Source organism: Myxocyprinus asiaticus, chromosome 1 (assembly GCF_019703515.2).
Source record: "Myxocyprinus asiaticus isolate MX2 ecotype Aquarium Trade chromosome 1, UBuf_Myxa_2, whole genome shotgun sequence".
NCBI lineage: Eukaryota > Metazoa > Chordata > Actinopteri > Cypriniformes > Catostomidae > Myxocyprinus > Myxocyprinus asiaticus.
The window spans coordinates 66,613,648-66,674,595 of NC_059344.1; the positions used below are offsets into that span (position 1 = coordinate 66,613,648).

General features: G+C 39.8%; 1 protein-coding gene across 3 annotated transcripts; it reads left to right on the forward strand.

The window, feature by feature from the left end:
- Positions 1–30,719: 30,719 nt before the first annotated feature.
- Positions 30,720–54,472, forward strand: LOC127447746 (uncharacterized). Of its 3 annotated transcripts, none has more exons than XM_051709785.1 (11): positions 30,720–30,773; positions 35,625–35,679; positions 47,600–47,650; positions 48,421–48,545; positions 48,662–48,749; positions 49,034–49,137; positions 49,692–49,772; positions 49,854–49,915; positions 50,021–50,104; positions 50,321–50,375; positions 51,527–54,472. In XM_051709785.1, the coding sequence occupies exons 3-11, from the start codon at positions 47,608–47,610 to the stop codon at positions 52,595–52,597; spliced, it is 1,713 nt and encodes a 570-aa protein (XP_051565745.1). In that variant the 5' UTR covers positions 30,720–30,773; positions 35,625–35,679; positions 47,600–47,607; the 3' UTR covers positions 52,598–54,472. The 3 variants fall into 3 exon arrangements, with proteins under 3 accessions (XP_051565745.1, XP_051565762.1, XP_051565754.1); XM_051709794.1 differs by having other exon boundaries at positions 30,749–30,773; positions 35,622–35,679; XM_051709802.1 differs by lacking the exon at positions 49,692–49,772 and having other exon boundaries at positions 30,721–30,773; positions 49,857–49,915.
- Positions 54,473–60,948: the final 6,476 nt, after the last annotated feature.

Sequence of the window (60,948 nt, forward strand, 5' to 3'; positions counted from 1 at the left end):
CTTAGCTTTACATTCCTGTTCTTTGTTTTAAATCGCCACTGTGTTGATGCTCCATGTGTTCCTTGTATGCCCAACCTTGTGCTCCCGTGTTTGTACATTCATGTTGCCAGAGGTGAGCCTTATATGTTCAGCATGTGTGTTAGAGGATTGCTTCATGCTCTTTCTCTGCCCTTGTGTGTCCGGTGTTCCCGTGGGAGGCTGGAGCATGCGTGAGACCAAGTGTATGCCTTTTGGACTTCTGGTGTGGGGGCTTGTTGCTCTTTTGACTTGAAGTTTCGGAGCTGGATGCAGAGAGAGCTTGGTTTGTAGTAATTACAAGCAACGTACAGACGCGAGTCTGTGAACACAGGATGTCTCTAAGACACCTGTGTTTGAATTTTGCTGAGATCATGAAATTTATGAGCACTTGGCAAAGATACAGTATATGCACAAGCTATTCTGCAACATATTCCTTCCACTTAACCACAGTTTTCGCACTTCAGTAGGTCATAACAATATGACCTGACACCTTGAGTCACAACTTAATCCCGTGCAGAACTCACTGTATCAAAAAAGTCTTTTTTGGCAGTCTCTAGATGGTATAAAACCCTTAACTAATCTTTGGTTGTCAGACTAACACCTCAGCTCTCTAGCTCTTCGCATCTGATCTCCAACTTTGAGGCCTCATCTTGACTCATCTCTGTACTTTAACTTTTTTTCCATTTACTTAGTTCATTAGACAAAGACAAGACTTTGTGTTGTTAGGTTTATTCCAGGACTTAGTCCTTGGATATATCTTTAAGATATATCTACTTAACATTTTATAATCAAACATTTATTTTCTGTATTATCATTTATTCAGTATTCATTATTTCATTTTTATTCATTTATTAATTTTTACAAATTATTTTTTTTTTAATCCTTCTACAAATCATCTGATTTATTGAAGTCATTTCAATCTGCTGGATCTCACTGCATTAAATAACATTTTAAAATGTACTAATTTTACAATATACAATTATAGTGGAACACACAATTTAATGATTCAAATTGTGTTAAATTTAATTCATTCAAATTGTGATCAGTTAGTTCCACAAGCCTGAAAATAATATTACCATAATCAGGCAGTAGAGGACACTCATGCAAATGTTTTTAGTGTTTCCTTACCATTTTTCTGGAAGGCCCCCCAACACTGCATTGTCTACCTTATCTTAAACACCCATTTCAGGTCTTGAAGCAACTAGTCAACTGATGAGTTGAATCAGGTCTGTTAGATTAGGGAATGTGCAGTGTTGGATCCACCTTCAAACAGCATTTATAAACATGTTTAAGCGCATTATCAATATCACACAAAGATATCACCTGACAAATGTCTGTACCCACATGTGCTCAATCATGCTGTGTTTAAGCAGTGTTTTACACTTGACAATTTTTACAGTGCAAAATCATGAAGTTTGTCATCTGATAATTGTAACATGAGCAGGATCAGTTGTACGACTGTATGTTTAGTACCAAACACTGTACTGCCCTATCTCTGAAAGTAACAGTGGTGAGCAAACACTGCATAAGACAGTGATAATCACTATGAAAATCGGGACAACATAATAGTGGCCAAACAGTTGCACTACATGAATGGAGTAGCGAAACAGTCCTGTACTCGGCTCACTGGAAAAGATGTTAGGCAGTCACGTAAGACATTGCATATTTATATAATGGTAAACAACAAAAAATCTTTAAGCATTGTTGGGCTGTAATCTTTTTGGCAAGACAAAACAATATGTTATTATATTAACATTTATCAGACACTTTTATCAAAAGCGACTTACATTGCATTCAAGGTATACATTTTATCAAGTTCATGCATTCCCTGGAAATCGAACCCATGATTCCAGTGTTGCTAGTGCCTCGCTCTACTGATTGAGCTACAGGAACATAATTATTTAAAACAGGAAAATAACAAAACAAACCATTATATTACAACAGGAACAATGAGAGGAATAACTGGGCAAATAGTTTTATTAAACTGGAACAAAGAACAATAACACTGGGGAACATTTGGAGTACAATGAGTCAAGAGTGGAGGACTGCAGTTTGGAGCCTGAGCTCCAGCTTCACGCACAGCGTTTCTACAAGAGTGGGCAACAAAACACCTCATTAAGAATAAATGTCATTGATCTCCCAGGGTGGAATAAAAAAAAAAACAATAAATTTTTTCTGAAAACTCCAAGACTACTTAAAAAAAAGTGGTAGTCAGGGATGGAGTTAGGGATGTCAGTGATGGAGTGTGTCCATTTTAAATTAAGAGAGCCTTGGTGACCAACTGCAGCACCATCCAAGGGAAATAAAGAATTAGCAGCATATTGGAAACATTAAAATGCTGATTTCACTTTGACGCAATTTAGATATTAACAGTAATGGCCAAGATGGGAAAACCTGAAAATATCAAATTGGCGTTTCCCAATGGTTTTTCTTGAGGCCCCTCAATACTGCACAATTTGGATGTCTCCCTTATCTAACATACTTGGGCTTTTTTCAATCTTTACACAGCTGGTCACACTAAGACCCTTTGAAGTCTTAATTCACCTTTTGTGTTCCATGGAATAAAGAGGCATACATGATTAGATTGACATTAGGGAAAGTAAATAATGAAAATATTTATATATGGGTTATCCTTTGCAGTGTTTCCCCAAGGATGTTTTTTCAGCAGGGGTGTGCACGTCCACGAGCCTGCAACATCGGACCCATATTTAAAGGAGCAATATGTAACATTGACAGCGAGCGTTTAAAATGGGTACTTCCCCGCCCCATCCTCCCCAGACTTGAAGCTCTCAAGCGTGTTACCAGAATGAGGACACGCAACAGGAACGAGCGCAAATGACAATGGCAAGCGACGAGCCTTTTACACTGTAAATTGATCAGCTAATGTACACGTTTGCAATGTTTTTATTGTTTGCAAATTATAAACCAGCTCGTGCTGACTTTTTATAACAATATTGCTGGCAATGTACGGTAGCTGTCTCCATCATCCAAACGCATCTCCAATATTTATCCGTGTTTTTATTTATTCATGTTTTACTATGCATCGGGTGGTTTTAAGACAGATGCCGAGGCTTTTTAGGCCTCTTTTTAGGTTTAGGAATTGGTTGTCATCTCTGATCCAGTTCGTTTGCTGGCTTCCATGGCAGCTGCACGCAGTGCTGTTTGCCCGCAAACTTGTTTCAAAACTGGCAACCCGCCGATGTCAAAATCCTATTTGGAAATGGGCAGTGGGTGGGATCACACAGGCCAAAACATAAACAGAAATTGCAGCCCAGAATGGAAACTAAAAAATGTAGAATATACTGGCTGTAGCATTGTTATCGGAGAAGCCGGTATTTTAACTTAGCATTTTTCCTAAATCTCTGATAACATATGGTCATTCTATGATTAAGTACATTAAAAATATTACATATTGCACCTTTAAGCATGCCAGGGGAGCAATAGCTTAAAAAAAAAACCTTAGAATCAACATATATTGGTGGTTCACTTCACCTTGTCATGTGTTTAATTACTGGGAGATTTTGACACTTGAAGGAATCTTAAATGTCAAGTTATTTTTATTTGTATAGCGCCTTTCACAACACTCATCATTTCAAAGCAGCTTTACAGAAAATCACGCATTAACAGAAAATGAAACTGTAATATCTATAATGTTTTAGAGTCATCATTGCGCAGTTTGATAAAATACGATTGTGAACTGTGTTTAAAAATAAGTAATTAAATAGTAATTGTATTTATAACCCCAGTGAGCAAGCTGAAGGCGACTGTGGCAAGGAACACACAACTCTATAAGATGTTGGTTAATGGAGAAAAATAACCTTGGGAGAAACCAGACTCACTGTGCAGGCCAGTTCCCCTCTGGCTAAACATCATGAATATAATGCAAGTATAATGCAAAATTATTTAAGTAAGTGTTAAGGGTCAGTGTTTAAACAAAGATTTTGTATGAACTGTAAGATTAATGACTAATGTCTTTGAAGTCCATCCTGGATTAACTGCAGAAGTTCATATAGATGCAATTGTCCTTGTTAGTTGGCTGATGAAGGGTTTTGTTGGCAATTAATTGATAGTCTGTGTATTCCATTTCAAGAGTGTAATCCATCATTAGACTGAGGTGTTGCAGGCAGAGATCAGTTATGTGAATCACTGTTGAATCGCCCGGTAATTTCGGTGAGGTCTATCCTAAACCCAAGGTTCAGGCAATGGCATATGAAGTATCCCATGTCTTATTGAATACATATTGGGGAAACACCATTCACCTGCCACCCATCAGTGTCTCAAGTAACGCTGACACTTGGTCCTTCCAAACCAGCCAAATGTGATTAAAAATAAATAAATAATCTATTAGTACCTATCTGTACTGAACTGCACAGATACAGGGCTTTCGGTATGGTACACACAAGGACACGAATGATTACATATGTTGGCATGCACTAAACCAAAATTTAAAAAAAAAAACACTGTGGAAGCAACACAAAGCGTGTGTGCTAGACGGATGTGCCGGTCGTTGTTTTCGCAGCAAGTAAATACATGTAGGGATATAAATCAAAAATTTGAATCATAATCCGATCTTATATTGAGTCTCTTAGCCCATGATACGATATTTGTCGATACCTCAAAAAAGAGTTTATTGAACATACCAACAAACCTGAGATGTCAGCTGAGATCTGACTGTCAAGCTGTATAAAACAGGAAGGTTTTGACAGAGGCATCTAGCATTTATATTTTGTATCAAATGGATTCTGTTTCCCACCATTATTTCACAGAGCCTCTGACCTCTTTTCAATGGTGAAAAAAAATAACATTTTAAATTATTTTATCATGAAAGTATGCATTGCTGTGCTTCCCAGAGTTTTCTCATGTCTCAGCACCATTGTTCTCTAATTCAGCTGAGGACACAGAGCAATTCTTGCAGCATCAGCACATTCAGTGTCCTCAGATGCCCTCTTCTGGGTCACACACAAAGACCAGACTATTCTATATTAGTACATTTCTACATTTGATATATAAAAATCTACTATACGTAGCAGTGTAGTAGTACATGAAGCACTTCAGAGTCCAATTCGGAGTCACTGGAGTCAAAGTGAACCACTAACAATATCAGCTCAGACATTTTATACTGTTTTCAGTTATAATATCAATATCAGTTTTCCTGCTCATAATGTAAATGAAGTTACGCCTCAAAATGTAAATTAAGGATGACGATTGAAGTGATCACCTTTCGTTCTGAACTTATTGCTATTGTTACAAGTGTGATACCCAAATGGTGGGGTGATATGGCTGTCTAGACCAGGGGTTTTCAACCTGTGGGGCGCCAGCACCTGTTTATTCAGAGGCATACACTCGAGTGAAACAGCTGTGAATGTGAGCTAGCAAATCTTTAGTCATCCACTAGAGGGGGCAATCTGATTAGTCCCCCAGCTATTCAGGTGATCTTTACATATCCTCGTTGGCTACAGTTACACCAGAGTTGGTGTGATCGAGTTCGAGAAACAATAACTAAAAACAAAATGGACCGCTGGCTTGTAAAAAAGAATACCAGTGATGGTAAAATGGTTAAACCGACTAACAAAAGAGGAAGAGTTCCCGACTGAGCCCGTACATCAAACTGATAGCGAATCCTCCACGTCAACAGGGCTTTCCACACAGAGGGGATTAATTGCAAAAACCAAAGGCCTGGACACATCAAAACGATGAAAGTCTGACGAACAGTACATAAAATATGGATTCAGATGCTCCACATTAAATAACGAACCACGTCCACAGTGTGTTGTATGTTCTGAGGTGCTTGCAAATGACAGTTTGAAACCTGTGAAACTGATAAGACACAAACCAAACACCCAATGTTAAAAGATAAACTGGTTGACTTTCGCCATAAAGAATCAAGCTTAAATCAAAAACTATGAACAGCCAAACCACTGTGGCAGTCAAAGTCTGTCATCAGATCAGCAGGATGCCCTTCAGGACCTTTCAAGTGACCGCACTCTGAAGGCACAGTTTGACTCAACCACTCTGTCAGAATTCTGGCTGTCAGTAGAGACAGAGTATACTGAACTTTCGAGACTTGCAATTGATGTACTTTTGCCTCAACATGGCTCTGTGAAGCCACATTTTCAGTATTCACTTACATCAAAAACAAGTCCCGCTGACAGTGGAAAATGATTTACGGTTAACTGTGTCGGGTATTGAACCACGGATTGGCATGACGTGCTCTCAGAAACAGGCTCAGCCGTCACACTGAATTCGGTAAACTGTTTATATATTTAATATTGCAATGCAACTAAGGTTATGCATTCTATACGCAGCACATTTAAGTAATATGTAATGATGTTTGTACGCGAGTGAAATTAGACAAAAGTAGGGGGGCGCATGTCCTAAAAGGTTGAAAACACCTGGTCTAGACAGTCTCTTTCTGAATGCTAATTACATTCATATACCCCTTTGCTCATGGATGGTTCTTGATGTCCCACTGCCTCTCCCATTCTATAATTGAATGAAGGTTGCTTCAGAATTATCCCTATTATAATAAGCCTTTTTGGGGGATGAGCATGTCCTAACACCAACCTTGGAGGGGAATCTGCTTGGAGGCATCCTGTAATTTCTTACAGTAGCCATTGGCTCCTAAAATTAAACACTTAGGAGCCAAATGATTGTTTTAGTTGACAAAGTACAGAATCACTCAACTAATATGACTTTTCCGAAGAGCTTCAGTTCATTGGGTGCATAGCTTACTATATAGCTTATAACAACAGTATTTACAGAGCTGTTCTGTGATGAAGGGAGACTCATTTTACTGGGGCACTCACAATCCAGGGCTCGACAATAAGGACAGCCCGATGACCCGGGGCCAGTGTGAGAAAGATTCGGGCCAGTTGCTAGAACTGTCACTTGCCCGATCGGGCCAGTGCTGCATTTATAACATTAGTGCAAGCAAACAACAAGTGAGAGAGCACAAATTACACGGAATGAAAGTATATTTATCTCGCAAAGATGCGCAAATGCATAATATACTGGACGCGCCAAGACACAGTCGTGTGCACGCACAAGATCGTGCAGACACCGAGCACAATCTCCTAGCACTGTCCTCACTCTTTTCCAAGTGTCTTAGCAGCAGCTATTACCAATGTGTAGAAAATAGCAGGAAAAAAAACCCACTTAATGAATTTCGTAGTGGGATTTAACGTGTTTTGCAACATTTTAAGTATCCCCGCACATTCCGTGTTCACAGTGCGTGAAATCCCCACATTTTTCGTTTTTACATGTTGGTGAAAATTAGTAATCCACACATTGGAACACAAGAAATCATCAGTTTCTTTCTATAGGACTGAAAATCCATGTCTCTCCGTGCATACGTCTCATCATCATCTCTCTCCGTGCAGCGTAGACTGTTTAACATGCATGTGCTCTCGTAAAGGGACAGAGCGCTAGTTTTAATCCCACTGTAAAAAAAACCAAACACATTTTCTCTCATTAATTCGCCTTTAGAGATGAAGCGCCGAGATGAGACGTAATAAACTTTGTTAAACCCCAGTTATACACGTGTCTGGAAATCACAAGCTGCTCAATATCCAAAAAGTAAGTGCACATTCAATTAGGTAATGTTTCAAAACGTAAACACTAATGCGACATGATAATGGCGTTTGATATGAAAAGAAGCCAGATCACTATGGCTATTAGGCCATTATTATTAGAGCTGTTCAGCTGCAGGGTGAAGATGAATATTCAAAACAGTCTACTTTATATCATCCTTATAAAACACCTGTTACAAGTCTAATTTCTGGACCATACAGGTGTTTTTGTTCTTTGTATATCAGTCAGTGTTGGTCTTGTTTGGGTTGTCTGATTTCATGTTATATACACATTGTTAATTCACAGATTAGGCCTAATATCTACATACTGTATATTACACATCACAACTGGTTTAGTAGCAAGTCTGTTCTCTCAGCCAATAATCAGATCTTTAACTCAGTGAATAATCTTTGATACTTCTTGTGAAAACACTACACATGGGCAAAAGTTGCATGACAGCATGACTAAACAGGTGACTGAAAACCCATCATCTCCTTCACAGAACTCTTGGCGTAAAAACATGTGTAAATGGCAGGACGGCTGAGGTTAATATGATGCATTTATGAATTTATATCTGTAAAGTGCATATATGGGATTACATAAGGCATAAATCATATCTTGCAAATTATAAATGTGATTCAATTTTGGGGGACAGTGTATTTTTTATTTTTTTCTCCCCAATCTGGAATGCCCAATTCCCAATGCGCTCTAAGTCCACGTGGTGGCGTAGTGACTCGCCTCAATCTGGGTGGCGGAGGACGAATCTCAGTTGCTTCCGTGTCGGAGTCCATCAATCCACACATCTTATTACGTGGCTTGTTGAGAGCTTTACTGTGGAGACGTAGCACGTGTGGAGGCTTCACGCTATTCTCCACGGCATCCACGCACAACTCACCACACGCCCCACCGAGAGCGAAACACATTATAGCAACCACGAGGAGGTTACCCCATGTGACTCTCCCCTCCCTAGCAACCAGGCCAATTTGGTTGCTTAGGAGACCTGGCTGGAGTCACTCAGCACGCCCTGGATTCGAACTCGTGACTCCAAGTGTGGTAGTCAGCGTCTTTACTCGCTGAGCTACCCAGGCCCCTGGGGGACATTGTATTAAAAACATAAGATATATAAAAAATATTTATCTTCTGACTTTAAAGCCATGATGGTAAAAACAGCTATTTGTCATTTTTGTGTTGGGGCAAGTAAAAATCTGAAACACTGGCCCAACCGGGCCAGTAGAAAAAACTCTGAGCCCTGCAATCCCACAAATTACTATGATAAAAACCAACCACGGGAATTATAAGCTTTCTTAATATACACTAAACTGTAATGCTAAAATAAATGCTCACCTCTCAACCATTTCCACATCAAAAACACCGGATGCTGCAACATATGTCAATGTCCGCAGACCTCAGAGAACAGACCTACCCTATCTTGCTGAGCTGGAGTGTCTCTCCAATTTGCCACTAGAAAAGATTGGGAAAGAGGTAAGACATTTGAATGTATGAGACTGTAAACAATGAACAAATCTTTTTATAAACAAAGTTTTTTTTTTTTTATATATACTTAATTTATATTGTTTTTTAAATTTTATTTGATTTTATACTTGATTTACTTATGTTTTAATGAATATAAATTTATATTACTATTCTAGTCAACACATATACAGGTGCATCTCAATTAATTAGAATGTCGTGGAAAAGTTCATTTGTTTCAGTAATTCAACTCAAATTGTGAAACTCGTGTATTAAATAAATTCAGTGCACACAGACTGAAGTAGTTTAAGTGTTTGGTTCTTTTAATTGTGATGATTTTAGCTCACATTTAACAAAAACCCACCAATTCACTATCTCAAAAAATCTGAATATGGTGACATGCCAATCAGCTTATCAACTCAAAACACCTGCAAAGGTTTCCTGAGCTTTCAAAATGGTCTCTCAGTTTGGTTCACTAGGCTACACAGTCATGGGGAAGACTGCTGATCTGACAGTTGTCCAGAAGACAATCATTGACACCCTTCAAAAGGAGGGTAAGCCACAAACATTCATTGCCAAAGAAGCTGGCTGTTCACAGAGTGCTGTATCCAAGCATGTTAACAGAAAGTTGAGTGGAAGGAAAAAGTGTGGAAGAAAAAGATGCACAACCAACCGAGAGAACCGCAGCTTTATGAGGATTGTCAAGCAAAATCGATTCAAGAATTTGGGTGAACTTCACAAGGAATGGACTGAGGCTGGGGTCAAGGCATCAAGAGCCACCACACACAGACGTGTCAAGGAATTTGGCTACAGTTGTCGTATTCCTCTTGTTAAGCCACTCCTGAACCACAGACAACGTCAGAGGCGTCTTACCTGGACTAAGGAGAAGAAGAACTGGACTGTTGCCCAGTGGTCCAAAGTCCTCTTTTCAGATGAGAGCAAGTTTTGTATTTCATTTGGAAATCAAGGTCCTAGAGTCTGGAGGAAGGGTGGAGAAGCTCATAGCCCAAGTTGCTTGAAGTCCAGTGTTAAGTTTCCACAGTCTGTGATGATTTGGGGTGCAATGTCATCTGCTGGTGTTGGTCCATTGTGTTTTTTGAAAAGCAAAGTCACTGCACCCGTTTACCAAGAAATTTTGGAGCACTTCATGCTTCCTTCTGCTGACCAGCTTTTTAAAGATGCTGATTTCATTTTCCAGCAGGATTTGGCACCTGCCCACACTGCCAAAAGCACCAAAAGTTGGTTAAATGACCATGGTGTTGGTGTGCTTGACTGGCCAGTAAACTCACCAGACCTGAACCCCATAGAGAATCTATGGGGTATTGTCAAGAGGAAAATGAGAAACAAGAGACCAAAAAATGCAGATGAGCTGAAGGCCACTGTCAAAGAAACCTGGGCTTCCATACCACCTCAGCAGTGCCACAAACTGATCACCTCCATGCCATGCCGAATTGAGGTAGTAATTAAAGCAAAAGGAGCCCCTACCAAGTATTGAGTACATATACAGTAAATGAACATACTTTCCAGAAGGCCAACAATTCACTAAAAATGTTTTTTTTATTGGTCTTATGATGTATTCTAATTTTTGGAGATTGTGAATTGGTGGGTTTTTGTTAAATGTGAGCCAAAATCATCACAATTAAAAGAACCAAAGACTTAAACTACTTCAGTCTGTGTGCACTGAATTTATTACACGAGTTTCACAATTTGAGTTGAATTACTGAAATAAATGAACTTTTCCACGACATTCTAATTTGAGATGCACCTGTATACATTATATATATATATATATATATATATATATATATATATATATATATATATATATATATATATCTATCTATCTCACACACACACACACAAGTCTGCACAACACTGCTGCAAAGAGGTTTTTAATACAGCTGCCGAGGGAGTGATTGTAAATTTGACATCTTTCTCTCTTTTGACTGATGAAATCCATCTCTCTATATTTTTTTCCTCTTTTGGAAAGTCATGGAAACACAATAGTCAATTTGTTTTTTGCTGTTGGAGACCACAGACCCTTTTAAAATGTCCAGGTTAGAAACGCACTAGTAAAGTATTCCATAGAGGTACATGGAAGACCACAGCAAATATTAATTTTGCGCAGCAATTTACTCCAAAACGAAGAAAAAAAAATATTAAATTATATGGCAATTTATTTATTTTTCTGTATTTATTTCTTACTATGGATGTCAATACAATATAGTGATTAATCTACTGATTTCAGAATAAAACAGTAATAATGTCAAATAATCTCAACATATAAAGAGATGGATTAAGGCAGTCAGAAGAGATAAAGATGTCAAATTTACAGTCACTCCCTCAGCAACAGCAGTTTTTTTTTTTTTTTTTTTTAATACCAGGGTAATAAGTACAATTATAAATGTACATTTTCTTTAACAATAAAAATATTAAACTGCCAGATTTGTTAATTGCGGAAATGCGTCACAATCTGTGAAAAAGGTCCATTACAAAACATACACAGAACTGGCCACGAGCCAAACTGTCATTTGCTTGGCGCGAATTTCAAAGTGATTGTCTCGCGACCTATTGATAAATCCGTTAAACAGCTGACTGGAAATCCATTGTGCTTTACTGATAATAATTTGTTAGTTTTTAGTTATACATTATTAATATTTAGTGTGTAGTTCGCTTTAGTAGTTGAGTAACGTTAATGTGTTAGTATTAGTTAGTAATAGTTATTAAGTATTAGGGTTGTATATAAGGAACATATAAACTGACCATCGGTCATTGACCATTACCTGTGGAAAAATTCAAGGTACGTATACAAATATGTCTAATGTTTGTATTATACAAGTCATACTATAAACTTTAAATGTTTTATGAAATTAAACTGACCTTCGCTAGGTTTCATTAGACGCTTCGGTTCTCATCTTAAGAGGTCCTGTTTGTAACCGTCTTGCGAAATGTGTCGCGAGAGTCATATGCGACATTTATATACTGTTTATCGTGATTAGTTGGGAGAACCTCAACACCTACACCCAACAGTCGCAGTAGAAGGGTTACATAACTAGACATCATCCAACTAATAATATAATAAATGCTTACCTCTCAACCATTTTCACATCAAAAACACCAGATGCTACATCACCTTTCGTCGTCCGCAGCAGTGAACTGACTAAACGCGGGTGGCGCGGCTGGATTCTTCTTCATTTTCTTTTGGTTTATTGGTGACTCGCACATGTGCATATCGCCACCTGCTGGGTGGTTGTGCAATATGTCGTACAACGTTGTTGTGCTCTCTCTCTCTCTCTCTCTCTCTCTCTCTCTCTCTCTCTCTCTCTCTCTCTCTCTCTCTCTCTCTCTGCCTGCCTGCCTTAAAGAACATGACAAATGGGCAAACCAGTGGGACAGGACAACCGACAGTACTGTGCAACATGCATATAATTGTTCAAATGTGTGCAAATAGTAAAATATAACCATTGTTTTCTTCTCCCTATTTTTATTTTATTGTTATTTTAAAATGACATGTGCATTCTGTAAATGTGTGTAAACTACTTTACATATTAATGCTCAGGTAATGTAAAGCTTAAAGGAACAGTTCAACCAAAAATGAAAATTTGCTGGTAATTTACTCACCCTCAGGCCATCCAAGATGTATCTGAGTTTCTTTCTTCATCAAAACAGAATTTAAGATTTTTAGGATTTCATTTCAGGCCTCCTTCTCTAAACAATGCAAGTGAATGTCCTCCATTTTTTGACGGTCCTAAATGCATATTTAGGGTGCATCAAAATAATCCACACGACTCCAGTCGACAAATAAAGTTTATCTGAACCGAAACGATTTATTATTTGATTGATAGAGGGATGACGTAAGCTCGTTGGTAAGGTCACACATCACGTGGAGGAGGAGTCAGGAAGCCTGTCATTGTTTACACTGTTTTTTTTTTGTTTTTTTGTTTTTATTATTTGGAAATTATTTTTTATTTTTTATTTATATTGTTTTGAAATTGTTTTGGACTGTTTTGGTTTGTGAACAGCACAAGTTTCTCTTGTAAACAATGACGCACTTCCTGACTCCTCCTCCACGTGATGCATGACCTTACAAATGAGCTTACGTCATCCCTCTCATGAGCGCAAGTAATCAAATCAAAATCAAATCAAATCACTTTTATTGTCACACAGCCATATACACAAGTGCAATGGTGTGTGAAATTCTTGGGTGCAGTTCCGATCAACATAGCAGTCGTGACTGCTAATATACACATAAGTCTAATATACACATAATTACACACAACACAATCTACAAATAATAACATACACTGTACAGTATACAATACAAACAATTGTAAGGGGGAAGTCACCCACTGGCCCAAGGACGGTATCCAATGGCGTGGCTGAAGGTCTCTTGCGTGTTCTGTCTTATCGTGCGCAACATTAAATAATACTTTGATTATTTGATTTGAGTTCCATGTTTTTTATTAATCTTATCATTTATTCTTTTCTTTATTTCATCTGACTCCAATTATGAAAAACCTTGTTGATGTATCTATGCTCTGAATTTTAGTAATTCTCTCTTCTAGACTGCATTTGTTACATATGTTATTTGGGTCCTGTGCTGGTCAGACACAGGTCCTTTTAACTACAAATTCATCAGTTTCAGATATTAGTAAGTTTTAGACTAAGTCCATATGGGTTCTCGGCTTTATCCATTTAGTCTTATTTGGCTAAGTTCTATAATAGATTCTCGGTTTACCGTTTAGCCCCAGTCAATTAAGTCCTGTTTTACAGGTTCTCGGTCCTACACTGAGTATTCCCATTTAATTCTAATTGGCTAAGATCTATTATAGATTCTCGGTTCACCGTTTAACCCCAGTCAATTAAGTCCTGTTTTACAGGTTCTCGGTCCTACATTGAGTATTCCCATTTAATTCTACTTGGCTAAGATCTATTATAGATTCTCGGTTTACCGTTTAGCCCCAGTCAATTAAGTCCTGTTTTACAGGTTCTCGGTCCTACATTGAGTATTCCCATTTAATTCTACTTGGCTAAGATCTATTATAGATTCTCGGTTCACCGTTTAACCCCAGTCAATTAAGTCCTGTTTTACAGGTTCTCGGTCCTACATTGAGTATTCCCATTTAATTCTACTTGGCTAAGATCTATTATAGATTATCGGTTTACCGTTTAACCCCAGTCAATTAAGTCCTGTTTTACAGGTTCTTGGTCCTACATTGAGTATTCCCATTTAATTCTACTTGGCTAAAATCTATTATAGATTCTCGGTTTACCGTTTAACCTCTTACATACTTAACTAATGGGTTACTTCTGAAGTAGCTTAATTAAGCCAACTCTGACCATAGATTTGTAGTTAACAAGAAATATACTAGAAAACAGTCCTTCAGAATGAATCATAATAACAATTTATTTACCAGGTAATAGTAATACATTCAAACAATCCAATTAAAATAATAAATCAAACTCAAAGCTATCAGTGAACCAAACATAATAATATATTTAAAGTTGTATTCCATTCAAACATTTACTAAACATAAGAAATACATTTTGCAATTACCTGGTAGTGAAAAAACTACATGCAAACAACGAAGCATAGGAGATCTGATTTACAGATTCCTTCAAACATTTATCAATAATAAGAAATACCTGGTAGTGAAAAAACTACATGCAAACGACGAAGCATGGGAGATCTGATTTGCAGATTCCTTCAAACATTTATCAATAATAAGAAATACCTGGTAGTGAAAAAACTACATGCAAACGACGAAGCATGGGAGATCTGATTTACAGATTCCTTCAAACATTTATCAATAATAAGAAATACCTGGTAGTGAAAAAACTACATGCAAATGACGAAGCATGGGAGATCTGATTTGCAGATTCCTTCAAACATTTATCAATAATAAGAAATACCTGGTAGAGAAAAAAACTACATGCAAACGACGAAGCATGGGAGATCTGATTTGCAGATTCCTTCAAACATTTATCAATAATAAGAAATACCTGGTAGAGAAAAAAACTACATGCAAACGACGAAGCATGGGAGATTTGATTTGCAGATTCCCCGAGCTTCTCTGCCATCCTTCCTTAAGTACCAAACGATTCCATTGTTATTTCAGATGTGTGTGTTTGATGTTATTTAGGATTTGGTTAACAATTTAGGGAGTTGTAGTCGACCTTTGATTGAGTAGGTTGTTTGATGTTTACAAAGAATACACCTAATCTGCATACAGCATTTGGTCCCTGTGAGAGATTTGGGAGGGGTCATGCCCCAGATAGAATACTGTATTTTATTAAGTTCTTAAATCTTACTTGTGATTTGACTTTGCTGAAAGGGAATGAGACCGTTTTACCAGTTGCACTGAGACCTCTTGAATGATACCAAACATATATGATCAGAAAACCTTTTACATTACAGAACAGGATAAGTCATAACTTAGTTTTTAGTGTCCTTAAAGTGACCTAAGGTGAGAGAGAGAGAGAGAGAGCAGATGTGAGGGTGATTTGCGTTTTATGGTCCCCAATCAGTGGGGTGTGTTTTCTCAGGTGGAGATGCTCCTCTGTGTGAGAGTTTTATGACGTTGGTTCTCGCAGAGTTCTCTGACTTTCCCGGAAGTGATACAGATAATTTTTGTGCCAGTCTTACAGTTCCTCCGCTTGGCCCCCCGGGGACAGTTCCAGAAACGTCCTGGTGGGGTCATTTTAAAATGTCTGCTGGATCTGCAGGATCATTCTTTGTGCCAAATCCATTGTGTCTGCCACAGCTTGTGCGCTGTGCTCATAGAATGTGTCATCCCACCATGGGGAAACTTCAGTGTCCAGGGGTATCCTCCCTAGGATGTTGATCTGACCCGTAGAAAAAGTCCTCGGTTACCTCCAAGCAAAAGGAGTGATTGGCAGGACAGGTCAGTCCTCCATAAGTGAAGGAATTCACCTCACTGATGACACACCACTGAGTATGTGACACCTGGACTGCGTCAGAATGGCCATGCAATTGCTGAACATTTATGAGCTTAGTGTCATTATGAGAAAAAGGTTGTAAGGTGTTACATGTACAAACAACATAGTTATGAGTTTAATGACAACATGTGCGACTGGTAAACAAGGTCTCAGTACCCTTCAAGGTCATGTGTCCAGTAAGGTGATCCCATTTTACTATCTGAATTTTTCACTACCATGCTAATTGGGTGTATAGTAGTGGAATTTGGAAAAGCTTGATCTGGACGGATTAAAGAAAAGGTGGCAGAGAATCCAAAGCAATCAGAACATTCATCACCAGTATATATAATTAAGCATATAGTTATAATAATAATTCTATGATTGAATCACAGTTACATATATAATAATCACAGTGCTAATTCAAAATTATCCAATGTGTATGATTTGCTGGCTAAGTCACAATTGATGATACATGTCTATTTTCAAAGTGTGTAGTGGATCGATAGAAGTGTCTGCACTTCATATCATCCACTTCTTATTACGTTTGCTTTGTAATTAGCGATGTGTTGAAAACCAGGGGTTCTCTGGTTTGCAGCCATGCCAACAACAATCAATTGGTTCGATTTTATACAGGTGGAAATGTTGAAATTTGGGTGGCAAGTTTGCTTGCAATTAGTAATTAAATCATCGATGTGTGACTGTAGCCATGCACATGTCCCATGTACATTACAGTGTTTCAAATAAGTTGTTGGGAAGTTGTAAATAGTGCATGTCATGTGCACCATAATTATGACTATTTTATGGAAACAGGTTCGTAATGTCGTATATGTGAGAGGCTATGTGTTTGTGAAAGGCAGGCCAGATCTTCAGTGGATTAGTATTTTCGGAATCTAGGCCATTATTGTGTTCCATGATGTGTAATGGTTGAGCCTGGCTAGTTTTACTGTCTGTACCAGGTCAAGATGTCGTGAGTGTAGTGATGAAAGTGTGTGTTCTGTATGTTCATGTCTGGGAGATGGGTGGAACCTGTTCTAAAACAATTGGTGTTGCACAATTTGGTTCCGGTATGTAAGCCTCTTACATACTTAACTAATGGGTTACTTCTGAAGTAGCTTAATTAAGCCAACTCTGACCATAGATTTGTAGTTAACAAGAAATATACTAGAAAACAGTCCTTCAGAATGAATCATAATAACAATTTATTTACCAGGTAATAGTAATACATTCAAACAATCCAATTAAAATAATAAATCAAACTCAAAGCTATCAGTGAACCAAACATAATAATATATTTAAAGTTGTATTCCATTCAAACATTTACCAAACATAAGAAATACATTTTGCAATTACCTGGTAGTGAAAAAACTACATGCAAACAACGAAGCATGGGAGATCTGATTTGCAGATTCCTTCAAACATTTATCAATAATAAGAAATACCTGGTAGAGAATAAAACTACATGCAAACGACGAAGCATGGGAGATCTGATTTGCAGATTCCCCGAGCTTCTCTGCCATCCTTCCTTAAGTACCAAACGATTCCATTGTTATTTCAGATGTGTGTGTTTGATGTTATTTAGGATTTGGTTAACAATTTAGGGAGTTGTAGTCGACCTTTGATTGAGTAGGTTGTTTGATGTTTACAAAGAATACACCTAATCTGCATACAGCATCTGGTCTCTGTGTGAGACTTGGGAGGGGTATGCCCCAGATAGAATACTGTATTTTATTAAGTTCTTAAATCTTACTTGTGATTTGACTTTGCTGAAAGGGAATGAGACTGTTTTACCAGTTGCACTGAGACCTCTTGAATGATACCAAACATATATGATCAGAAAACCTTTTACATTACAGAACAGGATAAGTCATAACTTAGTTTTTAGTGTCCTTAAAGTGACCTAAGGTGAGAGAGAGAGAGAGAGAGCAGATGTGAGGGTGATTTGCGTTTTATGGTCCCCAATCAGTGGGGTGTGTTTTCTCAGGTGGAGATGCTCCTCTGTGTGAGAGTTTTATAACGTTGGTTCTCGCAGAGTTCTCTGACTTTCCCGGAAGTGATGCAGATAATTTTTGTGACAGTCTTACACAATATAGATACACATTATTCAATAAAAATAATAAAGTATATATAGTAGTATATATAGAATGAACAGTAGGTTTAAGTATTGTTTTGTTTCTAAAAATAATCAATCGTTTGGGCAATTATTCTGCATATGCATTAATAGTAATGTTGTGGTATTCTGCAGGTACAAAGTAAGACCAAACTAATTGTATTATTTGTTAAGCACCCACTGAGCACACCCACAGGGTGTACTCTGGCCAAGATACCATGCCCACTGTATGCCCACACAACCTGTGGGCATGCCCGGCTGCACTTTGGGGTTAGGGTTAAGCAGAGTAGGCCCCCAGTGGGGCCCACTGTGAGCCCGCAACATGCCCACAGTACGCCCACACTTTGGACCTGCAATGGGACAGCCCAGACCCAGCCCAAAGTGTGGGCATACTGTGGGCATGTTGCGGGCCCACAGTGGGCACCACTGGGGGCCCACTGCTTAGTATGGGCAGCCCACACTCATCCCACACTTTTGGGCTGGCCCACACGTGCCCCACATGTCACGCTAGTACCAGGGCCCATAGTGGGCCCAAATTGTCTGCCCGCAGTGGCCCCACAAGGGCCCCAAAGGGGCATGTTTGCTGGGTACGTGCTGGTTTGGGAAACAGGCATTACTCCATCATAAAATAACAAGTGATGTTAGTTAAGATGATGGTAAAAGCTTAAACTGCAACATTATTGGGAAACCCAGCCCTGATCTCTTAAAGAGACAGTAACATTTTAGCTCTTGTTATACATATCAATGTAAACTCAAAGTAAACCGCACAAGAACAAACATGTTACAAAATGTAGAAAGTGTAACAATTGTGTAAATACATAAATATTTAAAAGGCAAAATCATACATTGTAAAATATTTTTAACTTCAGAAAACACTGTAAATATTACAGAATTTAACAAATAGGCTTGTGAAAGTTTTATTTTTTATTTTTTGCATAGTAGCTTTTTTATATAGTAGTACTTAAATAATTATTTTATAATATAATTATTAATTCTATTTTCATTAGGTTTAAAAAAATATTGCATTAAATATCAAACAGTGACAACAGTTTGTATCATTATTAAAAATGCAATTTCATGAGATCATATAAATTGATAGAATGTGAAATTTGTTCAAGCTAGAATGTGATTGTGATAGTTTCTGAGTTTGTGGGCAATGGAGGAGTCAGGAAACAGCAAACAGTCAACGTGAGTATTTTTATTACTCTCTCAGCATTACAAGGCATATAAACAAAAAGGGCTCCTGGTGGCCAACATACACACAAACAGGTTCTCAGTAACAAACTCTTCACACTCTCGAGTCGCTCTCTTGCCCCCTCTGACCATCTGGCATGCCTTATCAGGTATCACTATAATGAGAGACATGTGTTAGGGTTATTACAACCCAGGTGATGAGCCTTATCGCTCTCCCTCTCCCGCAGGCAGACACATGACCACGCCCCCCATGCCACAGTGATTAAAAGGATCAAAAGTGAAATATGAAAATAAAATGCACAATTTTGCATGCTTTAATGTATGAAGTCATAAATATATATATATATATATATATATATATATATATATATATATATATATATATATATATATATATACACACACACATATATATATATACACACACATATATAGTTGAAGTCATTAAATCTCTCTTTTTTTTTAACCACTCCACAGGTATAATATTAGCAAACTATAGTTTTGGCAAGTCGTTTAGGACATCTACTTGACACGAGTAATTATTCCAACAATTGTTTACTTATAAGTGACTATATCACAATTCCAGTGGGTCAGAAGTTTACATACACTAAGTTAACTGTGCCTTTAAGCAGCTTGGAAAATTCCAGAAAATGATGTCAAGCCTTTAGACAATTAGCCAATTAGTTTCTGATAGGTGGTGTACTGAATTGGAGGTGTACCTGTGGATGTGTTTTAAGGCCTACCTTCACTCAGTGCGTCTTTGCTTGACATCATGGGAAAATCAAAAGAAATCAGCCAAGACCTAAGAAAACTAAGTGTGGACCTCCACAAGTCTGGTTCATCCTTGGGAGTAATTTCCAAATGCCTGAAGGTACCACGCTCATCTCTACAAAAAATAGTATGCAAGTATAAACATCATGTCATCATACCGCTCTGGAAGGAGACGCATTCTGTCTCCTAGAGATTAACGTAATTTGGTATGAAAAGTGCAAATCAATCCCAAAACAACAGCAAAGGACCCTGTGAAGATGCTGGAGGAAACAGATAGACAAGTATCTATATCCACAGTAAAACAAGACTTATATTGACATAACCTAAATGGCTGCTCAGCAAGGAAGAAGCCAATACTCCAAAACCACCATAAAAAAAGCCAGATTACAGTTTGCAAGTGCACATGGGGACAAAGATCTTACATTTTGGGAGAAATTTCTTCTGGTCTGATGAAACAAATTATTTTTTTTGGCCATAATGACCATTGTTATGTTTGGAGGAAAAAGGGTGAGGCTTGCAAGCCGAAGAACACCATCACAACCGTGAAGCATGGGGGGGGGGGGGGGGGCAGCATCATGTTTTGGGGGTGCTTTGCTGCAGGAGAGGCTGGTGCACTTCAAAAAATTGATGGCATCATGAGGAAGGAAAATTATGTTGATAGATGTAAGCAACATCGCAAGACATCAGCCAGGAAATTAAAGCTCGGTCGCAAATGGGTCTTCCAAATGGACAATGACCCCAAGCATACCTCCAAAGTTGTGGCAAAAGTGGCCATCACAAAGCCCTGACCTCAATCTGATATAAAATTTGTTGGCATAACTGAAAAATGTGTGCGAGCAAGGATGCCTACAATCCTGACTCAGTTACACCAGTTCTGTCTGGAGGAATGGGCCAAAATTCCAGCAACTTATTGTAAGAAGCTTGTGGAAGGCTACCCAAAAAGTTTGACCCAAGTTAAACAATTTAAAGGCAATGCTACCAAATACTAACAAGGTGTATGTAAACTTCTGACCCACTGGGAATGTGAAGAAAGAAATAAAAGCTGAAATAAATCATTCTCTCTACTATTATTCTGACATTTCACATTCTTAAAATAAAGAAGTGATCCTAACTGACCTAAACAGGGAATGTTTTCTACGATTAAATGTCAGGAATTGTGAAAAACTGAGTTTAAATGTATTTGGCTAAGGTGTATGTAAACTTCTGACTTCAACTGTGTATATATATATATATATATATATGCACATAGTATATATACTTAATATTAAATATAATTTTAAAACATTAAAATATAATATGTTTCAGATCAACTTGATCCCATAGCACTGGAACTTCTTACATTACAAAAAGATGATAAAAACATTCTGGGCTTTATGAACAGCGCAGCCCTAGCCCTGGATTCCTGCAAAACACGTGACTTACTGAAAGTGACAGTTATTTCATCTTCTCCTGTGAACACACCCTGTATTACCACAGGACACAGATGTTACCCTCTCCAAAGCTGTTTTATGTTCCTCGGATGTGAAACTGTACTGATGCACCCTACATAGATTTTAAATACTATAGTTGATAGAACTCTTTATACACTAATTAAACTTATAAAGCCCTATAAACACTGTTTATTAAAGGTGTTATGAGAAATATTTTTACTATACTAAATCATAAAATGACCATAATGTGTCATTAGAGAATTAGGAAACATGCCAAGTTGAAATACTGGCTTCTCCGATAACAATGCTACAGCCAGAATATTCTACTTTGAAGTTTCCATTCCAGGCCAGAATTTCTGTTTATGTTTTGGCCTGTGTGATCCCGCCCACTGCACACTCACCAATAGTATTTTGACACCGCCAGGTTGCCAGATATAAACAAGTTTGCAGGAAAACAGCACAGCGTGCTGCTGCTATGTGAAGTCAGCAAAGAACTGGATCAGAGATAACAGATTCCACCTGACCTAAAAAGCCTCGCCATCCATCTAAAAACCACCATGACCAGAGGCGTAGTAAAACAAGGATAAATATTAGAGATGCCTTTGGAAGATGGAGACAGCTTAACGCTCAGAAATCCTTTAAAACGGATGCTGAGTTGGCTAATTCTGGCAACCCGCATGAGTCTGGGGTGGGGCAGGCAACTCTCCAATATTTTGAATTTGGACTGCAGTACCCATTTCAAATGCTTGTTGTCAATCTTACATATAGCACCTTTAAAGGTTATTATAATTTTTTTATTATTATTTATTATGACTAAACATATATTTAGCTTATCTACAGTTGTGCAGTACACAGATATGAATGTGGGCATTAAAATAAGTGTTTATAAAGTCATAATTAGTCATTGTACTTGTAATTTGTGTGACGATGAATAAAACGCACAGTTGTTGTGTTCATTTCTCCAGGAAACTGCAGCGAAACGTAGAACATGGCAAAAGATAGTTTACAAACATGTATATAGATTTACATTCATTCTGTGAGACCAGGTTGAACATTCAAACATTAAGTGTCTTTTTAAGGCCAATTTAGGTCAGTGTGCAAGTATAAATTGTTTAAGTAGGCTTTAAATTGATTGGACAATGATTTATTCTTTTTTACAGTATATTTAAATGATGAAGTGCACTTTTCTGAAAACATGCACAGATAGATAAGCTGTGTAGTTGTGTTTTTAGCAATTCATTCATGATTATCATTGCATGGATCATTGCAGGGCGCTTACACCTGAGCTAAATTATGTCTAACACCTGTCTCTAATTTCAGTGAGCAAGGGGAGAGCAGCATAAAAGAGCCACACCGCCAGTAGGCGGGAGAGAGAGCCTGGGTCCCCAGAGATCATATTGTGAAGCCGAGAGTTTATTATTGTGAAGTTGAGAGTTTATTATTGTGAAGCCGAGATCAGTGTGGTTATTAAAAAAGGTCTTACCTGTGACTAGAGCAACCTGCCTCCCGTGTCCTCCTTAACGACTGTCCACTACACTGGTGCCGAAACCCGGGAAGCAATTTTTTGGTTGAAGATGGACGGAAGTCACCCTGTAGAGTCCTCCCAGTTGGCTGAGATCCTCCAAGCCCTCGCTGGCCTACATAGGAACCACCAGCAAACCCTGCTTGAGCTCCGGCAAGACCAAGATCGCCAGTTTGTGGAGCTCCTACGGGCTCAAGCAGAGGACCGGCAGGCGATCCAGAGCCTCCTCAGCCAGGAGGAGTCCCCAGCCGTGACCCCGGACACCCAGACGCCTTGCCCCCGCCTGCGTTACAGAAGATGGGGATGGCAGATGACCCCGAGGCATTCCTGGATCTGTTTGAGCACAACGCCGAGATCTGGGGCTGGCCGCTTGGCCAGTGGGCAGCCCGACTTATTCCGCTGTTGTCTGGGGAAGCCCAGCTCGCGGCTCAACAACTGCCGGCGATGAGCCTCCTGGCTTATGGTGACCTGAAGAAAGCCATCTTGCAACGGGTTGGTCGGAGTCCGGAAGAGAATCGTCAACTCTTCCGGAGCCTGAAGCAGGAGAAGTCCGACCGCCCGTTTGCATTCGCCCAACGACTCCACGACGCCTGCCGGAGATGGCTGCTAGCGAGGGACCGCGGTGTCGACAGGATCATCGACCAGGCGGTACTGGAACAATTAATACATCGACTGCCAAAGGGGACGGCGGAGTGGGTCCAGTGCCACCGCCCAGCATCGCTGGAGGAAGCCGTCCGGCTTGCGGAGGACCACATGACGGCGATCCTGAGGGTGGAAGAGCCCTCCTAATCTCTCTCTCTTCCCCCGTCTCATTCCCCTCCCCTCTTTCCTCTCGTTCTGCTCTCTCTCCAGGGCCCGTTCCTGCCCCATGCAGACGAGGAGGACTTCAGCCACCGAGACCAGTTCCCCGGGCGCAGGAGGTGACTCCTTCCCCTACCCCGATGCCCCACTGCTCTCCCCCTCAGGGGGGGCGCCCGCCGATGCAAGTGCGGGCGTAGCGCCTGGGCCAGCCTGCTGGAGGTGCGGGGACCTGGACCACTTCCGGGATCAGTGCCCTCTGATGGAGCTGGGGATGGTGGTGCGGGTCTCTGACCTCCCATGGGCTGCCCCCGACCGGGCTGGAGCGTACTGGATACCGGTAAGTGTCAAGGGGGGTACTCACAAAGCGTTGGTGGACACCGGGTGTAATCAAACCACTATCCACCAACGCTTGGTTCAACCCGAGGTGTTGGGCACAACTAAAACGGTGAGGGTGAAATGTGTGCACAGGTATATTCACAAGTATCCGGTGGTGACCCTGACGATTAAATTCCGGGGGAAAAAGCATAGAGTGGAGGCCACGGTTAGTTCCCGCCTCACCCATCCGCTAATTTTGGGGACTGATTGGCCTGACTTTAGAGTTTTATTAAAGGGAATTTGTGCGGATGGGTCCTGTATGAAATTAGGGAGATGTGCAATGTGCGATGTGCGATGCCCTGGCAGGGGAGGCGGAGCTGGGGCTGTCTTCGACAGCTCCACGTCATAATGACGAGAGACTAGGAGAGGCTGCAGCCCCTCCCCTTCTCAGGGAATTCCCTGAGGGGGATTTCCCTTTGGAGCAGTCGCGAGACGAATCCCTCAAACACGCCTTCGACCAAATGAGAGTCATCGATGGTTAACGACTCCAGCCTGACATCACCCTTTCATACCCCTATTTTGCAATTATAAATGAGCGGTTGTATAGAGTGACACAGGACGCTCAGACTAAAGAAGATACAACCCAACTTTTGATTCCACGGAGCCGTCGGGAAATGGTATTCCAGGCGGCTCATTATAATCCCATGGTGGGTCACTTAGGAGAAAGGAAAACATTGAACTGTCTAATAGCCTGTTTCTATTGGCCGGGCATTGGCGGCGATGTCCGCAGGTGGTGTGCGGCATGCAGCAAATGTCAGCTGGTTAACCCACCGGCCACCCCAAAAGCGCCATTGCGCCCTCTTCCGTTGATCAAGGTCCCCTTTGAGAGAATTGGAATGGACCTCATCGGGCCATTAGAACGGTCAGCACGCGGACATCGCTTTGTATTGGTCCTAGTGGACTGTGCAACGCGATATCTGGAAGCAGTGCCTCTTCGCAACATCTCAGCATGCAGTGTTGTGGAGGGACTCTTCAAAATAATCTCCCGGGTGGGGATTCCGAAAGAAATCCTCACCAATCAGGGCACAACATTTATGTCACGGACACAACGCGAGCTGAATGAGTTGTTGAGTATTAAATCGATTCGCACCAGCGTGTACCATCCACAAACGGATGGCCTGGTGGAACGATTTAATAAAACCCTCAGAAACATGATTCGTAAGTTCGTGCATGGCGATGCTAGAAATTGGGATAAATGGCTCGACCCCCTGTTATTTGCAGTACGAGAGGTCCCGCAAGCCTCCACTGGCTTCTCCCCATTCGAGCTGCTGTATGCGCGACGCCCACGTGGTGTGCTTGATGTATTGTGAGAGGCCTGGGAGGAGGGACCTTCAAACAGTAAAAATGAAATTCAATACGTTCTTGATCTTAGAGCAAAACTCCACACTTTGGGACAGCTAACACAAGAGAATTTGCTCCAAGCTCAAGAACGATAGTGCCGACTGTATGACAGGGGAACTCAGCTAAGAGAATTTGCACCGGGAGATAAAGTGCTTGTATTGCTTCCCACATCGAGCTCTAAATTACTCGCCAAGTGGCAAGGACCCTTTGAGGTCACACGACGAGTGGAAGATCTCGATTATGAGGTTAAACGAACCGAAAGAGGGGGCGCAAGTCAAATATACCACCTCAACCTCCTGAAACTGTGGAGGGAGGCGGTCCCTGTGACGTTGGCTACAGTAGTTCCCGAGAAGGTGGCGCTCGGAATGGAGGTGAGTTCAAAACATAAACAGTTCACCCCGGTCACTTGCGGAGACCACCTCTCACCGAGTCAACTCACGGAGGTTGCTAGGTTGCAACAGGAGTTTGCGGATGTGTTCTCCCCTCTACCAGGGGTACAAGTCTCATCCACCACCACATCGAGACCGAGCCGGGGGTCATGGTATGTAGCCGCCCCTACCGATTACCCGAACACAAGAAGAAAATCGTTCGGGAAGTATTGGATGCAATGCTCGATATGGGGGTAATAGAAGAATCCCACAGCGAGTGGTCCAGCCCAGTTGTTCTAGTGCCTAAGAGCGACAGGTCTGTACAGTTCTGTGTGGATTATAGGAAAGTCAACGCAGTGTCTAAATTTGATGCCTATCCAATGCCTCGCGTTGATGAGTTGCTCAATCGGTTGAGCACTGCTCGATTTTATTCGGCATTGGATTTGACGAAGGGTTATTGGCAGATACCCTTGACACCAATTTCTCGTGAAAAAACCACCTTCTCCACACGTTTGGATTACACCAGTTTGTGACACTTCCATTCGGTTTGTTTGGAGCCCCGGCTACGTTTCAGCGTCTCATGGACCGAATCCTCAGACCGCATTCAGCTTACGCCGCTGCCTATTTAGATGACATCATCATTTACAGCAATGATTGGCAGCGGCACATGCAACATCTGAGGGCCGTTCTGAGATCGCTGCGCCGAGCGGGACTCACAGCAAACACAAAGAAGTGCACGATTGGGCGGGTGGAGGTACGGTATCTGGGGTTCCACTTGGGCCACGGGCAGGTGCGTCCCCAAATTGACAAGACAGCGGCGATTGCGACCTGCCCGAGGCCAAAGACCAAAAAGGGGGTGAGACAGTTCCTGGGGCTGGCTGGCTATTTTAGAAGGTTCGTGCCTAATTATTTGGACGTCACCAGCCCGCTGACTGATCTCACTAAAAAGGGAGCTCCAGACCTGGTCCAGTGGACGGAGCAGTGTCAGCGGGCGTTCACGTAAGTTAAAGCCGCACTTTGCGGGGGGCCGCTTTACATTCACCTGACTTCTCTCTCCCTTTTGTTTTACAGACAGATGCTTCAGACAGGGGGCTGGGGGCCGTTCTCTCTCAGGTGGTGGAGGGGGAGGAGCGCCCAGTGCCGTACATTAGCCGTAAGCTCTCGTTGAGTAAAACTAAGTACAGCACCGTGGAAAAGGAGTGTCTCGCCATCAGGTGGGTGGTCCTCACTCTCTGATACTACCTGTTGGGGCGGGCCTTCACCCTCTGTTCCGATCACGCCCCACTCCAGTGGCTCCACCACATGAAAGATACCAATGCGTGGATCACCTGTTGGTATCTGGCTCTTCAGCCGACTTCCTATCCAGGAATGGGGGAGGGGGAGTGGTAGGCAGGCCGGATGCCTCCCCGGCCTGAGTCGGGCGGTGGGGATATGTGGTGGCGGGGGCGTGGTCAAGCATCTCTCTAGAGAGAGAGAAAGTGGTAAGGACACTTACACCTGAGCTAAATTATGTCTAACACCTGTCTCTAATTTCAGTGAGCAAGGGGAGAGCAGCATAAAAGAGCCACACCGCCAGTAGACGGGAGAGAGAGCCTGGGTCCCCAGAGATCATATTGTGAAGCCGAGAGTTTATTATTGTGAAGTCGAGAAGTTATTATTGTGAAGCTGAGATCAGTGTGGTTATTAAAAAAGGCCTTACCTGTGACTAGAGCAACTTGCCTCCCGTGTCCTCCTTAACGACTGTCCACTACATCCACCAAATATTGATTTCTGAACTCTTCCTAAGTTAAAACATTAGTATTTTGATATTTAAAAATGAATATGAACTTGTTTTCTTTGCATTATTTGAGGTCTGAAAACACTGCATCTTTTTTGTTATTTTGACCAGTTGCCATTTTCTGCAAATAAATGCACTAAATGACAATATTTTTATTTAGAATTCGGGAGGAATGTTGTCAGTATTTTATAGAATAAAACAAAAATGTTAATTTTACTAAAACGCATACCTATAAATAATAAATCCAGAGAAACTGATAATTTTGCAGTGGTCTCTTTATTTTTTCCAGAGCTGTATATAATATATATATATATATATATATATATATATATATATATATATATATATATATATATATATATATATACATACTGTATATTATATGATGAAGCCCTCTTCTCAGTTTTCAGAATTATTATTTATTTTTTGCATTACGCTTACATGTTGTCAAAAGTCTCGTGAGTAAAAACTCAAATTTACTAGCCAATGGCAATTCTTTCTCCAATGTGTCCAATGTGAGGGTTATATATGTATTTTTAAGTGTCTCATGTACAATAAAACAGTTTTTATTTTAAACAGAATGGAGATTTGTGAATTTAAATGTCATGAATGTAAAGCATGTAACAGATTGTCAAAATAATTCATAATTAATTCCAGTTGCATTTGAATGAAGTGTGGCAATTTTATCTCACAGTTTTGTCATCTTGGCCAGGTTCAGTTCTAGGCCCTGGATTCTTGCAAAACACGTGACTTACTGGAAGTGAAGCTTATTTCCTCTTCACACAATGTAAATAACACTGTTCACACTGTATGACCACAAGGTCAATAAAGTACTTGAATACACAACTAACAATTGTTAATCTTTATCTCCCTTTTATATTGATAAGAGAAAACTACACAACTGTTGCATTGTATACCTGTTCGTACTGAATCTATAAAGCTAGCAGCAGTGGGATAAATGCATTCTATTTATGAGATAATTCACAAAAAAAAAAAAAAAAACAAACAAAAAAACATTACTCCATGAAGGATTTGATTTATATTCTATGTTTTTTGTTAAAGTCTGAATTGCTAATCATCATTCATAATACTTAAACGACTTCCCACTCCAAAACTGTTTGATGTGAAACTGTACTGATGCACCCTACATGCATTTTAAATACTATAGGCGATAAAACACTTTTTACACTAATTAAAAGTGTAAAGCCCTATAAACACTATTTATTAAAGTATTTTTAATGACTTAACACATATATTTAGCTTAGCTACAGTTGTGCAGTACACAGATATGAATGTGGGCATTTAGATTAACATTCATTCTGTGAGGCCAGGTTGAACATTCAAACATTAAGTGTCATTTAAGGCCAATTTAGGTCTGTGTGTCACTTTCGTCTTGGATTTTCATATTGTGGATGGATCATGGCCATCTCCTCTCCCTGATCATCCAGTGTTGTCTCTGTTTGTCTTGCCTTATTCTATGTTGTGTCAGGGTTCGGCCACTTCTGTTGGTAGTGTTTACGTGTAAATGTATCACATGATCGAGCTCTGACACGTTATATGTCTTATTTGTGGCTTGTTGTGCAGTGCATTGTTAGTTTACTTTGCAGTGGGCACTCAGGTTTTGTCTAGTTCAGTGTTTGTGTGAGAATGCACCTCCCTAGCAACCGGGCCAATTTGGTTGCTTAGGAGACCTGGCTGGAGTCACTCAGCATGCCCTGGATTCGAACTCGTTACTCCAGGGGTGATAGCCAGTGTCTTTACCACTGAGCTACCCAGGCCCCCCATGCTTTTCTGTCTTGAGTGATACCCCGCCCTCTCCATTGCCTTGTTAACTTATTATCTGTTTCACCTGTTCTCCCTCGTTAGTCTGCTGATTTAAACTCCTCGTGTTCAGTCTGTTGTTGGATGCAGAGGCTGGACATGCTCTGCTGCACAACATCATATTCAGGCAGGTGTGTGACACTCATGACACGTGTCTGAAACGGGAAGAAAACAGACTGAAAAATGGGAAAAACAGGTACATTTTGTCAGAAGACAGAGATCAGTGATAAAGGATCAAATATTGTTTGGACACTGAGAAACATGAGACAAGGAGTCTCTCTGGCTGGAATGGGGAAACATGGCAGAACGGTGATAACAATGGCGGGTAGGCACAACTATGCCGTAAATGGGCCAGAGTGGGGAGATTCAGATGAAATAGAGAGTGGGGATAGTATCAAATCAAAATCAAATCACTTTATTGTCACACAGCCATATACACAAGTACAATGGTGTGTGAAATTCTTGGGTGCAGTTCCGATCAATATAGCAGTCGTGACAGTGATGAGACATATACCAATTTACAATAATATCAAATTAACACAACACAATTTAAACATCTGTTATACACATAATTACACTCAACAATATACAAATAATAACATACACTGTACAGTATACAATACGCTGTTTTTTTTTTTTTTTTTGTTTGTTTGTTTTTTTTTACTATATAGATACACATTATTCAATAAAAATTAAAAATTAAAATATATAAAAAAAAGTGTATATATATATATATATAGAATGTACAGTATTGTACTATATTGACATTCAGGCTGTCGGTTGATAGTCAGTTGTTAAGAGAGAATATAATATAATAATAATATAATTTATGACAGTCCAGTGTGAGATATAAGAGTAAGGGTAATAAAGTGCAGTGCTGATGTATTTTGATCGTGGGAGATCAAGAGTTCAAAAGTCTGATTGCTTGGGGGAAGAAGCTATCATGGAGTCGGCTGGTGCGTCGGCTGGAGTCGGCTAGTATGGAGGTTATTCAGGAAAATGAAAGATCAAGAGACAAACAAGGAAATTCTTTTGTAGGAACAGGAGTGAGAAAACTCAGGAAAATGATGAATACAGTATTTGTATTTAAATAGCTTGTTAGTGTTAAATGCACATTTCTGAAAGCATGCACACGTGAGGATGTGCTGTTCCTTTGTTGACTCTTTAAATCTTAGATAGATCATTCAGCTGGGAGGGACTTAGTTCAACTATAAATAGTGCAGCATTTCAATTCAGAGGTACAGTAAGTGATACTCTTCACAGACTGCTGGTAAGAATATTCATAATTATATTTTAAAATAAATTTGTGTCTCAAATCTTTTGACAGGGCATTGTATTCCTTTTGGATGACAAAATAGATAATTAAATTTAGCCATTGTCAGAGGTGGATAGTTATGCACTACATTTACTCTGTTATATTTACATGAGATTTTTGGAGAAAATGTACTTTTTAGAATAGGTTTAATAGTGGGTACTTTCTACTCAAAGTACCCACAGCCCAGTGGTGATGCATTTTCAGACACTTAAACACCCTGTTTCTAGTCTTAGATATTGGGGTATAGAGAGAGTCAGCATAGAAAACCGACTTCTCCGTAGAGAAACTTTTTTGGATTTATTTGGATCTCCAAATGGTCTAAATGAGGATTTAACATCAAAACTTTTCTTTCAGTATTTCACAATTTTGAAGATTAAATTAGGAGATCTGTATCATAAAACTTTAGATATATGTGCATATGTAGAGGGATGTATATTTGCATGTAATATGGGGAGTGAGGTTTATGTGAATGTATAATGTATGTGTAGTCTATGTGCACAGTTTATATGGTTTATTGGTGCGAATTGTGATGCATCTATTTGTTTATGAAACCATTACAAGACTTTGTACCGTCTACAACCACCCTGGGAGTTTTGATTGGGTGGAATCATCAACATCAAATTGCGAGCACCTGTGGGAACCATGGGATGTTTGTTTTAAATTGACATCACAAAGTCTGTTGTATTGTTCTGAGGAAGACTCGTCAAAATGTTAACCGCATAGTTTTAGATTAAAATGTTGGAGCAGTGAGCAAGCATGCAAGTTTTTTTTTTCTATTTTTCATTTTACTTTTTATTCTTACTCAAAAATGTCTGATGAAAAAATAAATGCTTTTACTTTGTTAAAATGGGCAGCATTCCTTCTGTTACATTACTGCTTTTAATTAAATAAGCTTTAAAAATTGCATCATTTATTGAGAGATTTTTGAATGGGACTTTTACGACAGGAACTTTACAGTTGTGCTTTGTCACTCGAGTCCAGTTCATGACTGCAGCAACAAGTGCTCAAAACAAACACTTTCTTTCAGGGGCATAGATTCCAGGGGGGATGGGGATCTATCAATAATCAAAACAAGCAAGTACAACCCCCCATTATTTATACCACGATCAATGGGAATATGTAAATGCTTCAAGCTATAAAAGCGTTCCGCTTCTGAACCGCCCTGTGGTCCGATTTCGGATTCATAGAAATTGCGTAATATGGAATCATCTGCTCACCCGTTTCTTAGATCCACTGATATACAGTAGCGATTTGCTTAGTTTTGTTAAAAAGCTGAATACACGAAGGGGTTTTGAATCAGGAATCAATCACCTCCAAAGTGACATCCGATCAAAATATCATAGGCCTACAACTTGAGAACAAAAGACCACTCGACCAACACACTGTAAAAGGTTTCACTGTTATTTGCATATTGATGTGTATTTTTGTTGATTCAGAGTTTATTTGTATTTTTTTTTCCTTATTTTTTTCTTCTAGCAAATATACAGTGGGATTCACTATAGTGAAAATGCTTCTTCATGAGGCAGTGAAGAATTTTAAACTCTTATAATTTAATGCAAATGTTTTCGTTACCAATTATATTATCAGAAAAAACAATTTGAGTAAAATGTAGTTGTGCAGAAGGTGTTTGTTTCCCCGTCAAAGGAATAGTTCACTCAAAAATGAAAATTTGCTGATAATTTACTCACCCTCAGGCAGGGCTCGAAATTAACTTTTTTACTTGGTATCACTGGTGCTCCCAACATCAAAAATTTAGGAGCACCCACCGAAAATTAAGGAGCACCACAACAACAAATTATATAATACTAAACGTGAACGTGAAAACCGCAAATGAACGAAGGAAACAGAAAAGATTAGTTCACCTTTCAACTCTTTTGGTCTGAGTCGTTCATTCTTTTGTCACGTGACAGCTGTATATGCTATGCATTGCTCACACAGGAAACAGAAATGATTAGTTCACCTCTCGAGTCTTATGGTCCGAGTCATTCGTTCTTTTGTCACATGACAGAAGAACGAATGACTCTGACAAGAAGATTCAATCCAGAGGTGAACAAATCATTTATTTCTCATAATTTGTTCTTGGCTGCATTATACATTTTTCCTTATTGGGACTATAATCAAAGTTTGCGCAAGTAGACGTGTTGGGGGGGCATTTGGCTTTTGAAAATGTAACATATATAATTCTGCTCAAATGAACGACATGTACTAAATTACTTGAAAAAAAGATTCATTCATTTTGCTGAACGAGACTCAAAGATTCAAGTCTGTAAATGATCCGATCTTCCCATCACTAGTTTGTGGGCTATCCATCAAGCAGGATGCAGACATACACTATCACACACTCCTTGACAGACAGGTCAGTGTCTCCATTAGTGATGAATGAGATGTACTGAGCTGACGATAGTTTAACTGCGGTGTTCTCGCAGATGGTATCTGCCATCACGCCGATGATGTTGGCGCATGACTTGTCATTTGTGTACGTCATGTTGATCTCAACACCGTTCATTTTCATGAGCTGCAACATGGGTTTAAATTTAGTGAAGGCGAGCTCTTCTTTGGCGATGGTTTAGGCAGTGTTAAATTTCATGTTCAGCTCTGCCAATTGAACTGAACTGAGCAGCATCCTGACGATTAAAAGCTTCAACAATCGAACCTGATCCTAAATTCTTTGCCACACACTAGGGCTGCAACTAACGATTATTTTGATAATCGACTAATCTAACAATTACTAGAATGATTATTCGAATATTCGGCGATTATTGCAACAATTAATCATTAGATTTTAACTGATTATTCAGCTTGTGCCCCGAGTTAAAAGGTTGTATTAAACGTGCTTACTAACAATAAAGAGGACAAAATCATCTTTTAAAAATTCCTCTAAATGACATTCACTGAATTAAAAGGAAAAAAAAAAAAAACTTTTTATTATGTTTAATAAAGTACAAATGTCACTACAAAAAATCCTATTGTTATCAAGTGTATTTGTCTTTTTTTCCATTTAAAATAGTCTAAAAAGCCTTTTAATATGATACATTTACTTTAGAAGCAACATATAAGATGTTTAGGCTTGATTTTAGAGAATGTATCTTAAATATAAGTGTATTTTTTCACTTGATTATACTTCTGTGAGTGCAGTACAGACAAAATATACTTATATTCAAGATCTATTCTCTAAAAGCAAGTCTAAACATCTTATATGCTGCTTCTCAGGTGAATATATCTTTTTTTTTAAAGGATTTTTAGATATTTTAAAATATTTGTATTTTTAATATTATATTCAACATTCTCAGATAATGTTACATGCTCCATCTTTTGTCTTCTTCTTCTGTAAACTGTGCTAAATTTGAAAATGTTGTGTTCTTGAACTCTGGTAAGGCACTATATAAATGCAGCATTATTATTATTATTTAACTAAATAAGTGTTTCCTATCATAAAAATCCTGAAAGAATTACGGAAATTTCACTTGTATATTGATTGTATTTAAATGTATTTTAATGTTTGAATTTGTATATTTTATTCACTGCAAAATGTGTGTTTGACATTTCACATTTTGCTTGACACAAATTCAGCTTCATCTTGTTGTTGTTGTGACATAACCCAACTTTAAAGTTCCCCCATCTCTGAAGTCCCAATTTAACCCCTGGTTCTTATGATCTCAGTAATTAAGTTTACATTTAAAACATTTTTGTGGTGCGTGACTACTGGAGCGCATCTCTGCGCATGCACACTGCACATCAGCTTTGCGTTTGACAGATGCAGCATGTTTTTCTCATAGACAACAGAGATAAACTTAAATCAGCCTAAAATGCTTCCAAAAACAGAGATAAGGTGCAGTTTACCCTTACTATACAGAATTAGTTATCTAAATTCTTTGTACACTGAAAATACTGTAATTAAACTGAACTAAGAATCCATACAGAACTTTAAAATACTATGAAATAGCGAAGGAAGCCATTAATAAAGCATGATCTTGCTTTGTTTTATTCAGCGTTATATATGATTGGTCCTGTGGAATATTGTTCAAGTTAATAATTACTAGAAACTGGTTTTCAAACTCCTTTAATTGACAGATCCAACAAGCGTTGGTAATGTGATGTTGTTCAACCATAAATTAATATTCTGTCATCATTTCCCCACCCTCATGTTGTTCCAAACCCGTGTGACTTTCTGTATTTTGTGGAACCCAAAAGATATTAGACAGAATGTTAGAGATTGACAGTCTCAGTCACCATTCACTTTCAAAATATGGAGGAAAAAAAACATGCAGTGAAAGTAAATGGTGACTGAGTAAAACATTCTGTCTGACATCTCCTTAACTGTGTTGCATTGATGTAATAAAGTCATACAGGTTTGGAACAACATGAGGGTGAACGATGAAAGAATTTACAATAATACAAATAATAATAATAATAATTATGAAATTATTGTCATTATTATTATTATTATTATTATTATTATTATTATGTAATACATGTTAAATGTGGATTATGTAATGGAATATTGTAGAGTGAATGTCCATTATGTTACATATGAAAGCAACTAGTTACTCGCTACTTGAGTACTCTTTAAATTGGATATTTTTTTACTCAAGTAATTAGTAACATCATTACTTTTACTTGAGTAATTCATTTTTTCAAGTAATTGTACTTTTACTTGAGTACAGTTTTTGGCTACTCTACCCACCTCTGGCCGTTGTTTATATACATTACAGTTGTTGTATACAATTAAGAGAGAGCTTTACAAAAACACATTCTTTCCTATGAACATATATTGAAGAAAGTAATTAACTATTTTATGTTAAGCAGATATTTGAAGAGATTTTGAGGTCTTCTCTGAGATTGATACATTGATTCATTCAAGGTAAGTTTAATTTGTTAATGCATAATCAGTCTACATGATGGTAAAAATACTTAAGCTGTACATTTTCAAAAGTCTTACTTCAAAACACCAAACTGATCACAATGCTAACACAGACATGTGTCTTTCATTCAAAGCCTGCTATAATGTGTCACTTTTATATGTAACATGTAATTTAGTTGCTACTTCTTTAAAAAAAAGTAACTAATTACACCATATTACTTTCAGTGCTGGTCTTCCTTGTATGCAAACTACACAAGTTGCTGTCTGAGATGTTATAGGTAGCCTAGTACTGGTATTTGCCATGCAAACATAGCAGTAACAATTTTATATAATATGCAAGTATGAGGGTTGATTAGATTATCATAATTGTATGAAAGGTTTGTATGTTCCGCATATTTATTTATTTTTTCCAGAATTTTTCAGCGGTAGAGGGGTTTTTTAAATAGAGGGGGATGAGCCTAGTCAAGTTTAGAGTTAACCTCCTGAGACCTGAGCTTGACTGCTGTGTGCATTTTCCATTTCTCTTTATTATTTTTTAACTAGGAGCCCCTAATAAACATGCAATAAAAAAAATAAATAAATAAATAAATGATAATAATAATAATAATAATAATAATAATAAATAATAAATGAAGACAAATAATTTTCCCAAAAAATTATGCCCTCATATGGGTACAGGGCCTAAGTTGTGGGGTTTAAAATAATACCAAGCTACTTAAATCAGCTTGTCAATGGGTATTGCACAAAAAAAAAAAAAAAAAAAAAAAAAAAAAGACTGTACAAGTAAAAGTCAAGTAAAGTTATTTATATTTGTATAGTGCTTCTCACAACAGATGTCGGTTTAAAGCAGTTTAACAGGAAATTATGCTGTAACAGGAAACAAATGTGTAATGTCTTAGTCATCATTGTGCAATTTGATAAAAATGTGATTGTAGATTGTACCTTAATACTTATATAATATTTGTATTTAGACCCCCAGTGAGCAAGCCAAAGGTGACAGTGGCAAGGAACAAAAAACTCCATAAGATGTTGGTTTATGAAAAATAAAAATAAAAAAAAAGACCATGGGAAAATATGATTTGACTTGATTTGACTTTTACGTTACAATGTTTTTTTCTACTTTGGCAACAAAACCTCAATGTTCTCTCTTTGCACTGTAAAAAAAACAAATTCAAGTGATAGCCAGTGCTGAAGCATTTTACCAGTCAAGATTAGCATAATAAATTCTGATTTAAAGTAATGGTCAGACATCGTCCAATCACTGCCAACCATGTAAAAATAAAATTTAGCATAATAAATTCTGAATCTAAGTATTGAGTATCGTTGTCCCAAGACTGCCAACCATGTTAATTGGTGCAAACATCATCTGCAGCCTGAAAATGAACTATTGACCAGATATTAAAAGTGAAGTCACTTGGCTGCATAGGAAATCTAAAGGATGATCCCTTGCTCCCTAATTATTGAATGATTTAACCTCCAGTGTGCTGTCTGTCTGCACTGGTCTCAAAATAGCCAACATGATCACAGGGCAAGTCGGTATGTTGTTTTCAATAGTTCAGGTACTCTAGGATTGGTGACATTATGCCGACTCACAGACCACCATCATCTCCCATCAGATATGTTTACGTCGGCTCAAGTTTGATTGCTTACCCCAGTGGTGCACCTGGAAGTGTGTTGCGTTCTGAAACACATCGTGTAAGCAGCGGGGGAGACTAGGGTTCAAATGCCATTGAGATGAGGGAGTAACCGCAATTGCATAATCAGTGACGAGTGCGATTCAGATGTTGCATTTTCACCTCTAACATTAAATTTTTACTCCACTAATGGTTAGGGTTAGGCATAGGTTTGGATTGGGTGCCAGAATTTATAAATAATCGATTACTCTCACTTGGTCAAAGGTGTGCCTAAGGGTTTCGTCACTCGATGAGGAGTGGTTCAGCTCTATAAGGAAATCCCACTCCGGGAACTCCCTAAGGGCAGGAATGCTGGAGGATTCCCAACTTGCATCATTCTGACGCTGAGCAGATGTGGATGGCCCCTGCTCCGCCTCCCCAGCCATCGCGTCACACATCACACACCGAGATTTTGGTTTGCAGGACCCATCCACACACAGCGCTTTTAATAATCTTTTAAACCCCAGCCAATATGTCACCAGAATTGGTGGATGGGTGAGGGAGGAATTAATCGTGGCCTCCACTCTATGCTTTACCCCCCGAAATTGAATGACGGTAGTTACTACCGAATATTTGTGAATATCTCCATGCACACACCTCACCATTACCTTGTGGTTTGTACCCAAAGCCCCGTCATGAACCAAACCGTGGTGAATCGAGGTTTGATTGCAAACAGAATCCACCAGGGTTTGGTATGTACGGCCCTTAATTTTTACCGGTATCCTGTACATCCCTGCTCGATCGGGGGCAGTCTGTGGCGTGTCAGGGACCCTAATCCATGTCTCCACCTCCATTACTGGACTGCGGTCTTAGACGCATCTCGGCCCCCTGCCACTCTGACAGACTGGCCCAGGCTTCCTGGCTGCACTTGTGGCAGTGGAGACATCAACCTGGGAAGGATGACGGAGAGGGGTAGTGGGCCGGCGCATAGTGCAGCCCGCGAAGGCGGGGCATCGGTTTGGGTGGAAGCACTCCTCATTTATAGTAAGGGGGTATAGGGCAAGAGGGAGGAGAGGGAGGGACAAGAGGAAGAGGAGAAGCAAGAGGGTGAGAGAGAGAGAGATCTGGACTGCTGCTCACCAGCTTCTGGGTAGGCTGCAATGTGGGCTTCGGCAAAGTCATTTACTTTTCACACACAGCTTCAATTATCACAGTCCGCATAAACTCAGTACAATAATACAGCTTTTAAGCGTGGAGCTTCTGGGTGTGTGACTCATACTCTCTCCCCCGGTCCGTCGCTCAGGTGGCCGTTTAAAGCCCATCTCCATCGTCACTGAAAAGAGAGACAGGTGTTTAATATCAGTAATCACCAGGTGATGGCTCTTACCGCTTCCTCTCTCCCCAGTGACAGACACATGACCATGTCCCGCTCAACAGTAATGTTGTGACATTAACAATTTTATCCAGCAGGTAGCGGCAAAAGACTCACATTTTTTTATGTAATATGAGTCAGGTGTTTAGTGAGTCAACGTCAATAAGTGTTCCCTTATGATTCAGTACACATGACATTGCGTTGATTAATGCATATGGGGAGTGCCTTCTTACACGACCTAGTTGAAACCTCTCTACGATAATGGCAGTATTCTTATATTGGCTATGGAGTTTGAGCCCCACCTGTTTTGGCGCAAAGCTGTCTGCTATTAAAGCAGTTGCGCAAACACCATTTTCTCAGAATTTCGTCCTTCAAGACAGCAATTCATCTCTTGTCTAGAAGCCTTCCACCCTTTGCCGTTGACTAGACGAGTCAGTGAGAGGAATTCTCAAGGCAACGCCGTGACTCTCCGCTCCCCTGCAGTGCTCCCATGAACATCACTACGCCTCACCGCTTGACGTGTCACTGGTGAATGGGCCTCAGCATCCTGATTCCCCGCAGTGCTTCGGCAGGGGTTGTGTATCCTTGCAAGCAATTGTATATTGTGTTACATATATATATATTCGAGGTCGAACAGGATGAATTTGAGGTGGATCTTGTGCCAGCACACACCCTGCAAGCCCCTCATTCTCTACGTGACGCGTATTTGCCGATATGTTATGTGAAAGACGAGCTCCGGCTCGAAACAGCCTGTGGCCCGTCAGGAGCGCTTTCGCTCTACAGCAAAAGCATGTGGCCTCAACTCTGAAAGAGCGTGTGGCCTCATGTCATTCAGCGGTTCTGATGCTGGAGATGATAATGACGATCCCATGTCTCTCGCTGCATCAGGTGAGTGATCAGTGGATGACGCTGCCGCCCCTTCCCCCAGCGAGGGCGAGGAGCATGCATGCACCACTGACAGGGAGATGCTCCATGTCCTTACAAGGGCAGTCGAAGAGCTCAACCTCAAATGGTCTCCCCCAAAAGAACCTGAACATTCTTGCCTCAATGATTGGTTCCTGCAGTCCGGACGCCGTCAAGAGGCCGCATTCTACAAATCTGCCCCATTCTTCTCCGAAGTTTATAATGAACTGTCTAAGCCCTGGTGCACTCAGTGATGCCATCCTCTCTAATTTGGATCACAGGGAAGAGAATAGTTATGCCCAACTACCCCCTGTGGAGGAGACGATAGTGCCACACCTCTGCCCAGAGAGTAACAGGGTGTGGGGCCCCATTCATCCTTCCAAGCTGTGTTGAAAAACATCCGCACTGGCTGGAAAAGCATACTCAGTGGCAGGACAAGCTGGATCAGAGACATTCAAAAAGCTTTGCACCACTACAGACTTAACGCTGCGTATTACATTGCAACTCAACAGCAATCACAGACTATGAAACACTTTATGCCAACACGAGTACATCACAGCTGGTTCGCCCTCGCTCTGTTTGGAGCAAGCACCCCACTAAAAGCCCCATACTTTCTGCCTCAAAGCCACCACCTGCTGCTGCCGAGCCACCGGTGAGGAGCCGTATCAGTGCACGCCCCACGCCGATGGGAGACCCCCCCCCCATGAAGCAAAAGCACTCCTGACAGGCATAACCCTTTGAAGCGGAATGCAGAGCCCGCGGTTCCCTCCGGGTCAGCTCCGAAGAAGGCTCGATTGGAGACACAAAACACTGTTCCCCATCTCCCCACTGCTGTTTGTCGGGAAAGGAATATTGCTGTTCACAGTATTGTTCAAAATGTTGTTTCTGTGTCTTGCACTCAAATAAATGCAATAAAAAATGCAATAAATGCAAAAAAGAATACATCATTTGCTGCAAATGCACGAGATGCTCACACATTCTCAATAAAGAGCACTTTTCCTCTTCAAAGCCCACACATTATGCACAACCACTTCCCTATGGTGAGTGACACATTATATCACAAGGTGAGCAAACCAAATTGCCCACTGTCACGTTACGCGGACGCGTGGCGTGCCATAACGGGTATTTCAGAATGGGTGCAAAAAGTGATCAAACATGGTTATATGATCCAATTTGCATGCCGGCCACCCCGTTTTTAACAGCGTTCTGTCTTCCATGTTTTCGTCCAAAGACGCGCCAGTGTTACGAGCCGAAATACACAATCTCCTCTTGAAAAGCGCAGTAGAGGTTGTTCCAAATTGCCAAACCCAAAAAGGGTTTTACAGCCATTATTTTCTTGTCCCAAAGAAAGACAGCAGGCTTCGGGCCAATCCTGGATCTGAGACATTTGAATCGCACACTCATATATCGCCCTTTCAAAATGATTACTCAGAAACAGATCTTATCGCAAGTATGCCCACACCATTGGTTTGCATCGATAAATCTGAAGTATGCGTACTTTCATATCCAAATTGTACAATATCACAGGATGTTTTTGAGATTCGTGTTCGAGGGAACAGTGTATCAATTCAAAGTTCTGCCCTTCAGACTGTCTCTGGCTCCTCGCACGTTCACAAAGTGCATCAATATGGTTCTCGCCCTTCTGAAACTGAGTGGAGAGCGCATCTTGAACTACCTCGAAGATTGGCTGTTACTGGCACAATCAGAGGCTCTATTATGCCAGCACAGAGACTTACTTACTTCAACATCTAAACAGCTCAATGTGAACTGGGCAAAGAGCACGCTCTTCCCCAGCCAACAAATCTCCTTTTTGGGAGTCCGCCTTGACTCCGTGAGCGGGCGCATGCACCTCATGAGCGAGTGCATTCAGGCCATTCTACAGTGTCTGTCTCAGTTCTAACTGGGGAGCACACTTCCACTGAAGCTGTTTCAAAAAGCATTGGGTTTTAGCTGGCATCCTCCATCATTCCATTAGGTCTCTTATACATGAGACATCTTCAGTGCTGGCTCAAGCACCGTGTGCCACGACATGCTTGGTGCCATGGGCACATGCGCATCAATATATCCCACCATCGTATAGCTGCTTTAGCACCTTGGACAGCTCCTGCCTTTTATCAACCAGGTGTTGCGCTAGGGCAGACTGTCCGGCGGAAAGTGGTGACTATGGATGCTTCCAACACAGGTTGGGGGGCCGACTTTTGGCACCTGGACTGGTGCAAAGAAAGCATGGCACATCAACCACCTAGAGCTATCAGCTGTATTCCTAGCCTTACAGGCTTTTCAGTCAGAAATAGTGAATTGTCATGTCCTGGTTCGACAGTTGTGGCATATATAAACCACCAAGGTGGAATTCATTCACTGCCACTGTTGAGACTGACGCGTCACCTCCTCCTATGGAGCGAGCATCATATCCTCTCCCTGAGAGCGCCATAAGTCACAAGCACTTACATTATAAATAAACTACCTTCCCGACTGGGTTCGTGAAGGAGTTAATTCATATTAAATGACTATAGTTCATATATTCATACTGTGTGCTCCCCGTTCATATATTCAAGTGATGCGCTCCTTGTTTCTCAGTCAGAAATTCTGAGAAAATGGTGTTTGAGCACCTGCTTTTATAGTGGGGCTCGAAAAAACACCCTGCGATTTGCCTGCAGCTGAATCAGCAGTGCTGATGTAGGGCCATATAGCACAATAGCGAGTGTGATTTTGCTTATATATATATATATATATATATGTATGTATATATATCAGAAAAAGAGAAAAGTAGCTCCACAGGCATGTACATTTTGCAGAGGGACAAAAATAATGTGAACAGATTCTCCATATTTTTTTTTCCAAGAGCATAATATAGGATTTCGGGCTCGCTATTATCACCAGTTCTGTTATATTTTGCCAGATATTGCAATCAATTTCTTCTAATAATCCCAGATGCAGTATATGATCATGTTTAAAATGTCCCGCATAATTAATGCACTGCAATAAATGTTCAGATAGGTCAGTTATGTGGCGACTGTGTAAATGCAGAAGACACACCCATCTCTATGATGTCTGTAGACTTCAAGTCACATCACGCAAATCAACGGTAAATTTACTGACATCTGCAATAATAACATACAGACATATGTATGTCCGGTAAAATTATCCCATCCGAAAAGGGCTTTCCTTCCCCCTTAAAATCACTATGATAACAATAGTTTTTCCACAAAATGCCATATTTACTATACTAATATTTATCATCTGAATAGTCACATCCTCTTACCCCACTTAAAATAAATATTAGGTCTCTTATCTTTACTCCCCCTGCTGGTGACTTTTGTAAGTATCGATGAGAAGGGTTCTGTAAATTAAAAATTGGCGTTTTTTAGATTTTAATTTTTCTTCTCTTCAATTTTAGTTTTGAGGAGGGAGAATGAGAAACAAAAAATAAAAGGCTAGCGTCAGTCGCTAGTGCACTTCTTGAGGTCAGGAGAGTGAGGTTTATACACATTGCACAGCTATCTTTCAGCTGGCCACCGTTACACATGCCATATGTATTAGATAAATGTAATAAAAAAGTTACATCACTTTGTATAAAAGTTAAAATTAGTTAACACAAGTTTATTTTTGACATTTAATAATATATTAACTTAACGTTCATCCAGGTTGAGGCAATTATGTCGGCAGCAGGCTCTATCAGCAATCTATGACTTGCAGATATTAACATTGCACTAAGAGATACGGTGACTAGATGTCCCAATAACAGGGACAGTCCTGATTTTACACGCCATGTCCCACGTCCTGATGGACTTACTATCGGGACGCCATGTGTCCGAATCTTAGCTATTAGAATTTGATGTCCACTCCAATCCATGTTCATGATGCCTAAACCTTAATTTAGCATTCACTTTGATCCAAAACAACATGACTTTTTTTAATTACATTTATCAATATGACACGAATACACAGGTAGGCCTACTACAAAATCATACAGTGTTATTAAAAATAATATATACTAAACCAACTCCCAGTCAGCATATGGCCAAGTGATGTGGCTTGCGTTCTCTCACGCATCGTTCATTATGACTCTAAGACATTACAGATATTGCAGTTTTATTTTATTTTAAAGCATGATTTTCTGTAAAGCTGCTTTGAAATGATGTGTGTTTTGAAAAGCGCTATACAAATAAAAATGACTTGACTTGAACTAAACTTGCAGAACCAAGATGGCTGAAAAGGTGCTCAGGTACTGTTGCGCTCTGTTGGATAAAAGGTCTAGGCTAGGACAAAAAAAATAAATAAAAGAAAAACAGACTATGACATGCACTTTATACAGTATATACAGTACATATGGAAAAGCTGATGTAGGCTCTGTTAAATTTTATATATATATATGTATGGTATGTATGTGATGTAGCTATGGTATGTTTCGGATGACCAACATCCCAGTGAACACATTTACTGTTCAGGCAGACCTTTTTTATTATTATTTTTTCATCTGCTAGGAGCGCGTCACGTGGGGATTTATTGTTTCAATGTTGCAAAGCTACACCAAGCTGTGGGCATTGCCACTTTTACTTAAACAGTTATAACTCTTGTATGGAATGAGATATTTTCACAAAATTTTAGACACTTGTGTATGGGGTCATTCGGAGGACCCATGAATAAATTGCATACCTTTGCCTCTTGGTTGCGCTATAACAGTCAGGAATGTAAAAAATACCATATCTGTGTGATACCTGATTTTTCTCAAAATTAAGGCATTTTAACTATCTAATTAATGCTTAATATCTTTTGCATGTGAACTTAAAGGACCTTAAATGTTTGAACCCTGTTAATCGCTGCTTTATTATAATTTTTCTGCCCTAAAACTGATCGTGCAGACCAAACCGTAAGGCCTAGAGACTTGAAACTTGGGGAAAGGTAGTACTCCTCCAGTCTACAACGGCGCAAAGTCTCACCCCAATCGACCTCACGGTGGCGCTACAGTGATCAAAACAAAAAAGTCACATTTTGGGCCATAAATCTTGGGCCGTAAGGGCTAGAGACAAAATTCTGTCAGATTGTCAGATTTTTGCTCCACCCCTTCGTTTTCCCGCTATTTTGGATTGTTTGAAAAAAATTCAAAATGAACTTGTCCTAGGCCGTTCGTCCAATCAGATCCAAATCAGTGCAGAAAGACTCAGCAGAATCCGATTATGAAAAGTTGTTTAAGGATTTTTGACATTTTGATTCATTGTTAAACTTCAATGCCAAAATGTACTAGTGGGCGGGGCCACTTTTACTTAAATGGTTATAACTCTTGGATAATGAGATATTATCACCAAATTTGGTACACTTATGGAAGAAAAAATTGCACATCTCTGCCTCTTGGGGGCGCTATAATAATTAAAAAAATAACAATAACTATGGAACCGTTGGTCCGATTGACTTGAAATTTTGCATGCAGTGTCTTTGTACTAGGTGCCATCAAGGTCTATGAAGACACATATATTTAAAAACATGGCCGGCATCGACCAATCAGCTTTCAGCAGCTTTTATATAGGGTTAAAAAGGCCGAACAAAACTAAACTTGGTAGGCCTAGTTGTCTCTTGGCCAAAGAGGTCTGTGCAAAATTTGAACACAATTGGCCATCAGGAGGTTCTATCGTGTTTTACATGCGTGTAAATCATTGTATATACCGCTGTGTTTCACTTAGATACACGTTGTTCATGCCATATTTTAAATCTCCTCATTCTGAACAAGTTTGCCTTAAGTACCATTGGGGTGAAACAAAACGTTCAATAAATACTTGAGATTATTTTAAAAGATTACTTTTTCAAACTAATTATAGGCCGTCGCCCCATTGAAAACAATAGAGTGGTGGTGGTGTAGTGGGCTAAAGCACATAACTGGTAATCACTGGTTCAATCCCTGCAGCCACCACCATTGTATCCTTGAGCAAGCACTTAACTCCAGGTTATAGGTATTGTCCCTGTAATAAGTGCACTGTCAGTTGCTTTGGATAGAAAAGTGTCAGATAGAGTAAATCAGAGTACTCTCTGTTTTTATAAAGTGTCCCATTACTGTTTTACTGAGTGACAAACCACTCACAGTTTTCAGTAATTGAGCATTTGGAATTAATTTTGAAATAATCGCGCAAGTGGGCAGAAAACCAGTCCTTAGGAAAGGACAAGATATTCTCCACGCAGCCAATAAGATGAGAAGCAATGGTACCTACCCTTTCCACTTCGACTGAATTGCCCTTGTGTTTTCAAACTTGTTATTTTGTCTTTGGATTTTTCTGTTGTGTTTTTAGATTTGTTGTTTTTGTTTTTTGCACTTCCCGGACACTATAGGAGACAGATGATGGAACACACGTAATCTGGCGTGTGCTTCACTTGTGATTTTTGGAGTGTGTTGCATCATCTTATTTTAAATGACTGTACATTAAAAAAAAATTAAATAACAAATAAATACAATAAAAATTATAATAATAATAATAATAATAATAATAATAATTACTATTATTATTATTATTAATTAATCACAAAGAAAAACATCATATAATGTGTAGTTATAGTGCATTCAATATAGCAAAGGGTGAATATAATTGACAAATTACTTTTTGTTTTTATTATAATTTTTATATTGTCCCAACTTTTTCAGAATTGTGGTTGTATTTCGAGTTGGTAAACACACCGATTCGATTTTAATTGTGTTAATATTATTAGGGACTTCATATTGAAATCATATTTTGATTATTTTGAAATATTGTCATTTGAACTATGATATTATAAACATTTAACATCACACATTGCATTGTTTAGATATCAAGGCTAAAAGAAAGTCATAAAATCACATTAAAACAGCAGCTGCATGTTCAACAGGATTTGCAAAAAAAAAAAATTTGAAATTGAAATTGAAATTGAAATTGATCCATTTTGTCTCTAAATTAAGTAATGTTTTGCATGTGCTCGCTATAAAAATAGTTATTATTTAACAGTGTTCAGACTTTTTTTTTACAAGAACCAAAACCAAAATGTGACGAGAGTGAAAAAGAACCAATTTTTCTTTTCATTTACATTTAAATGTTTTATTATTATTATTATTATTATTATTATTATTACTACTATTTATTTATTTATTTGAATTAACTTTTAATAACATTAAAATCTGGTGGACTTTGATCCGGTTCCGAGTCGGGAGCTCAATGGGGGAGGAGCGAGGAAACGAGGATGCAAAATTTAAGAAATTAGAAGCACACCTTCTGTTTGCTGTCTTTGGAAAGCAAGGTTTTTTAAAAAAACAAAAAACAGAGGCTGTGTGGCAAAATGGATGAGGTAGTTTAATTCAGCTGATAAGTCTCGCAGAGGTTTGTAAAACAGTTACATTACAGCACATTTTATCACCAAAAAACACAACAGAATGATCTTCTTTCAGTTTAGTCATTTAAATGATCTTCCAATTAAATAACAAACAATACAAGATGCATGTTTCAAATTACCCTTAGAAGTGCGGACTGGAAAATGGTACAACAGTGCAATATACAGTACTGTACAGTCATCACACTATGCTATATTGCCTAGACAAATATACAAACAATTTATAATACCTATGACACTGCCATGAGTTTCTCTGTCAATTCTGAGAGTAGAACAGTCAATACACTAATGATACTATAAGAATTGGACAGTAAGTGTATAATAAAATACACTATTATATGCTGTAATGTATACTTCTGCACCATAAACATGAATGAAGAGACACTGCCTCCCACTAAAACTTTATCCTCTGGAGTTGCTGTTTGACAAATACTTCAGCAATATGAGCTGTTTACAAACTAATTGATATTGTATTTTATAATATTTGTATTACATTTATTTTATTTTTATTATATTCTAAAGTAATATGTACCAATAATTTCACAAATGAACTCTGAACACAAAGCAAAACAAAAAAGGACCAAAGCATTTTATTCCAATGTTCAGTTTTATACTTTTTATACTATTTTATTTTAAGTTCTGTAATATTAAGTTCTGTTTTTTACGATATGTTTTGTTGTCCTAATAGCATCAAAAATGAGTCATTTGGAAGGAAAGTCTCCTGATGAGCGCAGAGCAGGTGAGAATAACACACACAACCCCCATGATCAGTCATATTACAATGCACTTGTTGTTTATGACTTGAATGACAATGTCTGTCATTAACTGTGATTCAGTATACTGAATTAACTCAAGCTGAAGTATCTTAGCTTTGAAGTCCATATGGACAACTAAAGGGGCTGCTGCGGATATTGCATAAAAACTGCTGGATGGAAACACCAAGATGCAAATAAAAAAAACCTGCTCGCTTGAGGTGGACACATTGTTTTAAGAAGAAACGCACATAAACTATGATGGAAACACATTTACCCAATAAACACCAAGATGCGTATCAAGAAAGTCATGTGACTGAATAATTAGTTCATAACTGGACTAACCAGCAGACCAATCATCCCGTCTGAAATGTCGCTCTGGTCATTCTGAAATAATGGTGTCTAAAAAATGTAAAGCCTGTTTAGAGTTTGCAGAGCAAATAAGTCAGATACAAACTTGAACTGCGGCGAAGAGCAGGTATTGACACTTTTGAAAAATATATTATAGATCCGCATAGCAAAGTCATAAGGATCGGCGCACACACAGCACTCCCAGAACTGTATGAAGCTCTGTCGCTCCCAGACATGAGTTCTTCTAGAGTGTTTTGTACGTGTGCTCTAAACCGCAAATACTTATTTATAAAATAGTCACAGTGGCTACAATTTCCACTGTGAGGATTTTATTGTTTTAAACACATGCTAATGCTAATGATCAAGGTAGTGTGGTTGCAGTACTAACTCTACTTCTTTGTTTCAGCGCTGTTCACAAAACATGGATACACATTACAGAAAAAACTTGGGCAAGGAGTCTCAGATGTAGCATTTCTTGTGAACAACTTAGAGGAAGATTTGTATGTAATCAAAGAGATTAACTGCAGATATGTAAGTATAATCAGGAGTTTACTAACGCCTCAACAGTAGATGCAATTTGCAGTTGTCACTTTGTTTAGTAACATTTTAAGTCCTCATAGGCATAAGTGATGTTTTCCCCTCTAAAGGAAAGTTCTGACACAGTCAAAAAAGAAGTTGATATCATAAAACATCTGAACCATGCATATATTGTTGATTATGAGGATTCATTTGAAGGTATGTTGGATTGTATTTTAGAAAGAGACATGACAATGTTCCTACATAAAAATTTTTACAAAATGAGAGAAAACACAAATACATTCTGTACATAAAGGAGTCAGAGGATAATAAAATTAACATAAAAAAAATGTCTTTAATTACTATGTTATTGTTATCTGACCTGAGCTTTGACTGAAATGCTACAGTGTTCATTATAATTGCAGACAAAGAGTATTTAAATACATTTATTAATGTGATGTATTTTGTTTGATTGGATATTTATTTTATTGTTATTTGTTTAGACAGAGAAGCTGGACTTTTTTATATAGTGATGGAGTACTGTGCAGAAGGTGATCTTAACAAAAGGATGCAAACACAGAGAGGAAATGGGTTCAAAGAAGAACAGGTAATGTATGCAGATATTCATGCAAGTATTTACTGTGTGCAGAAGAATATTCACACATTTCAATGTATATAAAAAGAAGGGAACTACTATATGGTTAAGTTTATGAATAGGTAAGAGTAGAATTGACTTTAAGTAGATATGCTGATTAGAAGATTCCTTAAATAATAAAAAGTTATATTGAGAAGGCTAACATCTAGCTTTTGCATTTCAGCAAAATACCAAATTATTGTACTTTATTCAGGTAGACTAGTAAAAAAAATGTAACAGTAATTGGGAGTGTGTTACCTCATATGATTCACAGATACTGGATATAGTTAACTAAGATCTTGACTTATTTTGTGATGACTGCTTTATTTTTCAGGTTCTCAAACTGAATGATCAGCTTCATCACAATAATCAAAATTATCACTAAAAACTTCAAATGTGACTAATTGCTAAAGTTTACTAACTTTTTATTTTTATTTTTTATGACTACTCCTTAGATGACAGAGGACTATGTAGTGTTTTCCACTGCTGATGGGTTTCAATAATCAAAGTCTATCATCTGTGTGTAGATCCATGACTGGTTTGTGCAGATTTGTTTAGCTCTGAAGTATCTCCATGAGAAGAATATTCTTCACAGAGATATCAAGCCACAGCTAGGCACTGACACAGCTCAATAAGTCACTTGTAAACAGGCCCAGTTTCTGTTTTACGAACTTGTTCTGTTTTTATTCCAGAATGTTTTTCTGACTGAGTATGGTTACATCAATTTAAGATGCTTAATAGCATTGGAAAGGTAAAATAAATAAATAAATAAGTTATTTTGATAAGTGATTTTTGTCAAATGTCAGTTTAGACAATAAATAAATAAATCAATAAATAATACTTTATTTCTTTTTAGAGCCGACCAGTATACAAATTCAGGTGTGGGTGCAGAACTCTATGATAGCCCAGAAGTTTTTAAAGGAAGATACGCTTCTAAAAGGTATGCTTGTTGTAAAGGGTCTGGTAATGTGTATAAAAATGTAAATACTAATATGTTCAGCAATTATAAAATAAAATTACTATTAAGAAATAAAATGTAAAGTTACTATTAACTATTAATCAAAGCTACAAGTTTTATGCTGAAGGTCTTCAGTATAAAGGCTGATTATCAAAGTAGCATACTACTTCTTTTTCATTTCTACTCTTTTGATTACAGTGACATCTGGTCATTGGGATGGTTGCTACATGATCTGTGCATGCTTGATGTCTGGGTAGGATTTTATTTATTTATTTATTTATTTCATTTTTTTTCTCTGTCTCTCTCTCTCAAAGCACTGTATTATGTGATACTGAACGTAACTTTAATAGCAAAAATCTTAATACTGCTTTAATTGCAAAAAGTTTTAGAATACACAAGACCAGAGCACATACTTTTTGAGATCTTAGAAACTGAAAATGTTACACATGAGATGTTATATTTAAATAAATAAATAAATAAAAAATAAAAAAACAGCAAATAATGGAAAATGCTCAGTTATTGCAACTTCTGATTAATTTACTTAAACATTGATACACCGACTACTTTTCTGCTTGACTAGTCGACTGGTAATAATTAGTAGTTGTACAAGCCCCCCTTGACAGCTGAATTGTACTCCTGCTGCAATCATAGGGTGCTTTCACACTCGGTCAGAACCTGAGTTCATCATCTCTCTCCTCCCCCTGCTGATCTCTGTTCACATCATGTTTCTGGGTCCGAACTACGGTCTGATTGTGTCATTAATGTAATTACAAGCAGTAGCCGTTTACCAATGTAACTATGTAATACTCTGGAAAACATCAGCATCATGATGTTATTGAAAAACTTTTTTCTTTGGATTTTCCACCAAATCTTTACATGCACAGAATGACACTTGCATTTCTCTGGAGCAGAAGAAAGTTTGTGTTAGTCGTGGGCTCGTGCATGCAAATACTCTGAAGAATGTGAGCTGCTCTCTGAAGGCAATTTATTTGGCATGCAGGTGTGAGAAATGTATTAAAACATAATAATTGTATTGGGGATCTACAAACACACATAATATACTGTATGTTATCAATAAAGGTTCACTTCCATGATTTCGAGTGTTTGCGTTCATATCAGCAGCGAATCGTAGCAGAGTTCACATGAACCGTACCCCAGACCACCTTTTCAAACAACGTTCACATAACCCAAACAAACCGAACTCGAATGTCAAACAAACCTGAGTGCACATCAAAAGTGTACCATAATCTGTCGACATAGAACCAACACACTGACGAGTGTTGGAACTAATTGAAAAGTTGGTGCAACCCGTAATATACATATCCTTTACATTATATATAAGATTATATGAACAAACTCAGTGGGAAAGATCTAGAGTAACCAGATTTTCCTTTGTCTCCACAGTCAGATATTCTAGAGCGTCGCTTTCTACATGCCATCAGCATGAGAGGAACTCCCCCCGACATATCAGAGAAGTACTCAGAGGAGCTACGGGAACTGATCAAAGAAATGCTCAGCTGCGACCCTAATGAAAGACCTTCGGTCGATGACATTTTAGCAAAACCATTCTTAAACGACTCGGTAAAAAAATATAAAAAAATTCCAGAGGCACTTGAACAGAAGTTCATGAAGTCCATCAGGGCCTTTGATCAGGCCTACAACAAGCACTATATTGAGCTGGAGATCTTAGTCAGTGAATGGGCAAAAGCAACAGATTCACTAGAGGATATTCATTATAAAGCCACTGCAGGCAGTCTGTCAGGTGGAGTGATTGGAGCCGCTGGTGGCATCACTGCAGTGGTTGGTGCAATTTTGGCACCGTTCACTCTTGGTGCCTCTTTGATTGTAACAGGTGTGGGTGTTGGTGTAGGAGTTGCTGGTGGTTTAACAGGTGCTGCCTCCAACATTACCAATACAGTAAAACAAAAATCACTCCGTGAGAGCCTTGAAAAAATTGAACAGACTTATAAGAATGCGAGTGCACCTATTCTAAATTCACTGAAAACACTGAAACAATTGATGAAAAAAATAGCTAAGTTCTGTGTTTTTGTCAGCGCATCAACACTGGATAATGCACAGATGGCATGGAGAGTAGGCAGAAGTACAGTATCATGTGTAACAGAAATCATGCATATATGCCTGTTGGCAAATATCGGCCGAATTGGTGCACAAGCTGCCAAAATAGGACGAGCCGCAGCAGCAGCTTCAGGTGTGTTAAGTGGTATCTTAATCATAGCTGACGTTGCCTTCATAGTAAAAGATTCAATGGAGATTCATGAGATGAGAAACACGAAAACAACAAATGATCCTGAACAGTTCAAATCCAGTGTACTCAGGTCTATTGCACAGATGAGAAAAACACATCAAGAGCTCTGCAATGTCTTGGACGAGATTAAAAACACAAGAGAGGAACTAAAAGAGTATATAGAAAAAGCTGGCACAAACACATGGACACATGATTCTGCCGATACTTAGAACATGTGAATTTGAGGCTGTAGTAGGGGATGGGTGGCATTTCCTTTTTACATATATACATAAGGACTCATTGTAGCGACATGTCATGCCATTCTCTACTCAGTTCAGGTGATTATGTCACAGGATCAACAGTCTTCGGATGTCATCACATATTTAACCGCAATATTTTTAATTATACTTATACAGTTAATATATTAGTTTAGTCACATTTAAACTATCAAAACTATATTTTAGATATTCTAACCCAACCCCAACCGGAAACATAACCACTTTTCAACAAACAAAGAACATGCAAAAGGGAAATAAATGTACAGTCGCAGTAACTGATTCAAGATATTGCCAAACAAGCACTTCAGAAGTATTTCAAACAACTTGTGTTGCATTTAAGGTATTATACAGAGTAAAAATAAAGGTTTTAATCCCTGAAAATCTTCCTCTCTGTCAAGGCTGTCACATCTCATTTAAAAATATACATCCAATCGGTCACATGGCCTAGTTTTTGACTGTCAACATTTCTATAAACAGAGCAAGACTGTAAATTATTCCTTGAATACGCATCTTAAAAGTTAATTCTGATTGTACAACTGTACAATTTGTAGCTAAAACTTGTTCAAAAGTATACAGTAGCTAATATTAATAAAACAAAATAACATTATGGACTTTGTGCCTTTATTAATCAATTTCAGTGTCTCAAAGGTTCTTGTTTCATCTCATCACTTGTCAGTTAATACCCAATGCTATTGTGGCAAAAACATTGATTTAATGAAAGAGAAACTAAACAAACTGAAAATGAAACAATTCTTGTCATTTTTGTAATTCAATTTACACACAGAACACCCTTGATAATTGATAATAGATGAAGACGATAATAGATGAAGTCTTTGTCACAAGAGAATTTTTACTTGTATTATATATATATATATATTATAAATATTTTTATGCAAAGTTATTTATTATTAACCAAGTTTTCAAAGCGGAGGACTTTGTACAGGTCATATCAAACAACATAAAATAAGTTATCATATGTTATAACAAACATGGTTAACCAAAACAAAAATAAATAGCTGTTTTTCCACCATCCACGAACGTTTCTCATCACTAACCGTTCCATGTCATGCTCAGAACCGTTCAGCACAATGGTGGAAAAGCTGCTTATGAGAGTTTCAAAAGAAAAGAAAAACATGTCTCCACAGCTTGCTGCATCCAAAGCGCCCCAACAACAATGGAATATCTTAAATATTTCATGAAATTATCCTCAAGCAATGAGTCATCATATTCCAGTGCACAGTTTAGGGAAGTGCTGAAACTAGGATTGGCCAGGAACTTCCTATCTTATGCACAGATTGTGCTTTAAGAGGGAATAAACAAGAATCAGAAAGTGTGAACACTGAGTCAGAGCAGGTGTGTGTAACATTACCTGAGATTCAACAATTAAGAGAAAGAGTTAAAGTCAGAGACCATGATATTTGTTAAAAACATAAAAAACACTGTAGATCAACTTAAAAAGAGTCTGGGTGAGTTAAGAAACATAATAAACACAAACTCTAAGATTTGTGAGTAGTTGCAGTAGTGTATGTTCCATCATCTAAGATATATGTTATTATTAATTAGTATAGTGGTGGTGGTATGACTTAGGAAATGTACCTGTATATCTTGGGTTTTCATGAAATGCTTCTAAACTAATACTGTCTGTTAGGTATCACTAGGTAAACCTTGAACCATCCATGCTCGTAAACAGTTGATTAGTTACAACAAGAATTATCTTGTCTTTGTATTTTTGTAAGTTATTTTTTTTAAACCGATGTTTGTAAATAACAACACAGTTTGACAACACACAGTATGCAAATAAACAATCCAATCAGTGTTTGCATTTCATTCTTGGTGAGACTTGTGGTTTAAGCTGATCTTTGATGAACTGTCTGCAACAGATCTTTGTGTGAGGAGAAATGATGACATTGAGTACTGTATGTCAGCTATCGCTTTTTCATATTTGGACACTTGCTGTGAATCTGTGGAAACTTACAATAAAGGGGGAATTCACTAGGAATGACTGCACCTGATGATTACATTAATTTGCACGCTGGAGGCCTTTACAAGAAAATGCACCTAAATAATAGCTGAAAGACAGCAAGAGTTAAACAACACCAGATAACATTACCTTTTTGACATATTTAAATCACCAGAACTTCTACACTGAGAAAAGCATGTTTAAATTTGCAATATGAACACATGAATGAGATCAACAAATGTAACAGCGAATATAACACAGTGCTTTTCACTGACAAGGCTGCTGTGACCCCCGCTGTCATGAAATACTGATGAGAACTCTACAGAACCATATCTGCAGACAGCTTTGTGAGATTCAGTTTATACTGTGCTTAACCCTCATGACTTTTTTTACTTATGATTCTTTTTTTTTTTTTTTTTTTTTTAATCCAATTGGAATTAAATTAATTGAATTTGTTCGCATATGGTATCTGAAAACACAAAACAAATTTGGACCATTTTCTTTAATTTTTTAATTTTTATTTATTTCACTTTGTTACACTTGTTGTGCTCCCGGTCAAAATGACCGGCCATTGGAAATTAATTTGTTAGACTACAAAATACAGAAATATTAAGTGTTCATGAGCATCCCATTCCTTTAGAGGAGCACATATGTGGATGTGTATTTGCACACTGTGATGGAGAGCCTGCAAAATGGTCTCAATCATGTGACTTGAATGTGTTCAGTGGACTTAATTATTATCTTCCTCAACTTTCCAGTATGTACTGGGGTTTTAAGTTAAACAAACTGGTATGCTCCAATTGGTTAAGGCGAGAACATTTTTTTATTTAACCTTTGATGCACAACATCGGTCTAAAGTGACCTGACTGAGTTTTTATTTTCTATATCTTTGCAAGAAATTAATTTCATCATTCAGTATTCCAGGTATTCCTCAATGAACTTGGTTTTGATCATCACAAATCCTTATTTTCATTTTTCCTTTCTTACTTTTTGAATAAAAATCATTTTTGTATCACTACCCTTCTAATGCACAACATGGGTCTAAAATGACCCGTATTCATTCCCTATGTTATTTCAATCATGGCTGAGTGTTTCTTTCTGAATCTTTGAAAGAAATGCATTTTATCATTTATTATTCCAGGTATTCATTAAATATCTTGTTTTTGATTTCCACAAATCATTATGTTTATTTTTCCTTTCTTACTTTATAAACAAACAGTTTTTGTATTTCTACATCAATTTTACACACATGGGTCAAAAATGACTCATGTGTATTCACAATAGAATTTGATACGAACCTCTGATATCTGTAAATTTTTACCATTAGGAACATATTTACTGCGGACAACTATTCACCTGCCACACATTTCACAACTCAACACGGCTGCTTTTGTATATTTGATGCATGTAAGTCTTATTTTATCTTTTTTTTTTTACCACAGAAAAAATTTGATATATTGTGAAAGATAACTGGACATAATATTTGAATGTTAGGCTAAGGTTACCTTGACCTTGACCTTGAAATCCATTACTAGTGAGAAAGAGATCCAGTACTTATTAGCTAGCTTGCTGTTGACATATTCTATTCTAACTAGCTAATGTTAGCTAGGTCAACAAAATAAAAATTGAAATAGAAAGTTATTATATACAAGTATATATATATATAAGTATATACTTGATCAACAGTTTGATGTGCATTTGAAAATATTCTTGTGCTTTTGATTTTCTTTACCCAGAGTGTTAGTATGGCTGGTGCCAATCATTCTAGATTAATGGCTGAAATGGTTGTAGAGATGCTGCATGAAGAACAGGATGAGGAACCTGCATCATTGTTGCAATCTTTTATGGTGTGTATTTTATTTTATTTTTAATTACCATTATGAGAAATTGATTTATTTCTAAGTAGAAGAGTAGAATGGAATAAAACACAATGCAATACAATACAATAGATCATCTATTCATTGTTTATTTTATTGTTAGAATTGAGAGTTCCCTATCTGTCACTCACTCAACGTTGTGTTGATGTAGTGACACTAGGGGTCACTCTTAGGAGCCCGAGACACCTTTGGTCTTTGATAAAAGGCCAATGAAAATTGGCGAGTGGTATTTGCATGCCACTCCCCCGGGCATACGAGTATAACAGGTGCTGGTACTCAACCAATCATTCAGATTTTCTCTTCGGAGCCGAACGGTCATGCTCACTGAGCTGAATTCCCACGACTGTTCATTCACCTCTGCTGGATCTGATGGCGCATTTCAGCGGCTTCTCCCTCCTCTGCACTGGTGCACTGCAGAGAATGCCCCTGGGCGCTTCGGCAGAAATAAGAGTATATTTTTCTAAAAGAGTATATTTCTCTAAAAGATCATATTTCTCTAAAAAGAGCGGCGCACACGGAACGTCTTTATAAAGACGCATCTTTTTAAAGATGCCTTTCCTTTGTGTGTTATTCCTGGTTGCGCTCGTTATCTCTCGCCTTCTGACAGTCACGATCACTGTTTTTTGTGTCTGGGCACTGCTCACGCGGAGACAGCGTTCGTGGATGGGTCATGTACTCATTGCGAGAACATGTCCATAGCAACGATGCAGTCGCGGCTTACCTTCGTAAGAAAGCAAACCACCCCAGAGGCTCCCCGCCTTGGTCCTTCTACCCACGGGTATGAGGCCAGCGCGGCTAGCACTGGGGGGCGATTTGGGGACCCCAATGGGACCACCTCCGCCGGGTATCCCCCCGCTGACCTCCCATTCCCCAGCACGCTCGTCTGCCCCAATCGGGCTTCCGGAGGATTCTGCCAGCTCATCTCATGGTGAGTTCGACCTCTTATTCAGAGCCCGTGAAAGTGATGAGCTCTCGAGCACAGCATCGGAGAGCGGGCTCGTCCAGTCGGACATGGAAGCCTCAGCTGGGCTCCTCCCTTCGGGTGCAGTTGCCCAGCCACAGGCTGACGTGGAGACGACAACATAATTTCCTGGGCAGCTGCGAGCGTCGGGCTAGAGTGGAACTCCGCTCTCCCCTGGACCCTCGCGACTCGACGATTGGTTCCTGGGCTCGCAGTGCCGCTCAAAGCCACGCCCCGGCCCTGTTCCTTACTTCCCGGAAGTGCATGAAGAGCTGACAAAGTCGTGGGAGGCACTTTTTACTGCCCAGTCCCGGTCTTTCAGCTTCCCCGCCCTTACTACCCTCGATGGTGGGGCGGCAAAGGGCTATTCGGCAATCCCCCCGATGGATAAAGGTGCTCGTGGTGCACCTATGCCCGCAGAGCACCACCACCCGGAGCAGGTGCCCAAAGCTCCCATCCAAGGCCTGTGCCTACGGTGCTGCTGGACAAGCCGCCTCCGCCCTGCATGCCATGGCTCTCCTGCAAGTCTGCCAAGGCACTAAAGGAACTCCACAAGGGTAGTTCCACCCCAGGATTGATGCAGAAACTGTGCTCGGCGAGCGACGAAGGTCACCGCGGGGTCTCTCGGGCGGACAATATCCACATTAGTGGTCCAGGAGCGCCATCTTTGGCTCAACCTGGTCGAGATGGGTGAGGCCGACAGGACACGGTTCCTTGCTGCCCCCATCTCACAGGCTGGCCTATTTTGCCCAGCAGTTCTCGACGGTGAAGCAGCAGACGGACGCTATCTGGCATATCCTGCCCCGGCGCGGCTCAAGATCCCGCACCCTGTCTGCTTGTTGCCAAGGGCGTCCCCCTGCGGTGACTGCACCGGCTCCTCCACAGCCCGCCCCTTCGGCCTGGCCCCGGCGTGGAGCCCACCGCAGGAAGCAGACGCCACTCATCTCGCGGAAGCCAAGAACCCGTGAAAGGCTTCAAAGCGCCCCTGAGACGGGCGACCCAGGGACGACAAAACCAAACTGGTAAGCAGACCACTCCATCCCCCGGTCGAGGGCCAGGAGGAGAATCTTTTTGTTACCTTTGCATTTAATTGCGCTGCATGCCCAAGTGGCTGCAGTACCCAAGAGTTCAGCAAGAGTGGTTTCCTTGTTCCATGGGTCACATATCCGGTGTGCACGGCCATCATCATGACCACCGTCCACCACTCTATTGGCAGGTTTGGCGCTCCAGCAGGTGGTCTTCCCACCCCTGAGCGCCCAGCTGTGGCACAAATCCGCCCTCGATGTGACAGTCTCCACAGGTCACGAGGACAGGCCTCTTCCTCCCCCATCCCAGGCTGTTCTGGGGGTGGTCACAAGGAGCCAGGTAAGTACTTCGATGTCCCTGAACTCAGCACGGCCACAACATGGTATGGCACCTCGAGATCTGCCCCACCGCGAGGCCCCACCCGCCGGTAAGTCCGACGATACTGTCCCTTTGGTCCCCCTCGCGCAGAGCTTGGATGCGTGGCTTGCACTTTCCAGTCCGTCGCGATGGCTGGTCCAGACTGTCCGACTCGGCTACGCGATTCAGTTCGCCAGGTGTCCGCCCAGGTTCAGCGGTATCCACTTCACCCTGGTGAAGGACGAAAATGCTGCTAACTTGCACGGAGATCGCCACCCTCCTACGGAAGGGTGCAATAGAACCTGTCCCTATGGGCGGGATGTAGAAAGGGGTTTTACAGCCCCTACTTCATCGTACCGAAAAAAGGCGGTGGGTTGCGGCCAATCTTGGACCTGCGAGTACTGAACCGGGCTTTACACAGACTCCCGTTGAAGCTGCTGATGCAAAAATGCATTCTGACGAGCATCCGGCATCAAGATTGGTTCGTGGCGGTAGACCTGAAGGACTTGTATTTCCACATCTCGATTCTACCTCGACACAGACCCTTCCTGCGGTTTGCATTCAAGGGGCAGGTGTATCAGTACAAAGTCCTCCCTTTTGGCCTGTCCTTGTCCCCTCGTGTCTTCACGAAGTTGGCACCTGTATGCCTTTAAGTGGCGTCTGTTCATTAAGTGGTGTTCTTCCCAACGGGAAGACCCCCAGAAATGCGCAGTCCGATCGGTACTTTCCTTCCTGCAGGAGAGGTTGGAAGGGCGGCTGTCCCCTTCCACCTTGAAGGTGTATGTTGCTGCTATAGCAGCACACCACGACACATTGCATGGTAAGTCCTTAGGGAAGCACGACCTGATCATCAGGTTCCTGAGATGCACCAGGAGGCTGAATCCCTTCAGACCGCACCTCGTTCCCTCATGGGACCTCTCTGTACTTCTTCAGGGTCTACAGAGATCCCCTTTGAGCCTTCAGTCAGCTGAGCTTAAGGCACTCTCCTTGTAGACTGCCCTCCTGACTGCACTCACTTCCATCAAGAGGGTAGGAGAACTGCAAGCATTCTCTGTAAGTGAAATGTGCCTGGAGTTCGATCCGGGCTACTCTCACGTGATCCTGAGACCCCGAACAGGCTATGTGCCCAAGGTTCCCATGACCCCTTTTAGGAACCAGGTGGTGAACCTGCGAGCACTGCCCCAGGAGGAGGCAGACCCAGCCCTGTCATTGCTGTGTTCGGTCCGCGCTTTACGCATCTATTTGGATCGTACGCAGAGTTTAGGATCTCTGAGCAGCTCTTTGTCTGCTTTGGTGCACAGCGGAAAGGAAGCGCTGTCTCCAAGCAGAGGATCGCCCACTGGCTCATTGACGCCATAGCTATGGCATATCACGCCCAGGACATGCCGCCCCCGGTAGGGCTATGAGCCCATTCTACCAGGGGTATAGCGGCTTCCTGGGCCCTGGCCAGGGGTGCCTCTCTAACAGACATTTGCAGAGCAGCGGGCTGGGCAACACCCAACACCTTTGCAGGGTTCTACAACCTCCGGGTGGAACTGGTTTCGTCCCAGGTAGTGGCACGCAATACAAGCGGATAAGCCCGGGATAACCGGCCGGGTGTATCGCTTGCACATAGCGCCTTTCACCTCCTCTGAGCTGAAGACGTGCACCATTAATTCCCAGTAGTGTTCACAAACTATTTTCCCTGGTTGACTTCCTCCGAGCCCTGTGGCAGTCGAGTTTTTGGAGAGACTCGCTGCCAGCCCAGTACACGTGCTAACTAAGAGCCCTGTTCTGGGGTAGGTGCTCCGCATGTGGCGGTTCCCTGTAAGGTAACCCCATGCAGTGTATATCTTCCGCTAATTCATTTCCCTGTTGGCAAACTGCATCTTCCTTGGGCAGAGCCCTCTCTGCCACAGTCTCCATGTTTGTAGCAACTCCTCCCCCGTTGGGTAGGATCTACCATGAGACTCTCCACATGGTCGGCAAGACAATGTGACGTATTTCCACTTAAATATCCCCCCCTCTTTTTGGGCGAGGTGTGGTCTCCGCAGTGTTTTCCCCTTGGGAGGAAATGCTGAACCACCCGCTGAAATGGCCGGACCTTATCTCGGCTCCTCAGCATAAAACCTGAATGAATGGT

What these genes read in the sequence shown, in the direction of transcription:
- LOC127447746 (XM_051709785.1), top strand. Translation starts at nt 47,608, where the DNA reads ATGAGTCATTTGGAAGGAAAGTCTCCTGATGAGCGCAGAGCAG. An exon ending in TCCTGATGAGCGCAGAGCAG is followed by an intron (nt 47,651 to 48,420) that starts GTGAGAATAACA and finishes TCTTTGTTTCAG; the next exon opens with CGCTGTTCACAAAACATGGA. An exon ending in TGCTTAATAGCATTGGAAAG is followed by an intron (nt 49,916 to 50,020) that starts GTAAAATAAATA and finishes ATTTCTTTTTAG; the next exon opens with AGCCGACCAGTATACAAATT.